At 46.5% G+C, this 51,509-nt stretch overlaps 2 protein-coding genes across 5 annotated transcripts; one reads left to right on the forward strand and one right to left on the reverse strand.

Moving 5' to 3' along the window:
• Nucleotides 1–4,982: 4,982 nt before the first annotated feature.
• DDX17 (DEAD-box helicase 17) lies at nucleotides 4,983–29,645 on the forward strand. 3 transcript variants are annotated; one of them, XM_025399584.1, is made up of 13 exons: nucleotides 4,983–5,046; nucleotides 11,514–11,664; nucleotides 13,572–13,671; nucleotides 14,502–14,635; nucleotides 14,938–15,003; nucleotides 17,566–17,707; nucleotides 18,147–18,307; nucleotides 18,391–18,563; nucleotides 19,080–19,190; nucleotides 19,440–19,501; nucleotides 21,092–21,151; nucleotides 25,081–25,317; nucleotides 26,620–29,645. In XM_025399584.1, the coding sequence occupies exons 1-13, from the start codon at nucleotides 5,021–5,023 to the stop codon at nucleotides 27,123–27,125; spliced, it is 1,929 nt and encodes a 642-aa protein (XP_025255369.1). In that variant the 5' UTR covers nucleotides 4,983–5,020; the 3' UTR covers nucleotides 27,126–29,645. The 3 variants fall into 3 exon arrangements, with proteins under 3 accessions (XP_025255369.1, XP_025255367.1, XP_025255368.1); XM_025399582.1 differs by lacking the exon at nucleotides 4,983–5,046 and adding an exon at nucleotides 6,308–6,697 and having other exon boundaries at nucleotides 25,081–25,323; XM_025399583.1 differs by lacking the exon at nucleotides 4,983–5,046 and adding an exon at nucleotides 6,308–6,697.
• On the reverse strand, nucleotides 29,636–45,160 carry KDELR3 (KDEL endoplasmic reticulum protein retention receptor 3). Of its 2 annotated transcripts, XM_025399587.1 has the most exons (5): nucleotides 44,872–45,160; nucleotides 38,597–38,697; nucleotides 33,319–33,477; nucleotides 31,618–31,870; nucleotides 29,636–30,604 (listed from the first exon to the last, which is right to left on the reverse strand). In XM_025399587.1, the coding sequence occupies exons 1-5, from the start codon at nucleotides 44,960–44,962 to the stop codon at nucleotides 30,564–30,566; spliced, it is 645 nt and encodes a 214-aa protein (XP_025255372.1). In that variant the 5' UTR covers nucleotides 44,963–45,160; the 3' UTR covers nucleotides 29,636–30,563. The 2 variants fall into 2 exon arrangements, with proteins under 2 accessions (XP_025255372.1, XP_025255370.1); XM_025399585.1 differs by lacking the exon at nucleotides 29,636–30,604 and having other exon boundaries at nucleotides 31,466–31,870.
• Nucleotides 45,161–51,509: the final 6,349 nt, after the last annotated feature.

Here is a 51,509-nt window from a genome sequence, read left to right on the forward strand (position 1 = left end):
CGACAGAGCTGAAAGAAAAAAAAAAAAAGAAAAAAATTTTTTTTTGGCCAAGCAAGGTGGCTCATACCTGTAATCCCAGCAATTTGGGAGGCAGAGGCAGGAGGATCACTTGAGGTCAGGAGTTCGAGACTGGCCTGGCCAACATAGTGAAACCCTATCTCTCCTAAAAATACAAAAATTAGCTGGGCATGGTGGCGCATGCCTGCAGCTACTCAGGAGGCTGAGGCAAGATAATTGCTTGAATTGGGGAGATTCAAGATTGAGCCACTGCATCCAGCCTAGGCGACAGAGTGAGATTTTGTCTCTAAAAATAAAAATAAAACTCTTGTTCAGCTACTATGAAATTTGGTCTGCAGTTTGGCATATACCTACTCCCTCCCCTCCAGCCTAAGAGGGCTGAATTTCCTGTTTGTGTTTGTCAAAAGCCAAACAAGAATCCCAATCATCTGTTCTTCTGAAAAGATGAAAGAACTGTTTGTGTCCACGTCAAAGACAAGGGCCTGCAGCAATTCAGGAGACTGTCAGGGCCTCCCGAGCACCAGCAGGCCTAGCCACACAGTCCTGGCAGGTCTGACCTTTAATGCTTGAGCCCCAACAAGAATAAGTGAATGCTCAGAGACGGGGCCCTGCAAGCGACAGAGCCGATGGTCTCTGGCCAAAGTGACCCAGTAGTTCTTTTGGGTCAGTGTTACGGCTTCTCCAGAACTGAAAAGCCGCCACTGAAGTGGCCTTGGTCCCTTAGTCTTTGGTCAGTCCAAGCCTGTGATACAGTCTTTAAATTCATTTATATCTAACAGGCCAAAGAGCTTTTATCTACTAGGATCCCCATGAGTTAGAAGGCTGCTAGAGTATTATAACAATTTTTTGTTACCAAAAAAATGTTTTCTTCGGCCGGATGCGGTGGCTCATGCCTGTAATCCCAGCACTTTAGGAGGCTGAGGTGGGTGGATCACGAGGTCAGGAGTTCAGAATCAGCCTGGCCAAGATAGTGAAACCCCGTCTCTACTAAAAACACAAAAAAAATTAGCCAGGTGTGGTGGCAGGCACCTGTAATCCCAGCTACTCAGGAATCTGAGGCAGAGAATTGCTTGAACCTGGGAGGCAGAAGTTGCAGTGAGCTGAGATCATGCCACTACACTTTAGCCTGGGCGACAGAGCCAGACTCCACCTCAAAAAACAAAATTATTTTTCTAATTAGAAAGGTCCATTTGCTGAAGCAAAGGGCAGGGTGGATGTATCATCCAGTGCACTCCAAAAGATAAATATGAAGCATTTGTGTGTGGGGTGTAGCATTTGTCACATATTGTCAATTATAAGTCCCCCTTCTGATGTACATCTTTTTTTTTTTTTTTTGAAACAGAGTCTCCCTGTGTCGCCCAGGCTGGAGTGCGTGGTGTGATCTTGGCTCACTGCAAGCTCCACCTACCGTGTTCACACCATCCTCCTGCCTCAGCCTCCCAAGTAGCTGGGACTACAGGCGCACACCACAATGCCCAGCTAATTTTTTGTATTTTTAGCAGAGACGGGGTTTCACTGCGTTAGCCAGGATGGTCTCAATCTCCTGACCTTGTGATCCGCCCGACTCGGCCTCCCAAAGTGTTGGGATTACAGGCGTGAGCCACCACGCCCAGCACATCTTGTCAATTATAAACCCCCCTTTCTGATTTAGATCTTTAAGATGCATTAACACAGGGCCAGGCGCGGTGGGTGACAGAGAGTCCGTCTCAAAAAAAATAAATAAAGAGATGCATTAACACTTAATCTCTAGATTTGTGAGTCATTCAATTTATTTATGTATTTATTTATTTTTGAGATGGAGTTTCGCCCGGGCTGGAGTGCAATGGCGTGGTCTCAGCTCACTGCAATCTCCACCTCCCGGGTTCAAGCAACTCTCCTACCTCAGCCTCCTGAGTAGCTGGAAATACAGGCGCATGTCACCACGCCCGGCTACTTTTCTTGTATTTTTAGTACAGATGGGGTTTCATCAGGTTAGCCAGACTATTTCTATTAGGCCCGGCCTATTTTTATTATTATTACACCGTAATATATAATGATGGCCAGGTGTGGTGGCCATGTAATCCCAGCACTTTGGGAGGCCAAGGTGGGTGGATCACTTGAGGTCAGCAGTTTGAAACCAGCCTGGTCAGTAATGGCAAAAGCCAGTCTTTTTTTTTTTTTTTTTTTTTTTTTTTTGAGACGGAGTCTCGCTCTGCCGCCCAGGCTGGAGTGCAGTGGCCAGATCTCGGCTCACTGCAAGCTCCGCCTCCCGGGTTTACGCCATTCTCCTGCCTCAGCCTCCCGAGTAGCTGGGACCACAGGCGCCCGCCACCTCGCCCGCAAAAGCCAGTCTTTACTAAAAATATAAAAATTAACTTTGTGTCGCGTGCTTGTAATCCCAGCTACTCAGAAGGCTGAGGCAGGAGAATTGCTTGAATCCAGGAGGCGGAAGTTGCAGTGAACCGAGATCGCACCATTGCAGCCTGGGCGACAGTGAGACTGTCTCTAAAAAAAAAAAAGCTACATAGGCCTCTCACAATTTGCCCACAAAGAAATTCCTTGTGGGCCTCCAAGATCTTTACACCAAAACAGTTATGTGGAATTTCACCCTGACAATGTACATGGATGGTTTATCATCACAAGCACAGGACAAAGGACAAAACTAAAAAGTCATCCCTCTGCTCACCTGAGACAAACACATATCTGACTGCTGCCCTCTGCTCTATGATTATTTTATCTTATGTGAAAATGCAAATTAACTGAGCATGAGCAGAAAGCATCCGTGAAGACTAATCAAAGACTCAGAAGAGGATACATGGACACATGGAGCAGGGAAACAACACACACGGGAACCTGTTGGGGGTTGGGGGAGGGAGAGCATCAGGAAGAATAGCTAATGGATGCTGGGCCTAATACCTAGGCAAGGGGTTGATCTGTGCAACAAACCACCATGACACATGTTTTCTCGTGTAACAAACCTGCATATCTTGCACATGTACCCCAGAACTTAAAATAAAGGTTGATGATAAAGGCCAGGTGTGGTGGCTCAAGCCTGTAATCCCAGCACTTTGAGAGGCTGAGGCGGGTGGATCACCTGAGGTTGGGAGTTTGAGACCAGCCTGGCCAACATGCTGAAATCTCATCTCTACTAAAAATACAAAAATTAACCGGGCGTGGTGGTGGGCGCCTGTAATCCCAGGTACTCAGGAGGCTGAGGCAGGAGAATCACTTGAACCTGGGAGGCAGAGGTTGCAGTGAGCCCAGATCATGCTACCGAACGCCAGTCTGGCCAACAGAGCAAGATTTTGTCTCAAAAAAACAAAACAAAACCAAACAAACAAAACAAACAAAAAACCTTGATGAAAGAAATCAACATCATCAACAAAAAAGACTCGGAAGAATGCAACTGCTTGCCTCTTTTATCTACCCTTCCTATACCTGCTTTTTTTCCTTTCTTCCCTTTAAAAATTGAGGTTCCCCAGACTCTTCTCAGAAAAGAAACATGGACCGCTGCTTTTTCTGTGGTTCTCTGTTCTTTTTCCCCAAGTGCGTTCTTAACCTTGGCAAATGAACCTCTTAAAGTGATTGAGACTCGCCTGGGTCATATTCTTTTTTTTTCTTTTTCTTTGGCTGGAGTGCAGTGTCACGATCTCGGCTCACTGCAACCTCTGCCGCCCGGGTTCAAGCAATTCTCCTGCCTCAGCCTCCCGTGTAGCTGGGATCACAGGTGCTTGCTCCCGCATTTGCCTAATTTTTGTAGTTTAGATGGGGTTTCACCATCTTGGCCAGGCTGGTCTTGAACTCCTGACCTCATGATCCACCCACCTCGACCTCCCAAAGTGCTGGGATTACAGGCATGAGCCACCGCACCCGCCCTGGGTCATGTTCTTTTATTTACCCTATTAACCCTTCGCAATCCTCATCATCTCTTGCCTGGATGACTGCACTTGCCTCTTTTTAATCTGCCTGCTCCTGCCCTCCCTCACTCTGAATTTATTCACACTGCAGTCATAGGGGTCCTTTTATTATGTCACTTTGCTTAAAATTTTCCAGAGGTTTCCACCTTACTGGAAAGAAAAGACAAAGGCCTTACAGCCGCCTACAAGCCCTTCAGGATACAGTCCTCTTCAGTCTTTCCTCCTTGTCCTACTTCAGCCACACTTGGCCTCACGGCCTTCGCACTTGCTCTTTCCTCTGTCAGCAAGGCTAGATACCTCACTTTAGGTCTGTGCTTTGATGTCACTGGATCAGGGAGGCCTCCCGAGACCCCAATGCAACACTGTGTAACCTGCATACTCTGCTCCTTCACATGCACACATGCATTCTCTCTTTTCCCTTTTTCTTTGCTTTCATTTTAGTTAGCAACTGCTTGACATAAACACTTTTTGTCTCCCTCCTAGAGCGTAAAATCTGTGAGTGCAGGAACTTGTTCACCACCTTGACCCAGTGCCTACCTGGCACAGTGCCTGGCCTTTTAGTCATTCCACCCTTGACCAGTGAGTCCGTGACTGTCTCTTTGTGTTTCCGGGGCAACTGACATCTCAACGGCTTTTGTTTTTTGAGACAGAGTCTGGCTCTGTCGCCCAGGCTGGAGTGCAGTTGGCTCGCTGCAACCTCCCGGTTTCAAGCGATTCTCATGCCTCAGCCTCCTGAGTAGCTGGGATTACAGGCATACGCCACCACGCCTGGCTACTTTTTGCATTTTTAGTAGAGACGGGGTTTCACCGTGTTGGCCAGACTGGTCTCGAACTCCTGACTTCAGGTGATCTGCCTGTCTCGGCCTCCCTAAGTGCTGGGATTACAGGCGTGAGCCACCTTTGCTGGCCTCAAGGGCCTTTTTGAAGCTCCTTTTTTAATGCTATGTTCCCAATAATCTGGGAAACACTCAGCACCCACACTGAGAGGCCACATCTCCCCGCTTCTAGCCATCTGTTGAATTGAGACGTTAGATGGGTTCGTCTCGAGGGCCCTAACAGCTCAACAGTTGTGTGACGCCATTTGGCCAAGCTTGCGGGGCTTTAAAATGCAGTTTGAGAGGACAGGAAGCAGGTAAGGAGAGGGAAGCCAGTCTGGAAAGAATTGAGCGGAGAATGTGGGCTAGCCTGGTTAAACACTTGTCCTTAGCTTTCACTTTTTATGCATCTAAAGACCATTACTCTGAAACCTTGTTCTCCCGAGAGTGCTGGGGTCTTCTCCGGACCTTCTGAGGAGCGCCGTTTAACGGCAGCAAAGTGCCCACGGAGTCCACTGGGGCTCCAACCAATTTTTTTTTTTTTTTTTTTTTGAGACATGGTCTCGCCCCGTCGTCCAGGCTGGAGTGCAGTGGCAGGATCTCGGCTTACTGCGACCTCCGACTCCCGGGTTCAAGCGATTCTCCTGCCTCAGCCTCCCAAGTATCTGGGACTACAGGCGCCCGCCACCATGCCCTGCTAATTTTTGTATTTTTCGTAGAAACAGGGTTGTGCCATTTTGGCCAGGCTGGTCTCGAACTCCGGACCTCAGGTGATCCTCCCGCCTCGGCCTCCCAAAGTGCTGGTATTACAAGCGTGAGCCACCGTGCCCGGCCTCCAAGCACATTTTGTTTCTGTATTAGCAACAGCTGTGCTCGGCCAGAGACGGTGAAAATACACGGTTCAGAAAATGCACCTCGGTGTGAACCAAGTGTGGCTGAGGACCCTTTAACCTGGAGCGGACATCGCCACCTCATAAACTCCCGAAAGAAAGGGACAGGGCGCATCCATCATGGCTGCCGGAGACAGAACAGCAAGAGGCAACGGAAAGGAAATGGCGCCGGGGCCCGCCGCCATTCTCAGCGGGCCGAGGGCTGCGGGGCGAGAGGGCTGCCGGCCCCATGTAGGAAGGCCAGCCAGGGAACTTAAGACCCTCCCGACTTCTGGCACCAGGAGACCCTGAAACTTGATAACAATATGGAGGACGGTTATTGTCTCTGCAAAGCAACTGCCACAAGCCGGCCGCGGGGTCTGTCCCGAGATCGGAATCAGGCAAAATCCTCTATTCTCTAAACAGAATGCGTTACGCATACAGCGCATCTTCGCAACAGCGGGCCGGCTAACGACGCAAAGAATGTTACGTCGCACCAGAGGCGCTTCCTCCCACCGCACCCCACGTTCTAGTTCAGGTGGCGCGAGAACTCTACGCTCGCTCCGTACTTTGTTTTTCTTGTACAGACCGCAAAATACGCCGATCGTCGCAACTGACGTAAAGCGCTTCCAAGAATACCCGTAGTTCCCCGCGGAGCCCTCGGGCTATTCCGAGACGCTGTTTACGTATCGTCTCCGCCGTACGTAGCGTTAAGTTGGAGCCGACTCAGCTGCGGCCGCCATTTTGTGCAGTCGCTGGGAAGGAAGGAGACGCCTAAACCGCGGCACTGCCGGGTTTGAGCGTAGCCAAACCTGCCCACCGGCTTTGTAGCCCCGATTCTCTGTGTTTTGCTCCCGTCTCCGACGAGAGAGGCGGCGACGGTGGCGTCTGCGACGGGAGACAGCGCGTCGGAGCGAGAGAGCGCTGCGCCTGCCGCCGCCCCAACAGCGGAGGCGCCGCCGCCATCGGTCGTCACCAGACCGGAGCCGCAGGCCCTCCCGAGCCCGGCCATCCGTGCCCCGCTCCCAGATCTCTATCCTTTTGGGACCATGCGCGGAGGAGGCTTTGGGGACCGGGACCGGGATCGTGACCGTGGAGGGTAAGGGTGGGGGAGGAGAGGAGAGGCCTGGCGTGGGGGTGGGGGTGGGGGAGTTGCTTTCTGGGGAGGCCCAGCGGACTGCGGGCCTGGGAGTCCTGCTCCTGACTCCGGGAGGCGAGGCGACTCGAGGCCAGACAGCGGTTTCGTGCGCGGGCCTCGGCTCCAGGGTCACTCGGGACCCAAGGAGGGCGGCGGCTTGGCGACGCTGGGCCTCTCTTTGCGAAAGGCAGTCGTGGCGCGGCCCGGCCTCGTCTCAGCCCCGCGGGGGATCGGGAGGGGCGGCCTGGCCGCAGCAGCCCCGGCCCGGGCTTAGGCGCCTCGCCTGGCGTCCCGGCTCTCGGGCCTGGCCGCTTGGAGCGGGCTGTTTGATGTCTTCAGGCCTCGGCGTTCATCTGGAAAAACACGGATCTTCCTAAGAGAAGACTTCAGCCCAGGAAAGCTTTACACGAAATGGCAGCCTTGACGTTCTCTCCCCAGAATTCACTGTTTAAGACACGAGACGAAAAGACCAGCTTCTCATTTTTAAAAATAGGTTTTAATCCTCTTCAGTCGTATTTTAAGTCGAAGGAAATGCATTGGGATGTAAAGCAATGGAGTTGCTTGCCATCTAAATGACCGTGTTTGGGGGAAGGATGTTTTTTTGGGTCGTTAATTTAGTTTTAATATTCCGGCGTTTTTTCTCTAATTGGACTGCAGCATCAACTATTCTGCCTCGCTAGAAAGTTCTTGGTATTGTGGGCCGGGCGCAGGCCTCAGGCCCGTAATCCCAACACCTTGGGAGGCCGAGGCGGGCGGATCAACAGAGGTCGGGAGTTCGAGACCAGCCTGGCCAACATGGAGAAACCCTGTCTCTACTGAAAATACAAAATTAACCTGGCTTGGTGGCGCATGCCTGTAATCCCAGCTGCTCGGGAGGCTGAGGCACGAGAATCGCTTGAACTCGGGAGGCAGAGGTTGCAGTGAGTGGAGATAGCGCCACTGCACTCCAGCCTGGGCAGCAGAGCGAAACTCCGATCGCCCGCTCCCTGCTTCCAAAAAGAGTAATGTGACGCCACTTTATATGTGTGTGTGACCTTGGTCAAGATCCGTAACTTTTGTGAGCTTGTTTCCTCTGAGGAAGGTGATAATAATTGCCTTTACTTTGGTGTGTTGTCAGGAATTAAGAGATAATGGATGTAATAGTCTCGCTGTAGTAGGCACTCTATTAACCATACTTTCCCCAAACGTTTTTGTCTTTTGTGGTTCAGATGCACAACTACTGGATTTACTAGTCACAGGCACTTCAGTTACCAGTTTTTACAAAATTATTTTGATTTATACCTTATTAGGAAGGAAAATATTTGATCTCATTGTTTAAAGGACGAGAGATGGAATGTTTGCTTGTGTTTGACAGTATTGCTGAGTTTAGAAGTGAATTTCAGTACAACCACTTAGAAAAAGAATTTAAGATTATCTAGGAAAATTGAAAACAGCCCAGTAATTCCTCCCTAAGCTTTACACCCTAGACTAATGCCTAGAGAAATCCTTGCACACGTGCCTCAGGATCCTTGTACAGAAAAGTTTATACACCAGCATTCCTGCTAACAGGATATTGGAAACAACTCAAATGTCTCCATAAATTGTGGGTATTCGTGCAATTGAATACAATTTAATCAGCCGTGAAAAAGACAAAAGAACTTGGATTAATGTGGATAAGTCACAGACATGTTGAGTTAAAAAGCAAGTTGTGGTAGGGTGACACATTTAAGGATATGTGCAAATATGACAGGAAAGGGAATGGTTAACAAAATTCAAGGTAGTGGTTATTAGGATGAAAGTTGTAAACTTGAAATAGGCACATAGAGGGGATACAAGGTACTAATAGTGTTCTGTTTTTTTACCATGGCTGTTTGGTTTAGTATTTCCTTTCACCATATATATGCTTTAATAAGTTATTTGAAAGGAAAAAAGTGAATTACTGATCCATACTGTAACTCTTTGTATCAGATGACATTTTTTAAAAATTTCAAACGAACTGGCCTTCTTTCATAAGATCTTTGTCACAACTCTCCCTTTCCCAAGAAATGTTCTTGATTATTTGAATTGCTGTTTTACTCTTAAATGAATGCTACACAGTTGAAATGGTGGTTACTTTGAAAAAGGAATAGGTGAGGTCAGTTCATGTGTTTCACGTGTGTGATGCAAAAATGATATGCATTGTACATGTGATGGTTTTTAATGTTTAATATATGAATGTTAATATGTGGTTTTTAATGTTAATATATGAATCTTCAAAGGTGAATTTTTTTTTTTGCAAAGCCAAATTAAACTTATTACTGACTGGATAAAAACATTTGAGCAGCATAGTGTACCAGAGAGTATGATGTGCGTATTTAAAGATGGTATGGATAAGCTCAAAAGTAAGGTTTTCTTGAATTTTGAGGTCATTAATTATGTCAGCATTAATTATAAACATGGAAGACGGCATATTTTCCAAGAACCCCATGTTTCAAATTATATATTCAGTGTAGAATAGTATGTCTTGAATAAATAGCCAGGAAAATAAGGAGAGAGGGAAAAAAATACATAAATGATAATCAGTTTAAAGCCTTAACAGGAATCTTTCAAAAGTTTTAGTTTTTCCTAAATCAGTAAGGTTTGGGTAGCATTGCAGTGCAGCAGTAACAATGAAGTATTTTATAATTTGCAAGAGTGATAATCCAAAGACTTTCTACCTCTTGAAAAGTACCTTATTTATCTGCTTCATTTGCAAGTATGTTGGGAGTGGCAATTGAGGTGGCCTTTTGGTCTGTTCAGTAATGAGCCTTAAGCTGAGGATCATATTAAAGATGTCCCTGACACGTGTATCCCTGTGCTGTGTGCTCTTCCTGTTCTGATTCTTAATTTGTCTTACTCATTAGTGGTATAAATGGAATTAGCCAAGTTCTGCCTGTTGAGTGTAGGTATCCAGTGATCCCAATAAAATCTCCTGCCATTAATTTTTGTTACGTGTGTTTTTAGAGGAATGTCTAGCTGGTTAAACCAGACTTCTAAAGGCTTTGAATTTCAGGAAATGAGGCCCTGTAGAGTAATACACCTACTTGCCTATCAATGATAAAGTGGAACTTTATATAAGATGAAGTTACAAGTGGGTTAGAGTGGGAAAAGGAAACTAAATTCAGTACAATATTTTACACGGAGTAAAGAAACTGAGTGAAGAAATGGCTATACAGTTTGTGTATGCTGAAGACCTGTACTTCACAAGAAAGAAATAGGGAAAATGAAGGCCATCTTAGTGTTAAGATTCTTCTAGGAAAAGTAGCTTGTGATTTCTTAAATTTTAGCTTTGGCCAGTGGTCATATTTGTATTCCCCTTGGGCTTGTCTGTTGTGAAAGTTTTATAAAAAGCCAGAAGTTGATCTTAAGTAATTAGTTGAGTGTTAAAGCCTTAAGTAAGTCTTGTTAGTGTTTTTTTTTCTGCAAAAAAGTAAGTAAAGTAAGTAAAGCCTTAAGTAAGTCTTGTTAGTGTTTTTTTTTTTTCCTGCATTTGGGAACAAGAAGGAGATAGAAGGTAAAAGTAGAGACCAAAGAAGGAAGGGTCATAAATCTATGTTCAGCTCTTTTGTTTTTTCTTTTTTTCTTTTCTTTTCTTTCTTTCTTTCTTTTTCTGTCTTCCTTTCTTTCCTGTCTTTCTGTCTGTCTGTCTTGACGGAGCCTCTCTCTGTCTACCAGGCTGGAGTGCTGTGGTGCCATCTCAGCTTACTGCAACCTCCACCTCCCGAGTTCCAGCAGTTCTCCCGCCTCAGCCTCCCAAGTAGCTAGGGATTACAGGCGTGCACCGCCACGCCCAGCTACTTTTTTGTGTTTTTAGTAAGAGATGGGTTTTCACCATGTTGGCCAGGCTGATCTCAAGTTCCTGACCTCAAGTGATCCGCCGGCCTCCGCCTCCTAGAGTGCTGGGATTACAGGCATGAGCCACTGACCCCGGCAGGCTCCGCTCTTTTATTAGCGTAAGCTAAATATGAAGACCAGTCTACCAAGTCCTTTCCAGGACCCAGTTTTGCTTTGCAGATTAGCAGACAAGTGGAGTGCTTATCACACGGAGGAGTGGGCCCAAGAAGCTATTGTAAGATTGAGGGACTTGCTTGGAGTATATTTTCCTGCTTGTCCACAATCTTGCCTTTAATTGAAACTTAAACTAATGTCATCCTTTGCCTGCATGTCTGTTACCCAAGAGCAGAGACTTGTTTCTGTTTTATTTAGTAACTCCAGCACAGCACCACTTAAAACAGTAAACTGATACATACTTGGTTCCTAATAACTTGGTACCTAATAACTATTTGTTGAATGAAATGATGCTAAATTGTACTGGGTGCTGGGTATGCCAGATAGTTTTATAGCACATTGCACATTATTAGGTCATTTTCTCAGCAGCCTCTGAAATAGGTGGTATTATTTCTGCTTTGCATAGGAAACTAAGGTGTGTAGAAGTTAAATAATTAGCTTCAAATTACACAGTAAGTGGCAGAATCAAAACTCAGAACCATGTCTGGATCCAGAATCTGTGATTGTAATCCCTAGGATGTATTTCTCTCAATAAAGGAGTTTTTAATTTTTCACCTATTGTAGACATACTCATAAAACAGTATTGTTGGGTAGTAAAGGAAGTTTTATACAGTTCTCCATACCTTTAAATAGGAGTAAATAAAATGGTCTTTTTGGAGGTAGGCTGATAGTATCCTTAGAACTCCATCCTTTTTGAATGTTTTTATGGCATGTACGATATACATTGCTTTGAAAATACTGATGAACTAACTAAAAATTCTGTTGTTCCTAGATTTGGAGCAAGAGGTGGTGGTGGCCTTCCCCCGAAGAAATTTGGTAATCCTGGGGAGCGTTTGCGTAAAAAAAAGTGGGATTTGAGTGAGCTCCCCAAGTTTGAGAAAAATTTTTATGTGGAACATCCGGAAGTAGCAAGACTGACACCAGTAAGCTTACATGTGTATTTTAATGTACAGATTATTGAACCAAGTAGATACATTGGTTAGAGTTCATTCATACGCTACTGTTGCTGTTTTACATTTTATTCCAGTGTGGTGGTATTTTTCTTACAAAAAACTTGGTTAATTTTTTTTTTTCCTTTTTGTAGAGACTGGGTTTTGCCATGTTCCCCAGGCTGGTGTCGAACTCCCTATCTCAAGCAAACTACCCGCCTCAGCTTTTCAAAGTGCTGGGATTACAGGCATGAGCCACTGCACCCAGATGATTTTTTTTTTTTTTTTTTTTTTTGAGACAGTTTCACTCTTGTTGCCCAGGCTAGACTGCAATGGCATGATCTTGGCTCACTGCAACCTCAGCCTTGTGCGTTCAAGCGATCCTGCTGCCTCACGAGTAGCTGGGATTACAGGCACCCGCCACCATGCCTGGCTAACTGTTTGTAGTTTTAGTAGAGACGGAGTTTCACTATGTTGGGCAGGCTGGTCTTGAACTCCAGACCTTGGACCTCAGGCAATTAACCTGCCATGGCCTCTCAAAGTGTTGGGATTACACACGCCCAGCCTTTTTTTTTTTTTCTTTTTTTTTTTTTGGAGACAGAATCTTGCTCTGTCACCCAGGCTGGAGTGCGAGAGACAGGGTTTCACCATATTGGTCAGACTGGTCTCCATCTCACGATCACCTAGTGATCCACCCACCTCCACCTCCCAAAGTGCTGGGATTACAGGTGTGAGCCACTGCGCCCGGCCTTTCTTACATTCTTAACTAAGACCCCAATACTCATAAAAGGGGACCAGTTTCAATATGCATTGAATTTGTTCTCATTTGTTGATAATGCTTACTAATCTGTTTATTATATATGATTGAAACTATTGTATGTTAGGTCATGTCTTTTCATCTGCTAGTGAAAAATATCATATATTGGCCTTGTCTTTTTTTTTTCTGAGATGAAGTCTCGCTGTGTTCCACAGGCTAGAGTGCTGTGGCGTGATCTTGGATTGCTGCAACCTCTGCCTCCCAGGTTCAAGCAATTCCCCTGCCTTAGCCTCCCGAGTAGCTGGGATTACAGACACGTGCCACCACGCCTGTCTAATTTTATTTTTATTTTTTTGTTTTTTTCAGTATAGGCGGGGTTTCACCATGTTGGCCAGGCTGGTCTCAAACTCCTGACCTCAAGTGATCCACCCACCTCAGCCTCCCAAAGTGCTGGGATTATAGGTGGGAGCCACCGTGCCCAGCCAATATTGTCTATTCTTGTACCTCATTATCATTGTTTTTTGGACTCTACACATGAAATGGTTACTCTTTCAGAAGAAAGTGTAATGGAAAGAGTACTTGGGTCCAAGTTCCACTTTTTTCCTCCTCGTTCTGACCTTGGGCAAGTTACTTATCTGTTTTCTCCTGTAGAAAGTGGAACTCTTGGCCGGGCGCGGTGGCTCACGCCTGTAATCCCAGCACTTTGGGAGGCCGAGGCGGGCGGATCACAAGGTCAGGAGATCGAGACCACGGTGAAACCCTGTCTCTACTAAAAATACAAAAAATTAGCCAGGCGTGGTGGCGGGCGCCTGTAGTCCCAGCTACTCGGGAGGCTGAGGCAGGAGAATGGCGTGAACCCAGGAGGTGGAGCTTGCAATGAGCCGAGATTGCGCCACTGCACTCCAGCCTGGGGGGCAGTGCCAGACTCCGTCTCAAAAAAAAAAGAAAGTGGAACTCTTAATCACCTACATCGTTAATTAACTTGCAAAATTAAAGTGATACACATGAAAGTACCATGTAAACTATTAAACATTTGCCATCGTAGCTGTGGACTGGATAATTGCTCAGCTAGCTTGGAACATAAATTCTGAATGTTTAGAGTAACTAGTTTACTAACTTGTGTTATTTAATTTTTTTTCCGTAGTATGAGGTTGATGAGCTACGCCGAAAGAAAGAGATTACAGTGAGAGGGGGAGATGTTTGTCCTAAACCCGTGTTTGCCTTCCATCATGCTAACTTCCCACGTAAGTATTCTTAAGTCTAGAGCCTTAATTTGTTAAATTGGGTTGAATGGGAGACATGGGTATTAGGTTAAACTCTTTGAGCCAGGCTTGGGGTTCTGTTGAAAGGACAAGAGATTGTTTTTATGGTTTTATGGTCATCAGTTCTTTTGTTCTTGTATTTAGACTGAGAATTTTTTTTTTTAAGGTTTTTATCTTTTTCTAGGGTTTTGCCCTCTGCCTTTTAGAAAACAGCAGAATGAAATTGCTTTCTAGCTGGACATAATGTGAATTTGGTAAACAATAAATGACTACCATGTTCCCATGTCCTGTTAGATGCTTTAGGGTAACAGTTTTTCAAATTTCTGAGAGAGGTAGACTATTATAGCAGCTTTTTTTTTTTTTTTTTTTTTTTTTTAACGGAGTCACAACTTTGTCACCCAGTTTGAAGTGCAGTGGCGTAATCTCAGCTCACTGCCTCCTCCGCCTCCTGGGTTCATGCGATTCTGCTTCACCTTCCCGAGTAGCTGGGTTTACAAGCGCCCGCCACCACTCCTGGCTAATTTTTGTATTTTTAGTAGAGACAGGGTTTCACCATGTTGACCAGGCTAGTCAACTCCTGACCTCCACTGGCCTCAGCCTCCCAAAGTGCTAGGATTACAAGCGTGAGCCACCTAGCTTGGCCCAGAGCAGCTTTACGGTAAGCTAGGTGGAGATCCAGTAGATAAAGAAAACACTTTGGAGAGATGAAGCTGGGTAAATCTTACTTTAGTGAGCTTAAAAGTTTTTTTAAAAACTCTTTTGGTTTGTGCCCTTAAACACAATAAAATGTGTAAAATAAAATTCTCTTACAGAATATGTAATGGATGTGTTGATGGATCAGCACTTTACAGAACCAACTCCAATTCAGTGCCAGGGATTTCCGTTGGCTCTTAGTGGCCGGGATATGGTGGGCATTGCTCAGACTGGCTCTGGGAAGACGTTGGCGGTATGTATGAGCAAGAGAAGATCCTTGATATTGTGGTAACTTATTTTGCTATTCTGATTATCATGCGTTCTCAGTTCTTCATAGAAATGCTGTTCAGATAGTGTAGGTACTATTTTAGTTATTAAATATATGAAAGCATTTTATGTTCAAATTTGCATCGCCTGCTGTATGTGGCAATGGTGAAGTTCTGTTTTTCACTTTCCTATTTATGCATTAATTCAGTAATTACTAAGATAGTATTAAGTATCTTAGTAAGATTGTACTTGTAAGTATAAGGTTGTCATTCTTTCCCTCCTCCACAGTATCTCCTGCCTGCGATTGTTCATATTAACCACCAGCCATACTTGGAAAGGGGAGATGGCCCAATCGTAAGTGTGTTTCAGTTTCTTTGTAATTCTAAGAAAAACTACAATTTAGCAACTATTTAGGCATGGTGCTTTACATTATCCATTTGTACTCTTCACCACACCCTCCATACATGGAAATGGTTTCATTCTCATCTTACTTGCAGTTAAATGACTTACCCAAGATCACTCAGCAGTTGAATAGCTGAGCTTACATTTGAACCAAAGTCTTACTCCTAAAGAAACTATGCACGCTATATGGGCACTTACTGTGCAGTAAAGTCAAGTGTTTTCTGGGTGTTTTTTTGTTTGTTTGTTTGTTTGTTTGTTTTTTTGGAGTTTCGCTCTTGTTGCCCAGTTGGAGTGCAATGGCGTGATCTTGGCTCACCGCAACCTTCACCTCCTGGGTTCAAGCGATTCTCCTGCCTCAGCCTCCTGAGTAGCTGGGATTACTGGCATGTGCCACCATGCCCAGCTAATTTTGTATTTTTACTAGAGATGGGTTTCTCCGTGTTGGTCAGGCTGGTCTCAAACTCCTGACCTCAGGTGATCAGCCTACCTCAGCCTCCCAAATTGCTGGAATTACAGGCATGAGCCACTGCATCCAGCCTTTTTTTTTTTTTTTTTTCCTGGGGCGACATAGTCTCACTCTGTAGCCCAGGCTGGAGTACAGTGGCAAGATCTCAGCTCACTGCAACCTCCGCCTCCCAGGTTTAAGCCATTCTCCTGCCTCAGCCTCCTGAGTAGCTGGGATTACAGTGTACACCACCACGCCCGGCTAATGTTTGTATTTTTAGTAGAGATAGGGTTTTGCCATGTTGGCCAGGCTGGTCTGGAACTGTTGACTTCAGGTGATCTACCCGCCTTGGCCTCCCCAGGGTGCTGGGAGCCACCACGCCTGGCATTGAATGTGTACTTTTTTTTTTCTTTCTTTTGAGACGGAGTTTTGCTCTTGGTTGCCCACGCTGGAGTACATTGTTGGCACAATCTCAGCTCATTGCAACCTCTGCCTCCCAGGTTCAAGCGATTATCCTGTCTCAGCTTCCCAAGTAGCTGGGATTACAGGCATGTGCCACCACACGCGGATAATTTTTGTTTTTTTAGTAGAGACGGGGTTTCACCATGTTGGCCATACTGGTCTCGAACTCCTGACTTCAGGTGATCCTGCCTCGGCCTTCCAAAATAATGGGATTACAGGTGTGAGCCACCACGCCCGGCCTACTTTTTAACTTTAAGAATTAAGCTTGCATTTGTCGTATGTATTTATGAACATGTACAGTATGTCTCAAGATATTCGCAAAAAGGGCCGGGCGCGGTGGCTCAAGCCTGTAATCCCAGCACTTTGGGAGGCCGAGACGGGTGGATCATGAGGTCAGGAGATCGAGACCATCCTGGCTAACACGGTGAAACCCCGTCTCTACTAAAAAATCCAAAAAAAAAAAAAAAAACTAGCCGGGCGAGGTGGCGGGCGCCTGTAGTCCCAGCTACTCGGGAGGCTGAGGCAGGAGAATGGCGTAAACCCGGGAGGCGGAGCTTGCAGTGAGCTGAGATCCGGCCACAGCACTCCAGCCTGGGAGACAGAGTGAGACTCCGTCTCAAAAAAAAAAAAAAAAGATATTCGCAAAAAGAAATAATGCAGTACTTTATATAATACGTAGTATATGCCTCACAGCATTATTAATTAATATCTAATGGATCAGTATACAAAGCAAGTTTCATAATTTGGTATATGATACCTTGATTTTTGTATTATTTGGCCAGATTGTACACAGTTTTGTCAGATTACATGTAAATTTTCATTGTTTTTGCCTTATCTACCTGGTGAAGTGCTTAAACTAGAGGTCAGGAATGTGTCCTTCTGCCAGTTTTGTGACTTCTAGTTTAAGTCAGGTTTACCATCCAAAATTTCAAATTTTAGGCCAGGCACGATGGCTCACACCTGTAATCCCAGCACTTTGGGAGGCCAAAGTGGGCAGATCACGTGAGGTCAGGAATTCGAGACTAGCCTGGCCAACATGGGGAAACCCCATCTCTACAAAAATACAATAATTAGCTGGGCGTGGTGGCACATGCCTTCAGTCCCAGCTACTCAGGAGACTGAGGCGCAGGAGAATCATTTGAACCCAGGAGGCAGAGGTTACAATGAGTTGACATTGCACCACTGCCCTCCAGCCTGGGCAATAGAGTGAGACAAAACAAAACAAATCCAAATTTTGAGGACCAATATGATTCTCAAAGTAATGCTGGAACATTTTGGTTTTTCGGGTTTAGGATGCTCAACCTGTAAATGAGAATGGTATACTTAAAATCAGGTAATACAATCTGTATACGCACTTAAATAGTACATATAAACTATAATGATTTGATAACGTGTCATAGTAAAAGTGACGAGGATACCAGTATCATTCCAAATGCTAAATATGAAGTTCTAATAATTTCTTCTACATTCCATTGTACTAATATTCCCTCCTTCTGATCTTCACCCCATCACTTTTAATGTACTAGATTAGACAACAAAGATTTTTGGTTTTTTTGTTTGTTTTTAAACCTTGGGTGGGGTTTCAAATGTCTTTTTGTTGATTTCAGTGTCTAGTTCTGGCTCCTACCAGAGAGCTTGCCCAGCAAGTACAGCAGGTGGCTGATGACTATGGCAAATGTTCTAGATTGAAGAGTACTTGTATTTATGGAGGTGCTCCTAAAGGTCCCCAGATTCGAGACTTGGAAAGAGGTAATAAAATAATATCGTGTAAAAGAATTGTTTATCTTTACCAATTCCTGTGGATGAAATTGGAGAAAAAAGTGGGTTCTTGTGAAAAACTGAGAATTTCAGCAGCTTAGAAATTCTCACATGTGACCAAAATAACTATTTTGAGAGAGAAAGTTCAACATGACTGGAAACTTTGTGAGGATTGGTGATTGTACATAAATCCCGACATCATGCTTTTGCAGGTACTTTGTTAAAATTTAGCTTCTCTGCAGCATTGAGTACAGCCACCAGGGCTGGTGCTGCTGCGTTTTTGTAGAGTCGGGGTCTTGCTATGTTGACCAGGCTGGTTGTGAACTCCCGGCCTCAAGCTGTCTTCCCGCCTCCACTTCCCAAAGTGCTGGAATACAGGTGTGAGCACTGCACCTAGCTGATTTGCTGGATCATTGGTTTTGTTTTACAGGTGTTGAGATCTGCATAGCCACTCCTGGACGTCTGATAGATTTCCTGGAGTCAGGAAAGACAAATCTTCGCCGATGTACTTACCTTGTGTTGGATGAAGCTGACAGAATGCTTGATATGGGATTTGAACCCCAGATCCGTAAAATTGTTGACCAAATCAGGGTGCGTAAAACTAATAATAAGCAGTCTTTATGCCATTTGTCCAAGCTCCTTAGCCTGAAAGAAAGCCTTTCCTTTTTTGATAGCCTGATAGGCAGACGTTGATGTGGAGCGCAACCTGGCCAAAAGAAGTAAGACAGCTTGCAGAGGATTTCCTTCGTGATTACACCCAGATCAACGTAGGCAATCTGGAGTTGAGTGCCAACCACAACATCCTCCAGATAGTGGATGTCTGCATGGAAAGTGAAAAAGACCACAAGTATGAAAGAGATTTTACTCTCTGATTTGATAATACCAATAAACCTTTTCTATTAATAACCCTCCAAAATCAGTATTACAGAAACCAGTATATTTTGAGGCCTGAAAGCATTAAAAGCATTGCTAACTTTCTGATAATCCATCTTTATGTCATTTGTCAGAGCATTATGGTTAAATGCAAAGATTCTGAATTCTTGAGTTTGAATCTCAGCTCTGCTGATTACCAGCTGTATAATTTTGCACAATTTTATGTCTTGGTGCCGCAGTTTCTTCATCTGGGACATGGGAATAATACCACTCACTTGAGACTTGCTGTGAGGATGGTATGAGTGGTATGAATTAGTATTTCTTGAGCACATAGCAGAACCTGACTCAGGACTCTATATTAATGTTTAAAATTTTAAAAACGTAATGTGCAAAGAAAGTACTATAGCTTTGGGAGTTGATATTGTAGACATAATCTTCCACATAATAGATACTTTCTGTGTGATGACTGCATTGTTGGTCTTGTTTTCAGATTGATCCAACTAATGGAAGAAATAATGGCTGAAAAGGAAAACAAAACAATAATATTTGTGGAGACAAAGAGACGCTGTGATGATCTGACTCGAAGGATGCGCAGAGATGGGTGAGTATAGCACCAAGGCAGTTAACCTCTGGTTTTATAGTTAACTGGAAATTTCTAAATTGGTATTCCAAATGCTGTGTAATATTTCAATAATGCCTATCCATGCAGTTTGCTCTTTTAATGAGCACAGTCATCTATTCATGAAGCCTGGCAAACCTTACAAAAATTACATTATAGCATTTGGCTTCAAAGTTTGATTTTCCCCATTTTAAAATATTTTTTAAATATTGGTTGTTATTCTTCTGATAGTTGGCCAGCTATGTGTATCCATGGAGACAAGAGTCAACCAGAAAGAGATTGGGTACTTAATGGTAAGTTTAAGCATTTTTTGTTGATTTTTTTTCCCACCATAAGTGAATGTCCATGCTCTATTTCAGGGATAGGCAAACTTTCTGTAAAGGGCCAGATAGTAAGTATGCTTGGCTTTGTAAACCAAATGGTGGTCTCTGTTATAGCCACTCAGCGCTGCTGTTTTAGGACAAAAGCTGTAGGCCATAGATAATATGTAAAGAAATGGCCTAGACTGGGCACTGTTGGCGGCTCCTGCCTATAATCCCAACACTTTGGGAGGCCGAGGTGCATGGATCACCTGAGCCCAGGAGTTCAAGACCAGTCTGGGCAACATAGTGAAGTACTGTCTCTAAAAAAAAAAAAAAAAAAAAAGGCAAAACAAAACTTAGCCAAGCTTGGTGGTGCACGCCTGTAACCCCAGCTACTCCGGAGATTGAGGTGGGAGGATTGCTTGAGTCTAGGAGACAAAGGTTGGAGTGAGCCAAAATCGTGCCACTGTACTCCAGCCTGGGTAACAGAGTGGGACCATGTCTCAGAGATAACGTGGCTGTGTTCCAACAATATTTATTTGCAAAAGTGGGTGTTGTGCCAGATGTGGCCCAAAGGCCAGTTTGTGTTGCCCCTGCTGTATAGTTAATTGAATTACTGAGGGCACTTTTAGTATGTGCTCATGGTCCATGATGCTGGCTCTTTCAACTTTGTCACAACTTTCACCACCCTCCCTTTATTAATAAAGTCTTCAATTTTTTTCTTCTGATTGTAAAAATATAACTACCATTTGGGGAGAATTAAACTGTTAGTGAAATATTTTTTAAAAATGCTTCTTAATTATTGAGTCATATTTTAGCATATTTCCTTTCAGTCCTTTTTTTCAGGACTACTCTTAAGGGAAGCCATTGAGAAATGGAAGAGGCCATATCTTACTTAAGAAATAATATGCAGCCGGGCGCGGTGGTTCACGCCTGTAATCCCAGCAGTTTGGGAGGCTGAGGTGGGCGAATCACCTGAGGTTGAGAGTTTGAGACCAGCCTGACCAACAGGGAGAAACCCCATCTCTACTAAAATACAAAATTACCCTGGTGTGGTGGCACATGCCTGTAATCCCAGCTGCTTGGGAGGCTGAGGCAGGAGAATCGCTTGAACCCGGGAGGCGGAGGTTGCTGTGAGCCGAGATTGCGCCACTGCACTCCAGCCTCGGCAATAAGAGCGAAACTCCATCTCAAAAAAAAAAGAGAGAAAAATAAATAATATGCATACCTCTTGGGGGGAAATTCAGTTCTTTTCATTTCGTATCTTTTAAACTTGTTTCCTACCAAACCCCAGCTTTTGATTGTGTCTCATTTGGGAAATAACTTCAAGGGGAAAAAATGTAGCTCATATTAATTATGTAACAAATTGCCACACTATCTTAACAGTATTTCGTTATTAGTAGAGGTGACTATTGTACTGCTGAAGATGAGTGTGATAAAGGTTTTCAAAAGAATAACTGTCTGTCATTATAAGAGCCTGGGATTTTCTGACACCATTATTTGAAATTTTAACATGATGATGTAAACAGATCAGATAGATAGGAATGCTTATTTGATGATGATTATTGTTTGTTTTTACAGAGTTCCGTTCTGGAAAGGCACCCATCCTTATTGCTACAGATGTAGCCTCCCGTGGGCTAGGTTTGTATAGATAGGCGTCTCTGTCAATGGTATATGTATCTTTTGGTTTAAAGATTTGTCATTTCAAATTCAAACTTCAAGTTTAGAAAGTTGTATACACATGTGGTTAGATAAATATTTGAAAGAAAAGAATACAAAGCGTGATTCTCCCCGTTCCCCGCCCCCCACAATTTTTTTAAAACCTTGGTTTCCCCCACCCCCCTTTTATTTTCAAATTCTCTTCCTGCTCCTAACAAACAGGCTTTGGTCTGCAGCAAGGCCTAGGCATGACTATACAAACAGGGAGAGGAGGCAGTCAGTTGAATGGCTCAACTTCTCTCTGGTGGTGTTTTCTGGCTGGATAGAATAAGCCTGACGAAAGCTAGCTATTGTAAGCTAGTTTCTTCAGTTATTCTTTTCCCTATCCCTGTCTAAGTTAGATATATACAGAGGTCCAGTTTTATGAATGCTTATTAGATGGAATGTTATAAGTCTAATGCAGTATCAGAATAGCAATCAAATTTGTATTGCCCAGTTTAATTTACTGACGTCAAATTATCATGGGCACTTGGCTATCCCCTCCTCCTACCCATACGCTTATCTATAGGTGTGTTATCCAACCGATGGTTTTCTGGAGTTTTTGACCCATTACCATTTAAGATATACAGAGAATTTTATGGTAGTTTAGCCCACTATTCTGAGCTAAACAGGTCTAACTCAGAACTTTTATATTTTAAAAAAAGATTATCTGTATTACAAGGAAATCCTTAAATCATTGACAAGTATTTAATTTGCCCAGTAAGGTGAGAAGTACCGTATTATTCCCTTATACTATTTAATATAAAGAGAACAGGTATTCAGACTGGAATACAAACGTAATGAAGCCTTTTTATGCATTGCACTCATCATTCCCTCCTTCAGAGGTGGTGACCTGCAGCCATGATGGAAAGTTCTCTCTGCCCCTCTGCCCTCTGAGGTCATGTCTGGATCTGTGCCATTAGAACTTGGGCCTGTTGGGAGAGGAGGCGGAGGCCTGAAAGCAGTTTACATAAAGCTTTCAGTAATGGTTGGTTTTTAAACAGGCTTGCTATGTGCTGGTAGCTTCTTTGTGCATCTTGCCTAGACAATTAAAAATATTTGCTCTACGTCCCCTTGCATTTCTAAACCAAATTAATTGGCTACCATTAGAATAACTTAGACTCTTCATCCCACCCCCACTCATCCAAGTGAGGGGAGAGGGAAGGTACCCGAGTCTGTTTCTTGTTACTCAACATCAGTGCTTGTTTTGGGCCCCTTTGTTTGCTGCCTTGTAAAAAATCAAAAGAGGGAGAAAACCCACCAAAATGGCAGAATTCTGACCAATGTCCTACAAGATCCTGGAAAGTGAAGGCTTCTACCTCATAGACAGGGGTGCAATTTTCAGCTGAGTCACCAGGCCTTTTTTCACTTCCTGTCAAGCGATGGTCTCTTAAATGTTCCCTTCAGGTAAGTTCTTTGATTCCCATAATTTTATAATAGTCATCGTTAGGCTCCCACTTCCCTTTCCACTGGGATATTTTTTATTTTTCCTTTTTTGTGTTTAAACTACACACTGTTAAACTAAAAGTATTGAATTTATTTTGTTTTGTTTTTTAACAGAAGCTTTGATATCAGCTGCAGATCACTCAATACATGGCCGAGACAAATCTACATTGGCCGGAAGCAGCTCTAGATGAGCCTCTTGGCTAGACTTAGTCCCTCCTAATTAGTGATTGGAGATTCAGGCCATGTCATAGGGCCTTTCAAACAAAAAGTTCCTATCCCAGTCAGCTGGCCAAAACATTAACTTTCGATTTCTTACCCTGCTACAGCATCATCTAGAAAGGCAGCAAGATAATATTGTGGCAGTGCACAGATAACATCAGGGTAGACTTGACTGGAGAAAACCAAATTCTACGCTTGCTCATATGTGCCCCCATCCAGCTGTGTGTGCACACACAGGACACCTTTCTAGTATGAAGAACTTTGCATCATGTCTGCCCTCTATTGAACACCCCCAGAAATACTTCCAGGTATTAGCATGTGAACTGTTGACTCCAGCCCCTGGTGCTTTCTGCTAGGAAAGCACACTTACGCATCCAGTGTAGTAATTGAACTTGTTCTGCTGCCATGGTCATATGCAGTGGGATTGCATAAGGAGCATTATCTTAGCTCTGAAGATACCATGGAGTAGAATTCCCCACCCCCCTGTCTTACATCCACCCTGGCCCCGTAAATTCTTTTTTCCTTTGTTGCGTCAACGACCCTAGCCGGAGACTCAAGCTGCCCCCTGTGATAAGTGCCTTCTCGTCTTTCTGGTGTGATTCAGGACTTTAGGGGTCAGTAAAGACCGAGGAGCCTTTATTGTAATAAGAAACAGACATAATGCCCCTTCTTCACAAGCCCTGTAACAACAGCTAATTTTTTTTTTTTTAATCTCCCCTTTCTCCCTTGAAATTAATCCAGTCTGGGCAATAGATGCAGTCTGACCCTTTGGATGTAACTTACATTTTTTTTATTAATTATTTTTTTCTACAATCACCCCAATTATCCTTGGGGGAGGCGTTGGAGGACCTGAAATTTTTACCCGAACCCAGGTTCTCCGGCGCTTGGCAACCAAATGGGGCTACAGAGAAGCATCTAAGCCAGTTCACAGAGCGAGCGTGTGTGGGGACTTCTCACTGCCACGGACCCTTGATGCATGCTCCCCGCGCTCCAGTGGTCCCGTGTCAGAAGGCGGAGTTTTCGAAAGGAGGCCGCCAAAAATAAAAGGCAAAGAGACGGGATCGGCTGCAGCGGTTTCCCAAAGGAGGAGGGAGTGTGCATCGGTCTGGTAACAAACAGAGAATGTTTTTTAATTATTTATATCACAAAAATCTGTGTTTTATCTAGGATATTTTCTGAATATTCTTTGTAAAATGCAGATTTTTTTCCACAAAACAGTAGGATTCTTTGTTATATTCTTAAAATTGTTTGTTTAGGTAAAAATATACATTCAGCTGAAAGCATTACACTAACATTTACATTTTAAGCCTTAGGAGGTTATTCAGCCCAATTCCCAGCAGTGGAGAGAATACTAAACTTGTGTCTCAAGGTTTCATGGTTTTCCCACATTCTTTGGCTATTAATTTAATTTCCCAGGTCACGTAGACAATCATTGATAATTGAAACAAGTCCTGAGTTGAAATAACCTTGAGTTGAGCAAAAATATCCTCATTTTGGCAGAAGCTGGGCTTGGTAGTACAGTAAAATTTTAGTGTAATGTGCTCTTGTAATTGAAAGGGGATAGATAATCTGGATGTTTCTGCAAAGGAAAATAGGTGTGTACTTAACAGCTTTGACTCTACTCAGTTTCTTAAAAATATAAGAGCAAAAAAGCAAGTTAAATGTTTTGATTAAGTTTCCTTTAAATTGTAGTAATAAAATATATGAAGCTCCTTTTTTTACTTTGCTCTGTGACTGGTTTAAAGGTAAGTTTGTTATGTTGTTGGTAGATTTTGCCAGGCTTCTCCCAACAGAGTAGAAGTGATTAGGCCTTGTAACTTAACAGTGGTTTACCACTTTATTCTACATTCCAGTTTTGTAAAGGATAGTATTGGAATTTGTGTCTGAAGACCAATCTTGGTGTAACTCCTGTCAGTATATTGGTAAAATGTAGCAGAGGCAGGAGTTTGGATGTTTGGATGGGATTCCCTTAGGATTCTACAGCCAATAAAGATGCTACTTCCCATGCATGTCCTAGGAATCAGTAATCCTCTTTTACTCTGTTGGGATGAGTCTTTTTTTGTTTCTGTTCAGAGTGGTTACTAACTTCACCTTCTTTCCTCTTGCTGTCATCTGCATTCGTGCTTCCCACCTGTTGTTGGCATGTCCTTTACCTTCTCTTTCCCTGCCACATCAACCTACACACTGACTCATCATTGACGTGGAAGATGTGGAAGATGTCAAGTTTGTGATCAACTATGACTATCCAAACAGCTCAGAGGATTATGTGCACCGTATTGGCCGAACAGCCCGTAGCACCAACAAGGGTACCGCCTATACCTTCTTCACCCCAGGGAACCTAAAACAGGCCAGAGAGCTTATCAAAGTGCTGGAAGAGGCCAATCAGGCTATCAATCCAAAACTGATGCAGCTTGTGGACCACAGAGGCGGCGGCGGAGGCGGGGGTAAGGGTAAGTCCTGGAGTTTTCCAGGTACTGCCAAGGTATCCCTTTATGCTTACTGTGCCTTGTTTTAGTTGCTGTTTTTAACCATGCGAAGGCTTTAAGTGTGTTGCTTCATAACAAAGGACACTGCCTAATGCTTTTTATAACCTTTTTCAACTAAGAAAATGTGAAGTTTGTTGTGATAGTTCTATCAGTTAAGCTAAATTGTGAATTTTTTTTTCCTTAGAGACTGGTCTTTTTTTTTGTTGTTGTGTTTTGTTTTTTGTCGTTGCTGTTTCTTTGAGACGGAGTCTTGCTCTGTCACCCAGGCTAAAGTGCAATGGTGCGATCTCGGCTCACTGCAGCCTCCGCCTCCCAGGTTCAAGTGATTCTCCTGCCTCAGCCTCCCAAGTAGCTGGGATTACAGGCGCCTGCCACCACACCCGGCTAATTTTTGTCTTTTTAGTAGAGATGGGGTTTCACCATGTTGGCCAGGCTGGCCTCAAACTCCTGACCTCAGATGATCCACCTGTCTCGGCCTCCCAAAGTGCTGAGATTGCAGGAGTGAGCCACCACACCCAGCTGAGACTAGTCTGAGTTTTAATGTGGTTGCTTTGGCAGGGCGGGGGCAGAGACAGAGTCTCTGTGTCTCCCAGACTGGAGTGCAGTGGCACGATCTCGGGTCACTTCAACCTTTGCCTCCTGGGTTCAAGCGATTCTCCTGCCTCAGCCTCCTAAGTAGCTGGTATTGCAGGCGTGTGCCACCATGCCCAGCTAATTTTTGTATTTTTTGTAGAGTACTGACCTCAAGTGACCCTCCTGTCTCAGTCTCCCAAAGTGCTGGGATTACAAGAGTGAGCCAGTGTGCCCCCGGTCATGGTTGCTTTTTTTTAATACTTTCAAAAATGCTTAGTAGTATATTAGGTTTACAGTTTTCCATACGGAGAGATCAGTCATTTTACACTGTTTAGTGGTGGGTAGAAACTGAGACATAGCAGTTGGATGTATAGTTGCAGAATATCCGAGGATCTGGGCTTCCTGACTCAAGGTTTCGTATTGTAACACCGTGTTTCTTGATCATCCTCAAGTAAAGGGACTAAAAGGGTGAAAAGGTCTAGTGTCCTTTGATATTTACTGTGCTTTTGAATGTGCCCCATTAAATAATCAAATTATGAGTATATTTTTACAGTACTAACTTGGAGGCTGGCCAGCATAACTAAGTATCAAGGAAACATGCTTAATACTTTTGTACCCAATAGAATTTTTATATTATGTTTAGGTCATACATCTGGCATTAAAAATTCCCTTGTATCTTCCCATTAGGTGGTCGTTCTCGTTACCGGACCACTTCTTCAGCCAACAATCCCAATCTGATGTATCAGGATGAATGTGACCGAAGGCTTCGAGGAGTCAAGGATGGTGGCCGGAGAGACTCTGCAAGCTATCGGGATCGTAGTGAAACCGATAGAGCTGGTTATGCTAATGGCAGTGGCTATGGAAGTCCAAATTCTGCCTTTGGAGCACAAGCAGGCCAATACACCTATGGTCAAGGCACCTATGGGGCAGCTGCTTATGGCACCAGTAGCTATACAGCTCAAGAATATGGTGCTGGCACTTACGGAGCTAGTAGCACCACCTCAACTGGGAGAAGTTCGCAGAGCTCTAGCCAGCAGTTTAGTGGGATAGGCCGGTCTGGGCAGCAGCCACAGCCACTGATGTCACAACAGTTTGCACAGCCTCCGGGAGCTACCAATATGATAGGTTACATGGGGCAGACTGCCTACCAATACCCTCCTCCTCCTCCCCCTCCTCCTCCTTCACGTAAATGAAACCACTCAAGTGGTAGTGACTCCAGCAGACTTAAATTACATTTTAAGGAACACTCTTTCCTTTTTTTTCCTCTTCCCCTTTTCTTTTTTTCTTTTTTTTTTTTCCTTTTTCTTTTCTCTTTTTTTTTTTTTTTATTAATTTTTCTCCCCAACCATCGTGAGTTGTCTTTTCATGCAGATTAGTTAGAATTCACTGCCAGGTTTCTTCTGCCCGCCAAAATGATCCAGTCTGTAATAACATTTTGTAAAAAAAAAAAAAAAAAAAAAAAAATACATATATATATATATATATAGCTGACTGGAAGATATTAATTTCTTCCCCCAACTTCTTGCATGTTGAAGATATTCGAGCTATTTTTCATCTTAAAGAGTAAGGTATTAGGCCCTTTTGTGGGAGCCCATCTTTTGTTTTTTTCTGAGTTGGTGGGGAGGGAGGGAGGGAGGGGGAGGGCTGAATCGTTTTGCAGAGGAAGATGGCATCTGTGCTTTAAATTTCTCATTACTGGGTTAGAAAACAAACAGGGATTTCCCTGCACATTTTCTTTTGTGCTTTTAAATGTTTCTCAAGTTGGAACAGGTTTCCTCAGGCCTGTTTTGACTGATTGCTTGAGTGCATTTGACAGTTAAAAATCACTAATTGGTTTTATCTCCCTTTACACTCTGCCTTTCCCCTGCCCCCATTACTGAAAAATAACCATTTTAGTGTCAGGTTAGAAATTGAAATGCGGAGTCTTGTGTATCCTTTAAATTAAAAACCACAAGTGTTTATTGCAGTGGTTTAACTGTAGCATCTCAGCATCTGGGTGGAAGCTGCCTATATTTCCCGGTAAAACTGGGGACCATCTGTGAAATTAATTTTCCAGCCAGACAGCTGCTGTGAGCAAATGAACATAAATGCTCACTGGAAACTAACCAGTTTTTATATTGACCTGCAGTGTAAAAAGCACATTTAATTATAAACAATATATTCAAAATGGGCAGATTTTCTTTTGAAATGCAGTGTAGAGCTAGAATAAAAACAACTCTTTGCCAGCTACTCTGCCATTTTGGCAAAGTTACCTTGAACAAAGAATCTTCAGGGTTTATTAAGAACTCTTATTTTCTTCATACCCTGTTCTCTGCAGTGCTTTCTAACAGCTTCTGGGTGCAGATTTTCTTCGGCATCCTTTTGCACTCAGCTTATTACAGGTAGGTAGTGCTTAAGAAAAGTCATGGAGGACTAAAGCCTAAGTCCTTTTCACTTTTCCTCCATCTGAAGGTAGGTGAGTTCATCCTCTTCATAGTAATGCTGTTTTACCAAGACTTTTTATATAGCAGATGAACCCAGAAGGAATTTTCTGCTATTGTGTTCACCACAACAGGATAGAGACATCAGACAGCCCCAGAAACCCCTTTCAGATCTGATATGGGACTATTAATTTTTATGCTGTTAATTTGTATTCATTCACAATGCAGTTTAAGGCGGAAGGCTCCACTGCATTCTTTGGCTAAGGCTTGAATGCTTGCTGATTTGTAAGATCTATATTCGAGGTTTTTGTTTTCCTTTTAAAATTCTTTAGGGAGAGAGGGATGGTTTCTGAGGGGTTCTGAAAGTATGATTCAATGTGCAACATACAGGTAGGTCTTCAGCATAAGCTGAAATGTATGCATGTAAAAACTTTGACATCTTTTTTTTAATTTTCCACTTTCTTCTTTCTTAACTTTACTTCTCTTTTTGTCCCCCCCATCTTATAGAAGTTGAGGCCAAGGGAGGATGGTAGGCACAGACGAAACGTGGCAAACTGCTCTGTGCTTTCAAACCAAAGTGTTCCCCCCTACCCCAAATTTGTCTAAGCACTGGCCAGTCTGTTGTGGGCATTGTTTTCTACAACCAAATTCTGGGTTTTTTTCTTCTTTCTTTAAACATAGAGGTTCCACCACAAGGGATGCCCTACTCTCTCACAGTTCTTGAAAGCATCTGTTTGAGGGAAAGGTCTCTGCAAGCAAGTGGTTATTTGGATTGCTTGCTTCCCTTTTTCCACCTGGGACATTGTAATCATAAAATAACAGTAAAACCTTAAAAGCTATTATGGTCTGAGCACAGCTGAAATCTAGCAGAGTTTAACTCTTCTGCCTCCATGTCTGTCACTCATAATTCAGGTTCTGCTGTTGGCTTCAGAACATGAGCAGAAGAATCATTTTATGCTAGTTATTGCATTCATGGTTGAAACTCAACTTAGGGAAAGGGTTTCAATGTATTAAGCAATGGGCTGCTTCTCCCCCAATCCTCCCTAACAATTCGTTGTGTGGACTTCTCATCTAAAAGGTTAGTGGCTTTTGCTTGGGATCAGTGCTCTCTATTCATGTTCTTGCTGGTCTCCAAACATTCCTGTTGCATTAAGACTTGAAAGATTTGTAGATGTGTGATGTTCAGGCACAGGATGCTGAAAGCTATGTTACTATTCTTAGTTTGTAAATTGTCCTTTTGATACCATCTTGTTTTCTTTTTGTAGGTATAAATAAAAACACTGTTGACAATAAGGTGTAAGGTTTTATTGCTTAAAAATTCTCTGAATAGTTCAATGTAGACATCTTAAAACAGTTTTTATTTGTTTCAAGACAAAGGTGGGGAATATTGGATTGACTGATTAGCACCTAAAACTGAAAGGAAAGTAGAATTGATTAAACTTAATACAAGAGTTGGAATCGAAAACCCTAGCAGGATACCTAGTAGGTAAGGGTTTGGATGTATCTGTATCTGCTCATAAGTAAAACAGTGATTGCGCAAATGGTACTCACCTAAGTACCATTAGGTTATTGGTATTAAGGTACTAAGTGCAAGGCAGGTATCAGTCACTGGTTTGAAAAAATTCAAACCGGTAAAAGATGAGGCACAAAACTCTTCCAGCCAAACCTGGTAAATTTGGTTTGCTTCTGTCCTGAAGGCAGTATGAAAGTGAAATACGTTTCACACTTAAAACTAGCTGTCACCTTTATATCTTGACCACCTAAATTTGGTCACCTACCTGGAAAGTGGAAATTCACAAGAGCGTACTCTAGTATTTTAACTGGTCTTTAGTTGGGACATTCTTAAGAGGAGGGACATTGTTCCAGATTGGGGTTGACTTCCTCATTGTGAGTCTTGCCCTCGGGCCTCGGAGAGCAATCATTTATTTGATCTTTTTCGTCAGTAAGGCACCTTAAGGTTTCTTGTTGCAGTCATTTTGAGGCACCGTATTTGTGCAGTTGGCCCAGGTTTTTATGACCTTACAATGAGTCTTAAGGGCAGTCTATTGATGAGAACGTCTTCTGGGTGGGATGATCAAGTTTTGCTGAAATCCACACTAAGCATTTTTCTGGTTTTAACATTTGATCCCAAATTATGGATAAGTTGCCAAAGAACATTCAAAATAGTTTCCTTCATGTGCTTGTTAAGGTGTAGACTATCTCAGAGCGTCCTCAGATTGGCATTGGAAGACTTAACTTCTTTCCCTTAAGGACTGGAAGAAAATGGAGATGAAATGAGAATTTACCATCTGATGAAAGGACTGCTTTATAACTTGGTGCATAATCTTATTATCATCTCTTAATGGCCGGCTCACAGTATATGTTCGATTGTTAAAGCAAAGGGGGAGTCTTCATCTCCGGTTGACTGTGGACCTGCTGATCCCCGACTTGATTACTGGCACCCTTCCCCACAGCTGTAAACTTAGTAGTTGGCCTCAAATTGTCTGTTGTACATCTCAAAGAGTCCATCAGCAGTCCCTCTCAAGTCCCAGAACTTGTGTCCACATCTCTTTCTACCTAGAGCCTTTTCCCTGAACAACTGCAACTGCCCCATAGCTAGTCACTGTAGTTGGACTGCTTTTTACCCTACATAGCAGCTAGTGGGTTGGGTTTTTAATGACACAATAGCCGCCCTTGGCAATCAGAACATAGTGCAAACCCCTTACCCTGGCCTATGAGGTGCTAGGTCAAGCTTGTCCAACCCGTGGCCCAGGATGGCTTTATGGCCCAACACAGATTTGTAAACTTTCTCAAAACATTGAGGTGTTTTTTTTGTTCATAAGCTATTATTAGTGTATTTTATGTGTAGCCCTACACAATTATTCCAATGTGGGCCAGGGAAGCCAAAAGTTTGGACACCCCTGCCCTATGTGAACTGGTCTTGGTTGACCTGTTATCTCCAGGTTTATAGATTTTGACAGCGCTAGCCTTTTTGTCCATCACACCAAGCTGTTGCCTTGGGGCTTGTAATAAGTTCTGGAATGTTTTTCACTACTAACCAAGTATTCTGTCAGATGTCATCTCACAGCTGTCTTGCATAGTACACATAACCTATTGACCATGTTTTGATCGCATTTCTTGAAAATATTTGTCTTGCATTAGAACACAAGCACTGTGAATGGCAGAGACTTGACTGTTCATGTCTGTATCTGCTGGAATACTTACTGAATGGATGAGTAACTCGTTAGGCCAGTGCCAGCATCAGTGCTGTTATCCCAGGACCTACCTTTGGTCACATACAAGTAGAAGAAGTCACAGTAGAAGATGGTTTGTACTACTCCAGACACCACTGCGATTTGGTCATAGAAATTCTCAGTCTGGTACCGCCTGATCCAGTTAGCCAGGTAGAGTGCCCGGTACAGACCCAGAAAGAACAGGTAGTGAGTAGTAATGGTCTCAGCCTCTCCAGTCTTGCTGATCATGAAGAGCTGGGGCAGAATAGCCACTGACTCCAGGTAGATAGAGAAAGTCCAGAGGATCTGAGCCAAAGAGAAAGCGGCCAGAGACTGAGCAAGACCAAGAAGAGGCCCATCTCCTTAAAAGAACATAATCACTAAAACAATAGCTTGCTGGGGAAGAGGTACAGTAAGGGGGAAAAAAAGTTCTCAATAAAAATTATATTTTAATCAGTTTAATGTACCATCTCTAGGTAAATATAAGGGTTTTTTTTTTCTAATTTTTGAAAGATTATACAGTATACTGCTTTTTTTCACAGTGTGGCATGAGCATTTATATAAAAATCTACTTTTAATTGTTTTTTAAAGATGGGGTCTTGCTGTGTCATCCAGGCTGGAGTGCAGTGGCATGATCATGGCGTCCTGCAGCCTCAACCTCCTAGGCTCAAGCAGTCTTTCCATCTCACCTTCCCTAGTAGCTGGAACTACAGGCATGTGCCACCAAACCTGGCCAAAAATAACTTTTTTTTTTTTTTTTTTGAGATGGAGTCTCCCAGGCTGGAGTGCAGTGGTGCGATCTCAGCTCACTGCAAGCCCCGCCTCCTGGGTTCACATCATTCTCCTGTGTCAGCCTCCCGAGTAGCTGGGACTACAGGCACCCGCCACCACACCCAGCTAATTATTTATTTATTTGTATTTTTTAGTAGAGACGGGGTTTCACCGTGTTAGCCAGGATGGTCTCGATCTCCTGACCTTGTGAGCCACCGTGTCCAGCCAAAAAGAACTTAAATGATAGTTTCATAGTATAAAATCATAAATGAAGCCACAATTTCTTAAAATCTAGTCATGTTGCCAGGCTCACACGTATAATCCCAGAACTTTGGGAGGCCGAGGTGGGTGGATCACTTGAGGTCAGGAGTTGGAGACCAGCCTGACCAACGTGGCGAAACCTTCTCTCAACTAAAAATACAAAAATTAGCTGGGTATGGTGGCTCGCACCTGTAATCCCAGTTACTCGGGAAGCTGAGACAGGAGAATCACCTGAACCCAGGAAGCGGAGGTTGCAGTGAGCTAAGATCGTGCCACTGCACTCCGGCCTGGGCAACAGAACAAGACTCCATCTCAAAAAATAAATTTAAAAAGTCATGTCCATAAACACCAGCATCAGAATCTCCCAAGATGCTTGTTGCCTGCAGATTCATGGGCCACAGTCCAAACTTACTGAGCTGAAATTTCTGAGCCTGGACTGTGCTACAGGGATTCAGGGATCTGCTAATCATCTGTTGAAGAGAAGGTCTCAACAGCCAGAAGTAGGGCTGTGATGCCTGCTTGGTTTATGGGCATCATGACTAGATGTGCTCATTTCCAAGTAAAGCATTGTAAATAGCCTGTCAATTTCTTCTCAACTTGTAAGTGAAGGATACATGAGTAATGGTCACAGCTGTAAGCAGAAGGCAAGCCCAGGGTCTGGAGGGAAGGATACGGGGGAACATACTTCCCTTTGAGAATTGGTACTCAGTCCCTTCCCTTACCTCCAGCGGAGTGAAACTGTAGTTTTCAAGGAAGGAAAGGCCAATGACTGGGACCAGAAGAAACTCCAGGCGGAATGTGTCATTCTCACTGTCAAAAGTTTTACGAAATTTCCCATATATCATGTACACTGTAACATAGGCGCAGAGGAGAAAAACCACCTAAAAAGGGAGAGAGATATGAGAATCTATGAAGTCATTTCCCTGCGTATTTACTAGGCTCCTAGCCTACCAAACCTAAGGGTCAGTGTTCTGCCATAATGTAACATGAAGAGGTGAAATGTGTTTGCAATTTATCTTGAGTCCAGTTGCCTAGAATTTGAAGTCAATGACCCTTCCATTAAATAACTCCATGCTTCTATACTGGGACTGACAGTGCTACCATGAAGAGTCAAAGGTGCCCTTGTCGTCCCCTTCAGTTGTGGAACACTAGGCGAAACAGGATTGGTGTATTTCAGGGGATTTCCCAGAGGCATTCCAGGGCTGTTGAAACAATTTTAAAACAATTTTCTGGATATGCATCAGTGACTTCTGAGCATTATTCCACAAGGACTAGCATCTTTATTATTTTTCTTTAAGGTTGCCCAGTCTGGCCTCTAACTCCTGGGGTCGAGTGATCCTCCTGCTTCAGCCTCCCTAGAATCTGGGACTACTTATGTGCCTGCTAACATTTCTTGAATTAACTGACCATTGCTCCCTCAGAAAAGCTCTCCATCTAATCACAGTAGCTGTCCTCTAGCATATAATGATTTCATTTTGATATAGCCTCTAACCTTCCAGGCCAGCAGTTCTCAAACGAGTATGCATCAAAACAGATGCTGGCCGGGCATGGTGGCTCACACCTATAATCCCAGCACTTTGGGAGGCCGAGGCGGGCGGATCACCTGAGGTCAGGAGTTCGAGACCAGCCTGGCCAACATGGTGAAACCCCATTTCTACTAAAAATACAAAAATTAGCCAGGCGTGGTGGCAGGCACCTGTAATCCCAGCTACTCGGGAGGCTGAGGCAGGAGAATCACTTGAACCTGGGAGGCGGAGGCTGCGGTGAGCCGAGGTCATGCCATTGCACTCCAGCCTGGGAGATAAGAGTAAGACTTTGTCTCAAAAAAAAGAAACAAAAAAAAACAAACAAAAAAACCCACAGATGCTATCTCTTCCCTTGCCCCAAGAGCTTTTGATTTCATAGGTCTGGATGGACGTGAGAGTTTGTATTTCTTTCTTTTTCTTTTTTTTTTTTCTGAGATGGAGTCTTGCTCTGTTGCCCAGGCTGGAGTGCAGTGGTGCAATCTTGGCTCACTGCAACCTCCACCTCCTGGATTCAAGCGATTTTCCTGCCTCAGCCTCCCAAGTAGCTGGGATTACAGGTGCCCGCCACCATGCCTGGCTAATTTTTGTATGTTTAGTTTCACCATGTTGGTCAGGCTGGTCTCGAACTCCTGACCTCGTGATCCACCCGCCTCGGCCTCCCAAAGTGCTGGGATTACAGGCGTGAGCCACTGCGCCCGGCCTTAAAGTTTGTATTTCTAACAAGTTCCCAAGTGACGCTCATGCTGCCGGAGCAGGACCACACTGGCCTAGAACACTCCTATTTGTAGTCCTATTTGGAGTTATTTCCTCGAAACAATCCTTTTTTCTCTAGAATGAGGCACACATTCTGTCGCCAGAGCTCCATGTGAGCATGTTCATTTTCACCCGTGATCACATGCTTTGTAAATGTCTATGTACAAGTCCATCTTCCCTCTAAGAGAGGACTCCATGGCAGGGTCCACCTCTTAATCCCCAGCTCCTAAGTCAGTCCCTGGCACAAAACAAATGCTGGAATGAGTGAAAGAGGTGATCAATTTTTCATTTCAGAAATATAGAAACTAGCCTGTTTGAGCTTCCGAGAGCTCATTCAGCTATGCCAAGGGCTGAGTCTGCCGTCTCTGCCAGGAATGCCCAAGGCTGACTTAGGCTGAGAAATGAACTAGGCAGGTGATGTTTGATACATGTGTGAACTTAAGTAGATGGTGATTTCCAGTCCTCAGATTCACATTCACTAAATCTGAATGAGTTCAACACCTCACAAGTAACAGCAACCTCCACCCTACCAACTAGTAACAACATGCCTGAAATCCCAAAGGGATGTCTCTGATATGGAAGAGAAGGACAACCCGCTTTGGTTAAATATTTTCTAGGTGCTGTATGTTATCTCACGTGATCTTCTCAATAACCCTGCAAGATAGAATTCCCCCATGGAGCCCTTCTTTCTTAGAAATAAGACTCCTAGGCCGGGCGCAGTGGCTCAAGCCTGTAATCCCAGCACTTTGGGAGGCCGAGACGGGCGGATCACGAGGTCGGGAGATCGAGACCATCCTGGCTAACACGGTGAAACCCAGTCTCTACTAAAAATACAAAAAACTAGCCGGGCGAGGTGGCGGGCGCCTGTAGTCCCAGCTACTCGGGAGGCTGAGGCAGGAGAATGGCGTGAACCCGGGAGGCGGAGCTTGCAGTGAGCTGAGATCCAGCCACCGCACTCCAGCCCAGGCAACAGAGTGAGACTCCGTCTCAGGAAAAAAAAAAAAAAAAAGAAATAAGACTCCTAGGCTGGGCACAGTGGCTCTCACCTGTAATCCCAGCACTTTGGGAGGGCAAGGAGGGCGGATCACAAGGTCAGGAGTTTGAGACCAGCCTGGCCAACATAGTGAAACCCCGCCTCTACTAAAAATACAAAAATTAGGCATGGTGGTGCGTGCCTGTAATCCCAGCTACTCAGGAGGCTGAGGCAGGAGAATCACTTGAACCCGGGAGGCGGAGGTTGCAATGAGCTGAGATCACGCCACTGGCACTCCAGCCTGGGCGACAGAGGGAGACTCTATCTCAAAAAAAAAAAAAAAAAAAAAAAGGCTGGGCGTGGTGGCTCATGCCTGTAATCTCAACACTTTGGGAGGCCAAGGTGAGCGGCTCACGAGGTCAGGAGACCATGCTGGCTAATACGGTGAAACCTCGTCTTTATTAAAAATACAAAAAAAAAAAAAAAAATTAGCCGGGCATGGTGGCATGAGTCTGTAATCCCAGCTACTCAGGAGCTGAGGCAGGAGAATCGCTTGAACTTGGGAGGCGGAGGCTGCAGTGAGCCAAGATCATGCCATTGCACTCCAGCCTGGGCGACAGAGCTAGATTCCATTAAAAAAAAAAAAAAAAAAGCCAGGCATGGTGGCAGGTACATGCCTGTAATCTACTCAGGTGGCTAAGACATGAGAATAACTTGAACCCGGGAGGCGGAGGCTGCAGTGGAGCAAAGATTTCGCCACACCGCACACCAACCTGGGTGACAGAGGGAGACTCTGTCTCAAAAAAAAAAAAAAAAAAAGTGGGGGCAGTGGGGGCTGGGTGTGGTGGCTGCGGTGGGGTGGCTTACGCCTGTAATCCCAGCACTTTGGAAGGCCGAGGTGGGCGGATCACGAGGTCAGGAGTTTGAGACCAGCCTGGCCAACATAGTGAAACCCCGTCTCTATTAAAAAAATACAAAAAATTAGCCAGGTGTGGTGGCAGGCGCCTGTAATCCCAGCTACTTGGGAGGCTGAGTTAGAAGAATTGCTTGAACCCGGGAGGCAGAGGTTGCAGTGAGCTGAGATTGCGCCACTGCACTCCAGCCTAAGCGACAGTGCAAGACTCCATCTCAACAACAAAAAAGACTCCTAGCTGAGCATGATAATTCCAGAACTTGGGGAGGCTGACACAGGCAGATCGCTTGAGCCCAGGGGTTTTAGACCAGCCTGGGCAACATGGCGAAACCTTGTCTCTATTAAAAATACAAAACAATTAGCCAGGCATGGTGGTGTGTGACTGTAGTCCCAGCTATTCAGGAGTCTGAGGTGGGAGGATCCCTTGAGCCCGGGAAGTTGAGGTTGCAGTGAGCCATGACCACACCACTGCACAAGAAATAAGATTCCTATTAGACATTATCTAATAGGAATCAACTAAAATCTACATTTTGGCTGGACACGGTAGCTCACACCTGTAACCCCAGCCCTTTGGGAGGTCGAGGTGGGCGCACCACTTGAGGTCAGGAGTGTGAGACCAGCCTGGTCAACATGGAGAAACCCCATCTCTCCTAAAAACACAAAAATTAGCTGGGCGTGGTGGCAGGCGCCTGTAGTCCTCGCTACTTCGGAGGCTGAGGCACAAAGCAAGCTCCCGGCTTGAAACCAGGAAGTGGAGGTTGCAGTGAGCTGAGACTGCGCTGCTGCACTCCAGCCTGGGCAACAGGCAACAGTGAGACTCTGTCTTAAAAAAAAGAAAAAAGGTGTGTCCTTTGATCTTTACACGGCTAGTTCCTTGTCACTAAGCTGTCAGCTTATATGTCATCTCTTTGAAGAAGCCCTGGCCACACTCCCTAAAGTAGCTCTCTAATCCTTCTCTATCACCTAAACCATTTTTTTTTTTGAGACAGGGTCTCGCTCTGTTGCCCAGACTGCAGTGGCATGATCGTGGCTCACTGCAGCCTTGACCTATCAGGATCAGGTGATTGTCCCACCTCAGCCTCCTCAGTAGCTGGGACCACAGATGAGCACTACGCCCAGCTAAATTTCTTAAATTTTTTGTAGAGGCAGGGTCTCACTACATTGCCCAGGCTGGTCTCAGACTCCTGAGCTCAAGCGGTCCTCTCGCCTCAGCCTCCCAAAGTGCTGGGATTACAGGTGTGACCCTTTATTGAATGTTTAATATATGGCAGGGTTTTTTACATTTACATTTATTATCTCGTTTAATGTTCCCAACCAAACCCTCTGAGCTAATGGTATTGTCCTTTTATTTTATTTATTTTATTTTATTTTATTGTTTTGAGACAGAGTCTCACTCTGCCACCCAGGGTGGAATGCAGTGGTGTGATCTCAGCTCACTGCAACCTCTGCCTCCCGGGTTCAAGCAATTCTCCTGCCTCAGCCTCCTGAGTAGCTGGGACTACAGGCATGTGCCACCACACCCGGCTAATTTTTTGTATTTTCAGTAGAGACAGGGTTTCACCATGTTAGCCAGGATGGTCTCCATCCACCCGACTCGGCCTCCCAAAGTGCTGGGATTACAGGCATGAGCCACCGTGCCCGGCTCTGTCCTAATTTTTGCATGAGGACACTGATATACAAAGAGGCCCAAGATGAGGTCATGCAGCCACTAAGCAGCAAAGTCAGGATTCAAACCCTGGTCGGCCTGGCTCCACACACTGAGTTTCCAAGCAGGCCACCTCACAGTTTGTGAGGGCTTGGTGGCCTCCCCCGACCATCATCACCCAGCCCCTCACCTTCATTACTGTGTTGTAGATGGAGATGAAGTTGGTGAACAGGTCCAGGTATCTGGTGGTGAAGACGAGAGCAAAAAGGATCTGGCTCTTCCCAGAGATGCCTGTGGCCAAGGGTAGACAGGAGACAATGAGGACACAGACTCCTAAGCCTTCCCACCCTCAAGAAGTGCACAGCCTGGAGCTGGGGAGGCCTTCAGAGTGTCCACTCCCACTCACAGACCTCCTGTCCAGGGCACTGTCGCTCCCTAAGGGCCAGGAAACTCACCCTTCCCATCAGATCACTTGAGTCCTTGTTCCTCTCATTAAGCTGTAATCTGTCTCCCAGTCTCCAAATAAAGACACGAACACCGAGTTCCCAGTCCCCCTGCGTGTGCCTGCCTGGGCTCTTGCTCTGGGGAGGATGTCGGGGGTGGTGTGAGTCGGGCTTGGTGGGGGTTGTTGAGGCTTCTCTTCACTCCACCCCCAGAGTTCCACTGACAATCCCCAAAGCTCAGTCTTAGGGAGAACAACTCACTGACTTTACAAGGTGTTGATTCACCAGGAAGACCACAGCAAGCAGAGGAAGGTTCAGGGCCAGGGGAGTATTCTATTTTATTTTTCAAACTGTAAGATTTTAAAAGCCTTTTCTTTTTTCTTTCTTTTTTCTTTTTTTTTTTTTTTTTTTGAGATGGAGTCTCACTCTGTTGCCCAGGCTGGAGTGCAGTGACGTGATCTCGGCTCACCACAACCTCTGCCTCCCAGCTTCAAGTGATTCTCCTGCCTCAGCCTCCCAAGTAGCTGGGATTACATGCGCCCACCACCACGCCTGGCTAATTTTTGAATTTTTAGTAGAGATGGAGTTTCGCCAGGTTGGCCATGGCTGGTCTCGAACTTCTGACTTCAGGTGATCTGCCCACCTTGGCCTCCCAAAGTGCTGGGATTACAGGCATGACCCACTGCACCCGGCCAAAAAGCCTTTTTTCTAGTTACAAAAGTTATGCCTATATTTACTCTTTGCAAAACAAAAATCAGACAATATATAAAGATGCAAAGACAGAAATATCCCAAAGCCCTAGGTTCATCCTTCCAGATCTTTGTGAACATGTACACACATGACACCTATGTGTACACATATGATGCACATGGATGCACTGAGTTGACAAAAAAGGTTTCATAATCTCCATGCAGTTTCTTCCTTTTTTATTTTTTCTTTTTAGAGACAGGGTCTTACTCTGTCTCCCAGGCTGGGGTGCAGTGGTGCAATCATAGCTCACTGCAGCCTCGATCTCCTGGACTCAAACAATTCTACCTCAGCTGGGAACTATAGACACAAACCATCAGACTGGCTAATTTTGTTGTTGTTATTATTATTATTATTATTGAGACGGAGTTTCACTATGTTGCCCAGCCTGGTCTCAAACTCCTGGGCCCAAGTGATCCTCCTACCTCATTCTCCCAGTGTTGGAATTATAGGTGTGAGCCACTGCGCCCAGTCTAAATGCTGTTTCTTAACCTACTTTGGTCTCTTTCCTTTTTAACTTTTTATTTTGAAAGAATGTTAGATTTACAAAAGAGTTGTAAGGACAATACAGAGAGTCCCATATATCCAGCTTCCTCTAATGTTAACATCGTATTTGGGCTAGGGGTAGTGGCTCATGCCTGTAATACCAACACTTTGGAAGGCCTAGGCGGGAGGATCACCTGAGGTTGGGAGTTTGAGACCAGGCTGACCAACATGGAGAAACCCTGTCTCTACTAAAAATACAAAATTAGCTGGGCGTGGTGACGCATGCCTGTAATCCCAGCTACTTGGGAGGCTGAAGCAGGAGAATCGCTTGAACCCAGGAGGTGGAGGTTGCAGTGAGCCGAGATTGCGCCATTGCACTCCAGCCTGGGCAACAAGAGTGAAACTCTGTCTCAAAAAAAAAACATCGTATTTAACGACAGTACTTTCTCAAAACAAATAAATCAACATCAGTAGAGCACTGTTGACCGAACTCCAGGCTTTATTCTGATTTCACCAGTTTTCCCACTGCTGCCCTTTTTCCATTCCTAGGTTCTGTCCAGGAATCCATGCTGCATTCTGTTGTCATTCATGCTCTTTAGTGTCCTTTGGCCACTTTTTTTTTTTTTTTTTTTTTGAGATAGAGTCTCACTCTGTCACCCAGGCTGGAGTGCAGTGGTGTGATCTCAGCTCACTGCAACGTCTGCCTCCCGGGTTCATGCCATTCTCCTGCCTTAGCCTCCCGAGTAGCTGGGACTACAGGCACCCGCCACCATGCCCGGCTAATTTTTGTGTTTTTAGTAGAGATGGGTTTTCACCACGTTGCCTAGGCTGGTCTCGAATTCTCGAACTCCTGACCTCAAGTGATCTGCCCGCCTCAGCCTCCCAAAGTGCTGGAATTACAGGTGTGAGCCACTGCGCCCGACCAGCAGTCTTGGTTATCAGATGGAAGAAACAGTATATATATAGGGTTTGGTTTAACCCGTGGTTTCAGGCATCCACTTGGAACATATCCTCTGTGGATAAGAGGCAACTACTATGGTGTCTGATTCAGGTCTGGTTCCCCTGTAGCCCTGAACTGTGCCTTCTCTAACCACTCCTCTGGTTCCAGACATTTGGGGTGGGAGAACTTTTTTTTTTCTTTTTTTGTGAGACAGGGTCTCACTTTGTCACCCAGGCTGGAGTACAGTGACACAATCACAGATCACTGCAGCCTCAACCTCCCCAGGCTTGGATGACTGTCCTACCTTAGCCTCCTGAGTAGCTGGGATTACAGGCAAATGCTACCATGCCCGGTTAATTTTTATATTTTTTCTAGAGACAAGATTTTTGCCATGTTGCCCAGGCTCGTCTCAAATTCCTGGGCTCAGGTGATCCTCCTCCTTCCCAAAGTGCTGGGATTACATGCGTGAGCCACTGCACCCAGCCTGGGGGAACATTTTTAATGAGCAAGAAGGAACACCCCTGAAGTCCCTAACATTCTGGAGAATGTGCTGGCTTGAGGGCGAGCCTGGGTCTCACATTCCTCACCTGCCAAACAGCCCCTCATGCAGAGTGGCAGGACTGAGGTGAGGAATACACAACGCTCAGTGAGAATCTGAGTCCCTTTGGGGGGTCTGGCTCGCGTGCACGTGCACTTGCCAGGCTGAGGGGGACAGTGGGGCTGGCAGCGGGTAATGAACCCCACTGGGGGAGGCCATACTGACCCGAGGCCAGCTCTGGGATGGCCTGATGTTCATCTCACTGAGCCCTCACACAGACTTTGCCAGAGAAGCCCTTGGCCCCACGTAGGACAGTCTGGGAGGTAGCCCTAGTAGGGGATGCTTGGCCACCTGCATGGGCCTTCCCCTACCCCTCTTTTCTCTTCATCCTCAGCCTGCCAGCCTCTTGGGTTTCACTCACATTTTCCTTAGCGCTTTGGGAACCCTGGTGATCTTTTGTTTTGTTTTGTTTTGTTTGTTTGTTTGAGACAGAGCTTCTCTCTTGTTACCCAGACTGGAGTGCAATGGCGTGATCTCGGCTCACTGCAGCCTCTGCCTCCCAGGTTCAAGCGATTCTCCTGCCTCAGCCTCACGAGTAGCTGGGATTACAGGCACCCATCACTATACCCAGCTAATTTTTTGTATTTTTAGTAGAGACAGGGTTTTGCCATGTGCCAGGCTGGTCTTGAACTCCTGACCTCAGGTGATCCACCTGCCTTGGCCTCCCAAAGTGCTGGGATTACAGGTGTGAGTCACCGCGCCCAGCCCTCTGGTGATCTTGAGCACGATAGTTTTCATACTTTTGAAAACAATCATTTCCACCAGGAAGCTGCACATGGAGACCCGGGACACAGAGGACAATGTGAGCCTGGACTGGCCAGAGTCCCTCCGGGGTCCACTGAGCACAGGTGGACCCCACTGCCGGGGCAGCCCTCACTCCCATTTGACAAATGGGAAAACAGAGTCCCAGGGTCACACAGCAAGTCAAGGAGAGGAGCAAGAGTGAAGCTCAAGTCTCTGGCCTTTGGGACTGGCTCTGTTGAGGTCACCCCAGGCCCTGCCTCCATCCAGGCACCTCACCTCTGATTTCTCTCTGCGCACGCACAGGCCCATCCCTGCCACCCAGCTGCCCTTTTTTTGTTCCCATAGTATTCACTATGGCCTCTAACAAACCATGTCATTTGCTCAGTTTCCTAGGACTATTGTTTATCGATGGCTTCCTACCACTAGAAAGTCAGCTCCACCATTTGGCCGGGCATGGTGGCTCACACCTGTAACTTGAGCCCAGGAGTTCGAGACCAGCCTGGCCAATTTTAGTAGACAGGCGAAACCCCGTCTCTACCAAAAATACAAAAATTAGCTGAGTGTGGTGGCGGGCATCTGTAATCCCAGCTACTCGGGAGGCTGAGGCAGGAGAATAGCTTGAACCCGGGAGGCAGATGTTGCAGTGAGCCGAGATTGCGCCACTGCACTCCAGCCTAGGGGATAGAACAAAACTCGGTCTCAAAAAAAAGGTGGGTGCAGTGGCTCACGCCTACAATCCCAGCAATCTGAGAGGCCAAGGTGGGTGAATCACCTAAGGTCAAGACTTCAAGACCAGCCTGGCCAACATGGCGAAACCCCGTCTCTACTAAAAATACAAAAATTAGCCGGGTGTAGTGGTAGGTCCCTGTAATTCCAACTACTCAGGAGGCTGAGGCAGGAGAATCGCTTGAACCTGGGAGGTGGAGGTTGCAGTGAACCGAGATCGCGCCCCAGCACTTCAGCTTCAGGGACAAAGCAAAACTCTGTCTCAAAAAAAATAAAAATAAAAAATAAAAGAAAGTCAACTCCACCAGGGCTGGGCCTCTGCTGTCCGGGCTGTATTCCAGGTGCCCAGCAGTGTCTGGCAGACAGCGGCCAGGTACCAGTGTCCCTTCTTGGTTATGGTTGGTCACTCCGTTCGGCCCTCAGCGAAAGTGCAGGGATAGGTCAGAGGTGATTCTCCCCTCACCAGGGCCTGCTGCTCCGGGTCCCCCACTCAGCATTCCTGGCCACCTCCCCTGAGGAAGAACCTGAAGAGACACCATCTCTGTACCTGTCTCTCCAGAGACCCCAAACCCAAATGGCCTCCAGGCCTAGAACCACTTCCTCCGCACCCTACTATTGTTCATGTCTGCACCGACCCCCACCCTGCCAGGCCTCCCCCAGCTCTCTGTGCCTTCTCTCTCAAAGCTTCCAAAGCGACCTGCTTCAGGCCCCCTTCCAGGCCCCTTTCCTGCTCCCAAACCGTGAAGGCTCCCCAGACCCAACTCCCTGGCCTGACAGAAAAGGCCCTTTCACATCTGGACCAGCCTCCCTCCTTTACTCATCTCCCTCCAGACCACCTCAAATCTGGCTGCCCACCCTTCCGGGGGGATGCCCGGTGCTTGGTGACCTCCGTGCCTCTGCATCCCTAGAGCCCTCCACAGCACACACTTCCTGGATGGACACCTGCTCGTCCTCCAGGACCAGCACCGAGCTGCTTCTTCCACAGGGCCTTCCGGGCCCACTCTCGGCCTCCTCAGCCCCGTGAGGAGCCTGAGTTCATTCCTGCATCCGCACACCCAGTGCCAGGCACAGGGCAGGCACCACGAGGACGCCGGTGGACAAAGATGGCTGCAGGAGGCTCTGGCAGCCTTTGGTGGCTCTGGATCTGTTTGGCGACCGTGAGTCCAGCCTCAACGTTTCTCCAAAGTCCCAGCAGGGCAGCCAGAATGCAAACAGGGTATCCCTCCAGCCCTCCCCGGCTTCCGTTCAGGGGCCGCTCCACACCCACCTAAGCCAGGCTGGTGCCCTCCTGCCACATCACAGCCACCGATACCACACATGTAGGCAGGAGAGGGACGAGGGCTCAGTGTGGGGGCGGGGTGGGGGGGGGGGTCTGGGAAGGGGCAGGAAAGACAAGACCTTGAGAATCGTGGGCCGTTTCCTGAGTGCATACCAGCTTCTCCCCTCAATCGAGGGTGGAGGGAACAATGGGTGTAACTGGTGGGAGGGAGGGGTTGTGACCTCCCTCATACCCCTCCTCTTCCAACCATCAGTGACACTGCCAACCTGAGGGGGCGTCTGTGCAGGAACAAACCCACCCTCCTCCCATCATCTCGAGGGGTCCTCCTTTGATTTTATACAACTTTACATTATTTTTGGAAGTGGAGCTCTGCAAAGTTTCAAGGATCCCCATGCCGGAGTCCCCACCCTGAGCAGACACCGTGGAGCGCCCTACCCTGCACGCAGGAGCATGAGGCTGGCTAGAGAGGGGGTCCCGCACCTCCCTGCCCGGCGTCCCTCACCCGTGCAGCACTTGGACCTCCAGATCTTCCCCAGCAGCAAGATCATGGCCAGGAGGTGGCTCAGGTCGCCGAGGATTCGGAACACGTTCATGGTCCGGCCCTTCAGTCGTGCGCCCGCGCCCAGCAAACTTCTAGAAAACTTTCTAGCGGGCAGGGCGGCTGCCACGTCCCCGGCCCTGGTCTCTAGGTGCCCTAGAGCCCTGCCTGCGCCTCACAGCTCCGCGTTCGCACCCGCCGTGCCGCCGCCCACACACTCTTGGCCGGGCGGTGACGTGGCCAGGGCGGCCGCCGGCGCAGGGTGGGGAGCCAGGAAGCGCCGCGGCCTGGAGTTCCCGCCTCCCGCCAGTCCCAGCGCCCGGCTCCCGGGCGGGGCGGGGCGGGGCGGGGCGGGGCGGCCCGGTGACGCGGGGGGCTTCTGACCTGCGCCCGGCTGCCATGTGCGCCGGGTGCCCGCCACGACCCATGCCGCCCATGCCCCAAGTGTCCTCTGCCTTCCCTCCGCAGAAACCGGAGGCCTGCCACCAAGCCCCTGTCTCTGCCTCAGTTTCCTCATCTGTACACAGGCCCCATAACACTGGTGCCAGCGCTTGGCAGGAGCCAGCACGGGGAAGTGCCCTGTGGGGCGATCCCTGCTATTGTCCTCATTTTCCCAGAGCTGGAGCTCCCTCCTTGGGAGCGTGGGGTGGGGCGGGGCGAGCCGAAGGGGAGTCCCCACTTCTGTCTGTTAATTTGGATGTCCACACAGTCGGAACCCGACCTTGCTGCAGGTGGACAATGGTAATGGCACACCACTCAGCAGCGGAATCAGACTGACCTCAGCTGCAGCCTGGGTCGGTGGGCCTTCCCCTCTCTAGGTCTCAATTTTCTCACCTGTAAAATGGGGTTGTTGTGAGTACGAAGGAGGTCAAGTTGGTCAGGGAGATCCAGGGCCCTCTCTTCTTGGTGTTACTAGGATATTAAACAGGGATGCACAGGCCAGGAGAGACCAGGGAGGGCTGAGCGGCAGGAAGGGTGGGGAGTGAAGGGCCCCCTGGTGGGAGGGAGTCCTCCCAGAGCTGCGTGGTCTGAGCAGGTCCACCACCTTCTCTGGACATAAGTCTCTGCATCTCAAAGAGTGGGCCAGGTGAGCTAAGGGCCCTTAGCCTCCCCTCCTTGACCTGAGTAAGCCCTCCTCCCACTCAGGGCCCTCATCTCTCTCTAAATAACAGACCTCCTCCTTTCACTCCCACCTCCTGCCACAGATAACCAGAGAGGCTTTTCCATGACAAATGTAGTTAAACAGAGATGGGGTCTCACTATGTTGCCCAGGCTAATCTCAAACTCTTGTGCTCAAGTCATCTGCCTGCCTCAGCCTTCCAAAGTGCTGGGATTACAGGCATAAGCCACTATGGCCAGCCCCTTTTCTGTGATAAAAATCTGTCACTCCAGTGGTCAAGACCCTTCTATGGCCCCCTATGTCCCCTAGTTTCCCTACTTTGACTCCCAGGGAAAGGCAGTCCTTTTTTTTCCTTTTTCTTTTTCTTTTTCTTTTTTTTTTTTTTTTGAGACAGAGTCTCACTCTGTGGCCCAGGCTGGAGTGCAGTGGCACAGTCTTGGCTCACTGCAATCTCTGCCTCCCGGGTTCAGGGGATTCTCATGCCTCAGCCTCCCAGGTAGCTGGGATTACAGGTGCCCACCACCACGCCAGGCTAATTTTGTATTTTTAGTAGACATAGGGGTTCACCATGTTGGCCAGGCTGGTCTCGAACTCCTGACCTCAGCTGATTCGCCTGCCTCAGCCTCCCAAAGTGCTGGGATTACAGGCGTGAGCCACCGCGCCCAGCCAAGGCAGTCCTTTGAGACCCCAAATGCAGTCCAAAGACCAGTAGCATTGCTACTGTTTGTTGGGAATGCAGAATCTCAGTTCCTCCCCAGGCATTCCAGGGTGAATCGGACTCTGATGTGCACACGAATGCCCTGGGGACCTTGTTTAACTATAAAGTTCCAAAGGCACTCATCTAAGCAACACTGTGAGGAAGCCCTGGCCTCATTCTCATTTTACACATGGTGAAAGCGAGGCAGGGAGGCGAAATAACTTGCTTGAGGTCACACAGACACTAAGTAGCCCAGATTCCAACACACGGTCTGCCACGAAATCACTACCTTACACTGTGGGTTGCCATGGCAGGTGATGAACACCCTGTCACGAGAGGTGGGTGAGCAGCGGGTGGGAGCTCATTTGTCGGAGATTCAGCAGCGGGCCCTCCTGCCCTGGCAGGGAGGTGGTGATCATAATAGCCATCAAGTATTGAGCATGGGTGCCAGGCATGGGTCAGGCCTGTTACTCAGGTTCTTTCCATCAATAGGCACGCGGTTCCGTGGCCTTCAGAGACTCGCTTTGCAGGGGATGGACCTTGAGGTCCAGGGAGGTGAGATGCCTGGACCAGGTCCCTCTGGGAGGAGGAGCCAGGCGCTCATCCCTGGGCTGTGGCAGGTTCCAAACGGCCCTTCTGTTCCCTGCTCCCCTCCAACCCTGCCCAGATGCCTCCCCCTCAGCCGGTGCCCAGAGAAGGCGGAGGCTATTTAAATCCCTCAGGTGTGGCTGCGGTTCTCTCTGCCCAACCAGCTGGCATTTCCTTCTCAGCGCCCACCTCCTCCCCAAGCCAGGGAAAAGCACGTGCAAGTGCCATTTGGTGAAAACATCTGTCCTCCTGGGAAGCAGCCCCCACTGTGTGTGTTGGGGGGGAGGTGCGGTTGGAATGAGGCTGGATCCTCCCTTTCCCTTTATTTCCTCAAGACCACAGGGAACCTGGCCAAGGCCAGGGACGATTTGAGGAGGGACAGTGGTGCTGGAGGGGAAGAAACCCAAGCTAGATGGCTCCAGGGGCTAGACCTTGTCCCAGGCCTGCCACTGTGGCCTTGAGCCTGCCATGTCCCCTCTCTGGGCCTCAGCTTTTTCATCTGCTAAATGGGAAAAATAAAGACAGAAGTAGGCCAGTCACTTTAGGAGGCAGAGGCAGGGGGATCGCTTGAGGCCAGGAGTACAAGACCAGGCAAGGCAACACAGCAAGACTCGTCTCTACGAAAAATTTAAAAAACAGAAAATAAAACAAAGAATAACCAGGCATGGTGACACAAACCTGTGGCTCCAGCTACTTGAGACGCTGAAGCAGGAGGATCGCTTGAGCCCAGGAGTCGAATGCTGGAGGGAGCTATGATCACATCACCGTATTCCAAACTAAGTGACAGAGCAAAACAAAAACAAAAAAAAACAAAAACAAAAAAATAAAAAACAAAAACAAAAAAATAAAAAGAGGGCAGGCGCAGTGGCTCATGCCTGTAATCTCAGCACTCTGGGAGACCAGGCGGGCAAATCTCTTGAACCCAGGAGTTTGAGACAAACCTGGGCGACCTGGTGAAACTCTATTGCTACAAAAAAGAAGATAAAAATTATGGCCAGGAACAGTGGCTCATGCCTGTAATCTTAGCACTTTGGGAGGCTGAGGTGAGCGGATCACCTGAGGTCAGGAGTTTGAGACCAGCCTGACCAACATGGTGAAACCCCATCTCTACTAAAAAGACAAAAATTAGCTGGACTTAGTGGCATGCGCCTGTAATTCAAGCTACTTGGGAGGCTGAGGCAGGAGAATTGCTTGAACCCAGGAGGCAGAGGTTGCAGTGAGCCAACATCAGGCCCTGCACTCCAGCCTGGGTGACAGAGCGGGACTCCATCTCCAAAAAAAAAAAAAAAGGCAAAAATTAGCCAGGCGTGGTAGCACGTGCCTACAGTTCCAGCTTCTTGAGAGGCTGAGGTGGGAGGATCACCTGAGCCTGGGAGGTCAAGGCTGCAGTGAACTGAGATCACGCTACTCTACTTGAACCTGGGCGTGGGTGACACAGTGAGACCTTGTCTCAAAATGAAATGAAGTATTGCAGGTGCGTAGTCATTGCTTTTTGCATCCAGTTTTCCTGATGTCCCTACTAAATGGATACTATGTCCTCATTTTACAGATGAGGAAATTGGGGCTCAAATTTGTCTGTTGCTCCCCAAAGTCACATGGCTCTCCTCTCCCCAAAGTCCTACCGCTCTGTCCTCAGTAATTAGCCCCGCCTCTTTCGTGTCCACTCGGCTCCCAGGTGGAGACTTTTCAAAGCTTCCCATGGAGAAAAGGGGAAACCTTTACTCACGGAAAACATTTGGCTCTAGCCCCTGCCAGCACTCTGGCCACCTGCACGGTCATTCACTATCTGTCCCTGCTGCTGGGTGGATCCCGGCAAGTCCCTCACGTCTCTGAGCTTCAATTTCCCAACATTCAAAAATGTGCCTGCTGCAGAGGAAAGCAAAGAGGGAAATTTCCTTTAGCTCAAAGAGCAAGGACTGTCTTCTTCTAACAAAGCAAATTCTACGTTCAAAGTCAGATGTATGGGAGAGAGAATGGGGGACTTGCTCAAATATTTTTTAAAATAGGTATATATACTCTCGCTCGCTCGCTCTCTTTTTCTGGTCCCAGCCCTTTCTTATATTTCACCAGTTTGGAATATCCTGCAAACTGCCTCCAATTCTGTGTGGAAGGAAATAGGGGTGTAAAGTGAAAATCACTCCACTTAATCGGCTGTCTCTCACCGGGCAGGGGCCTGGAAGGAAAGCTATGTCCCGGGTTTCCGGGGCTCCCCTGGAGCTTCCTCTAGGCCGCTAAGTCTTCCTCTGGCCTAAGCGAGTGGACGCTCCCCGTAGAAGGAATGACCTCTTCCCAGGCAGCCCCTGAGGTCCCGCCCGCCCGGAGGCGCGGACGAGTCCATTTCCTAATCGAGCGCGGGGTGGGCCCAGCCTTCCTCTCCCTGCGGTTCCACCCCAGGTGTTCGGGAAGCTCTTTCCCCGGCTCAATATCTTTGGAGTGACAGGAGGCAGGGGCAGCGCGGGCTGCATTTTACTGAGACACCAAGGTTACAAACACCAAGGGTCAAAACCTCTCTTTTAGTTCCAAGCACATTTACCAGAGACCAGCTGGGCACCAGGCGCCTTGCGAGTTGAACTTAGGTGCAGCCTCCAGGAGCCTTTCTGGTGCTGTGGGAGGCGGGTGCCTGTGCACGGACTGGACCGCACAGAGGAAAAAGGGCAATCACTCTGGGTTGGAGGGAGTCCCTGGGAGGATTGCTCTTAAGGCAGGCTTTGGGGGAAATGATGCTCTAGTGGGCTTTGGAGGGTGAATAGGAGCTTGCCTCGGAGACAAAACCTGGGGGAAGAGAGGAGAGTCCCCAGTAGAAACTACTAATTGCACAAAGGCGCGGAGATAAGACAAGGCCTGCCCCCGCCCCCAGTGCTTTTTACTTGTACCATTATTTATTTATCACTATTATTATCATTATTATTATTTTCAGACGGAGTCTCACTCTATCACCCAGGTGGAGTGCATTGGCGCCATCTCAGTTGACTGCAACCTCCACCTCCCGGGTTCAAGCGATTCTCCTGCCTCAGCCTCCGGAGTAGCTGGGATTATAGGCGCCTGCCACCACGCCCAGCTAATTTTTTGATTTTTAGTAGAGGCGGTGTTTTGCCATGTTGGTCAGGCAGGTCTCTAACTCCTTACATCAGGTGATCCACCTGCCTCGGCCTCCCAAAGTGCTGGGATTACAGGCATGAGCCACTGCGCCCGGTCTGTAGAAGCCAACGAAGGGAAGAAGGAAGAGATGACCGTCAAGGTCTAGACAGATGAGTTAGACCCTCAAACTCCACCATGTAAGAGCTGTCTGAATTTAGAATCTCTCTAAGTTACAGTGTTCAAATCGTTAACCTGGGTATAAACCAACTACTGACCTCATACAACAGTTATGTGGGTAAAGTTAGCTAAAGATCTTTTTTTTTTTTTTTTTTTTTTGAGACGGAGTCTTGCTCTGTCGCCCAGGCTGGAGTGTAGTGGCGCGATCTCTGTTCACTGCAAGCTCCGCCTCCCGGGTACGCGCCATTCTCCTGCCTCAGCCTCCAGAGTAGCTGAGACTACAGGCGCCTGCCACCACGCCAGGCTAATTTTTTGTATTTTTAGTAGAGACGGGGTTTCACTGTGTTAGCCACGATGGTCTCGATCTCCGGATCTGGTGATCCACCTGCCTCAGCCTCCCAAAGTGCTGAGATTATGGGCGTGAGCTACCACGCCCGGCCAAAGTTAGCTAAATATGTAAAGCGATTTGCAAGATATAAACCACGCAATGCATGTCACCTCAGCTCCTTGTTTGCCTTGAGAGCCAACTGAGGCCCAAAGAGGGTCTGCCAGAGCAGAGGGGGGAAAAAAACCGACAACTCCAGGGTTTCAGATGGTGACCTCTCCCTCACCGGTTTATTCCTGAAGATGTGAGACTTCTAGGGCCTGGAAGTCTTCTGTCTTGATCACGGTGGTGGTAACACGAGTTTTGAGTATGTCTGAAAAATTAATCGGGCTGTATCTTTTTTTTTTTTTTTTTTTTGAGATGGAGTCTCGCTGTGTCTCCCAGGCTGGAGTGCAGTGGCTGATCTCGGCTCACTGCAAGCTCCGCCTCCCGGGTTCACGCCATTCTCCCGCCTCAGTCTCCCAAGTAGCTGGGACTACAGGCGCCCGCCACCACGCCCGGCTAGTTTTTTGTATTTTTAGTAGAGACGGGGTTTCACCGTGTTAGCCAGGATAGTC

The sequence above is a fragment of the Theropithecus gelada genome, chromosome 10 (assembly GCF_003255815.1).
Source record: "Theropithecus gelada isolate Dixy chromosome 10, Tgel_1.0, whole genome shotgun sequence".
NCBI classification, from domain to species: domain Eukaryota; kingdom Metazoa; phylum Chordata; class Mammalia; order Primates; family Cercopithecidae; genus Theropithecus; species Theropithecus gelada.

Coding starts and splice junctions, on each gene's coding strand:
- KDELR3 (XM_025399585.1), bottom strand. CDS start 44,962: ATGAACGTGTTCCGAATCCTCGGCGACCTGAGCCACCTCCTGGCCATG. Junction 38,698..44,871: donor GAGGTCCAAGTGCTGCACGG/GTGAGGGACGCC, acceptor CCTTGGCCACAG/GCATCTCTGGGAAGAGCCAG. Junction 33,478..38,596: donor TCTACAACACAGTAATGAAG/GTGAGGGGCTGG, acceptor CTCCCTTTTTAG/GTGGTTTTTCTCCTCTGCGC.
- DDX17 (XM_025399582.1), top strand. CDS start 6,648: ATGCGCGGAGGAGGCTTTGGGGACCGGGACCGGGATCGTGACCGTGGA. Junction 18,564..19,079: donor GAAAGTGAAAAAGACCACAA/GTATGAAAGAGA, acceptor TCTTGTTTTCAG/ATTGATCCAACTAATGGAAG. Junction 21,152..25,080: donor TGTAGCCTCCCGTGGGCTAG/GTTTGTATAGAT, acceptor TTGACGTGGAAG/ATGTGGAAGATGTCAAGTTT.